This window comes from Phalangium opilio, unplaced genomic scaffold (genome assembly GCF_054372755.1).
Source record: "Phalangium opilio isolate 3A_F unplaced genomic scaffold, DU_Popi_V2 ptg000505l_1, whole genome shotgun sequence".
In the NCBI taxonomy this organism is placed as follows: domain Eukaryota; kingdom Metazoa; phylum Arthropoda; class Arachnida; order Opiliones; family Phalangiidae; genus Phalangium; species Phalangium opilio.
Window position 1 is genome coordinate 1,579,179 of NW_028324239.1, and position 72,089 is coordinate 1,651,267.

The 72,089-nt window shown below is 41.5% G+C and overlaps 1 long non-coding RNA gene and 9 other non-coding genes across 10 annotated transcripts; all 10 read right to left on the reverse strand.

Moving 5' to 3' along the window:
• Window positions 1-880: 880 nt before the first annotated feature.
• Window positions 881-2,821, reverse strand: LOC149590276 (uncharacterized). Its single transcript, XR_016379549.1, has 4 exons — window positions 2,711-2,821; window positions 2,365-2,634; window positions 2,151-2,300; window positions 881-2,073 (listed from the first exon to the last, which is right to left on the reverse strand). It is a non-coding gene; the product is annotated as an uncharacterized LOC149590276 (long non-coding RNA).
• Window positions 2,822-19,454: 16,633 nt separating this feature from the next.
• TRNAN-GUU (transfer RNA asparagine (anticodon GUU)) lies at window positions 19,455-19,527 on the reverse strand. The gene has a single exon. It is a non-coding gene; the product is annotated as a tRNA-Asn (tRNA).
• A 4,191-nt stretch (window positions 19,528-23,718) lies between these two features.
• Window positions 23,719-23,791, reverse strand: TRNAN-GUU (transfer RNA asparagine (anticodon GUU)). Its single transcript has one exon. It is a non-coding gene; the product is annotated as a tRNA-Asn (tRNA).
• A 3,016-nt stretch (window positions 23,792-26,807) lies between these two features.
• TRNAS-GCU (transfer RNA serine (anticodon GCU)) lies at window positions 26,808-26,879 on the reverse strand. Its single transcript has one exon. It is a non-coding gene; the product is annotated as a tRNA-Ser (tRNA).
• Window positions 26,880-29,740: 2,861 nt separating this feature from the next.
• On the reverse strand, window positions 29,741-29,812 carry TRNAS-GCU (transfer RNA serine (anticodon GCU)). The gene has a single exon. It is a non-coding gene; the product is annotated as a tRNA-Ser (tRNA).
• Window positions 29,813-31,352: 1,540 nt separating this feature from the next.
• On the reverse strand, window positions 31,353-31,424 carry TRNAS-GCU (transfer RNA serine (anticodon GCU)). The gene has a single exon. It is a non-coding gene; the product is annotated as a tRNA-Ser (tRNA).
• Window positions 31,425-33,698: 2,274 nt separating this feature from the next.
• Window positions 33,699-33,771, reverse strand: TRNAS-GCU (transfer RNA serine (anticodon GCU)). Its single transcript has one exon. It is a non-coding gene; the product is annotated as a tRNA-Ser (tRNA).
• A 4,036-nt stretch (window positions 33,772-37,807) lies between these two features.
• Window positions 37,808-37,880, reverse strand: TRNAS-GCU (transfer RNA serine (anticodon GCU)). The gene has a single exon. It is a non-coding gene; the product is annotated as a tRNA-Ser (tRNA).
• Window positions 37,881-51,604: 13,724 nt separating this feature from the next.
• TRNAS-GCU (transfer RNA serine (anticodon GCU)) lies at window positions 51,605-51,676 on the reverse strand. The gene has a single exon. It is a non-coding gene; the product is annotated as a tRNA-Ser (tRNA).
• A 5,068-nt stretch (window positions 51,677-56,744) lies between these two features.
• On the reverse strand, window positions 56,745-56,817 carry TRNAY-GUA (transfer RNA tyrosine (anticodon GUA)). Its single transcript has one exon. It is a non-coding gene; the product is annotated as a tRNA-Tyr (tRNA).
• Window positions 56,818-72,089: the final 15,272 nt, after the last annotated feature.

The window sequence follows — 72,089 nt, forward strand, 5'->3', positions numbered from 1 at the left end:
GGAGCGGTGTTGTGGGATATCAAATGGAACGAAAAAAGCCAAAGTTTTTCCACAATACCTGACGAACATTTAATTTTCGGGCTTCCGTGGCGCAATGGTTAGCGCGTTCAGCTGTTAACCGAAAGGTTGGTGGTTCGAGCCCACCCGGGAGAGGTGTTGTGGGGTCTCAGATGTAGCGTGAAAAGCGAAAGTTTTTCCTCAATACCTGACGACCATTTATTTTTTGGGCTTCCGTGGCGCAATGGTTAGCGCGTTCGGCTGTTAACCGAAAGGTAAGTGGTTCGAGCCCACCCGGGAGAGGTGTTGTAGAGTCTCAGATGTAGCGTAAAAAGTCAAAACTTTTCCACAATACGTGACAACCATTTAATTTCTGAGCTCCCGTGGCTCAATGGTTATCGCGTTCGGCTGTTAACCAATAGGTTGGTGGTTCGAGCCCACCCGGGAGCGGTGTTGTGGGATCTCAAATGTAACGTAAAAAGCCAAAGTTTTTCCACAATACCTGACGACCATTTAATTTTTGGGCTTCCGTGGCGCAATGGTTAGCGCGTTCGGCTGTTAACGAAAAGGTTGGTGGTTCGAGCCCACCCGGGAGCGGTGTTATGGGATCTCAAATGTAAGGTAACAAGTTGGGAAAGCCAAAATATTACCTCTCCGAGTGGAGATGACTATCACTACCCCTTAAACAACCTAAATATATGCATCTATCGCTTTTTTTAATTCTTTGCAAGTGCAGGAATTGAATTTTAAAATAGTCACTTAATTACCCCTATATTATAAAACTTATCGACTTCATACTTGTATATTATCATCATTACTTGTCTTAAATTACCTTCGACGGCCGAACGAGGTTCATCTTACATAATGTAGGGACGATGTCATATATTTTAACGTTCACTTTATTTACTTTTCATTTAATTCAAGACCATAACATTCTGAAAGTACATTAGGCTCAGAAGACAGTATTTATAATATTACATTAGTCTCAGAAGACAGTATTTATAACACTTCAACAATACTTCAATATATACAAAGAAATAAATAACATAATATTAAACTGTACAGTAAAAGTTAAATATAACCTAATTAAAACCATAAAACCCACAATACATATGGGAACAAAAGGTTCTTGAAAAACCATTAACAGAACAGTATTTATAATACTTCAACGTTTCTATCTATATACAACAATGAATAGTTATTTAACATTATATATTGGAACCTTCAGTATAATTTAACATTAAGCAAATTCGAACCATAAAAACCCACAGCGCATATGGGAAAAAAGGTTCTGGGAAAACCCATTTGGGAAAAAACCATAATCATAGTTGAATTATTAATATTGAAACACTTATTTTTAAATTATTGATTTTCCACTCTGACGTCTGAGCTATCCACGAATAAATTGATTAATAGCATTAACAAACGATGCAATGGATGTCAAATATTCATGTCATAATACAAGCTAATTCGAACCATAAAAACCCACAGCGCATGTGGGAAAAAAGGCTCTGGGAAAACCCATTTGGGAAAAAACCACAATCAAATTAGGACTATTAATATTAAAAACTTCTTCAGACTGTTTAAGGATGAATGTTTGGTGGATAGCGTCCGAAAGAAAGCAATAACCTAGTAGATGAGGCGTAGTTCATAAAGTTTCGTTTTTTCGAAACTATTACATAGGTGTATTGGCGCTGTACGTTTCAGATAACAAAGACCAAGACGACTCCAGTTCCACAAAATAGGAAAACTCTGCCTCTTGGCGTTAAGTTTTTCTCCTTTCTGTATTTCCACTGCTAGACCGCTATGCAGCCCGCCCTTGTATTGCTCTACTTGCTGCTCCCATAACATTGAACGTGCTAGAACTATAGTTCTAGTCGATCAATTGCGGCGAAGTCCAACTTCCGCTTTGAGCGTTGGCCAACTTTTGAGGACGCTGCAGTGTTACCAACGGCAGAAAACGCAGCCAGGAACATTTTCAAAATCACCTCGGCCGCGTTTTGCCGAAAAAAGGGGATTTTCGACTAGGACTATTGAATTGTCGCCGATTATTCAGCCATTTCCGCTTCGCCATACCTAAAACATTTTTAAAGTACGCTATACAAAATTGCTCCATTCTTCACCAAACCTATGAAACTTGGTGCAACACTTACACTTTGTTCAGTGGTTCGCCTTTACATGAACCCACAGTTGCCGCTCCAGATCTCAGTCATCTGACGCAACCATTTTAACGTTTTGAGAGTTGTATTTCACCTTTATTAAGCCTAAGGATAAGCCTTGAGATATATTTCCCGACGTATTTTCTGAAGAACCACAATAAATCACCTCAACGATTATCCCCATTAACTAATTATCACTATTACATACCTTGTTTACAATTTCGTTGGCCTTGTCCTCCATGGTTACCCATGAACTAAACCAATGCTGTAGGGTATTCATGAACTACGCATATCCTATAGGGTATTCATGAACTACGCATAACCTCTAGGGTATTCATGAACTACGCATAACCTCTAGGGTATTCATGAACTACGCATAACCTCTAGGTTATTCATGAACTACGCATAACCTCTAGGTTATTCATGAACTACGCAAATCCTGTAGGCTACTCATGAACTACGCCAATCCTCCAGGTTACTCATAAAATATACCATATTTTTAAATGGATTAATACCAAACTTATATGACCGTCAATTCCAATAATGATACTTACCATTTTTTTTTTCAAATCTTGAAGTCAGATGTGGGTTCTTTAGTCAAGGATCCCAAGCCTTGTGTGGGTCTCTTAGTCAAGGATCCCAAGCCTTAAGTGGGTCTCTTAGTCAAGGATCCCAAGCCTTAAGTGGGTCTCTTAGTCAAGGATCCCAAGCCTTAAGTGGGTCTCTTAGTACAGGATCCCAAGCCTAATTTTAGGTTTCATAGTACAGGATCCCAAGCCTAATTTTAGGTTTCTTAGTACAGGATCCCAAGCCTAATTTTAGGTTTCTTAGTACAGGATCCCAAGCCTAATTTTAGGTTTCTTAGTACAGGATCCCAAGCCATATGTGGGTTTCTTAGCCAAGGATCCCAAGCCTATTTCTCGTAGTTTAGACCCTTAAAGCAACATGCGGCTCCATTGGCGCCCCTACCGTGATGCCTAACCTTGTATATACATAATAATTTTACCTTGCCGTAGGTAGGTAACAATGAAACTTAATGCATTAGGGAGGATCTGAAAATTATCCTAACAAGTTAAACCCAATGTACAATAGAAAGGTCGTCAATAAGGGGCGCACTGGAGCTCCACCTTGCTTTAAATAAATTTTTCCATTTCAAACTATGTTCTTTTAAAAATGCAAATACCCTTGTGGTAAGAATAATAAGACTCTCTATAACATGCATCGTATCGGTCTCGAAAAAGTTTGTTACCAAACGCCAAATCTAATTGACAATGATAGTCAGTCGAATACTTTTGTTCTAGACCCGGCAAAAGAGATATTCCATGTGAATCAAAGAACATTCTCAGTGCCGTTTGGCTCTTTAAAAAGTTAATATTGAAATCTCCAACCACAACTGTTGGAATAGACGAATCATATTTCATGTCAAACAAAGGGTTAAAGTCCTCAAACACAGTTCTCAAACTTCCTAAGGGAGATTTGTACAACAATACCACAGATATAAGTTCTCCTTCTATGTAAACATCTAACCAGCAACGTTCCACGTGAGAATTTCTAACAGGAATGTCGCTTCGTAAAACTCTAGTATCCATCTCTTTAACTTCGTTTTTAGGCGTGTCTCTTAAATATATGGACGAACCAAAAGCAACTCTGCGTGCCGTACTTGGCAAGTAAATACCACCTACTTCCTTAAAAGATGGCACTCTAAAATCGTCCGTCTCTTTTTTCCACGTTTCAACAAAACATAACATTTGACTTTTCATTATTACATTGTCTGCTAAAACATCTTCTAAATGAGCATTTAAAGACTGCACGTTATGTACATAAATGTAAAGGGGATCATGCAAGAAAGGTAGTTCGATGCTTTTTGTGTCTCGCAACCTCTTAAGTTCCAATTCTACTAGGTTGTTTTTGGGTGAATTAGGAACTTTAAATTTTCCATCAATATATAAACCGGAAGCGGTTTTCGCTCTACTACAAGCCACATATAAATGCGCTCTTTCAATTTTTTTTTGTAGCCTTACAATGAACCACTACCGAGGAGTAAGTATCACCCTGACTTTTATGTATCGTAATGGCCTCAGAAACAACCAAAGGCAATTGTTTCCTAGAAACTGAGGCATTATTTTGTCTCCATTTTCTATTAAACGACTTGATGACCTTTTCAACAGGCGTCCACGAAGCGTTAATATCACTATTCAAATATAAACCATGAAATTTTTGCCTCAACATTTTCCCAACTTTGGGATCGTCAAACTCCATCCATACCCTGAACGGGATTTTATCCCCGACCCTATTTGTGCCGTACTCTATCTTTCTTAACCAACCTGTCGCGCCATTAGTTAGTCCGTCAGAGGTGTCAACATTGTTGGTCATCATATATCTCGCGCCACACGCAAGAGTCAATTGTTTGGGCAGACCATACGTATCAGACGTTGCTAACTTTTCAACTTGGGAAAGTATGTTATTTTTAACTTCACTACTAAGATCACCATTGACAACATCTACTGAAACCGAAACAGCCTTTTCCGTATTCATGTTTAAAAGCTTATTTTGATTAAATTGGTTTACTTCCGCGTTAGTGGCGAAAAGATGTATCGCTTCTTTTGGGGGTACACGCTCAGGCGTTACCTCCAGACTACTAAAGAAATCAATATCATTTTGAGTCATACTTCCCACAGCCATTCTATTTAAAGCTTCAGCAAATATTTTATCATCCCTCTGTCTCATAATTTCCTCAAGTTCGGCAAATTCAAATTGCTCCCATATTGGGTTACCAATTAACGACGCGTAAGGATTATCTTTCTCACTTTGACCTTGAAATGCGAAATAATCGCAAACTGGTCTCAATTGGTTAAAGTCTCCAACTAGAACGACAGACACACCACCAAAATAATCAGGACAACCCATAATCTCTTGTAACCTAGCGTTTACCCGATTAAACACCTTCGCTCCAACCATTGAAATTTCGTCAATTATTACTAGTTTTACTTGACCATAGAGTAACCTGCATTTATGAAGTGTTTCACTTTCCAATCTCGATATATTTCCACCAAATTGGCTAACGGGTAAACTAAAAGTACTGTGCAAAGTTGCCCCACCTATGTTAAAGGCAGCCTTGCCAGTAGGTGCGCAACGGATTACTTTCGCTTCCGATGGATTACTCCCAGGTTGTTTGTTGTAAAACCTTGACACAGATTCAAATATAGCACTAATCAAAAGACTTTTCCCCACACCAGCGCCCCCTGTAACAAAGAGACGCAACGGAGTTTCTTTGCTTTTTACATGATACAAAACATGGTAATATATCTCTCTTTGTTTGGAATTCAATTTTCTAAGAAGGGCGTTGTACTCAGAGTCATTAATTAAGGTAATTGACGGAGCAACAGTATTTTCGGCATTGCCATCAATAATATCTCTATTAATATTTCCTACAGGTTCTTGAACCGTATTAATTAAAAAATCGGAATCATCCATAGCTAAAGATCTATCAACTTCATTTCTATGTTCTAATTCAGGCTGGATATTAGTAACATCCACTTGAATTTCTCCATTTTCAAAATCAGCTACAGCCTGTTCTACGGCTTCTTCGTCAATTTCATTGTGAAATTCTTTCCTAACTTCATTAATAGTTTCGCGACAAAGCTCATATTCTGATTTCATATCCTTTGTCAAAATATCATTACTTTCATCGCGCCAAGGCTTAAACAACATTAATTGTTCACGATAAAAGTTATCGGGATCTTTTTCTAATTTGAATCTTCTGTACCTAATAATTTTAGCACGGCCACGTTTCCTAATAAACCCTGATTCATCTTTAAGTTTCAGCCATTTACCACAAGTTTCAACTTCATTGCTCTCTCCCTCATCAACATGATCGTGGGCGGCTTTAGTCACTCTACGGGCTTTGGAATATTCGTACCAGGCACCAAATTGAGCTAACGTTATTGCCTCTAGTTCCTCTGGCCTTTGAACATAATGTTCTAGCATCCCAGAGGCAAAAACGTCATTACTGTCTGCTGGTAGTTCTTCAAGTTCAGATTGACTCTTAAGAATGTGTACACGATTTTCAGGGGCATTGGTGTTTATAAAAACACAGGCGCGACTGCACCTGGACACAGGAATTTGTAAACCACAGTAAGCCGCTTCCTGAGCGCTTACCTCGTGGGCATTCAAGAACTGATTAGCAATTAGTTTCAACTTCTGTTTTACTGAACATTTATCATTTTTTGCCTGTTTAGAAGCTTCGCGCAGAAGCAAAGACATCCCTCTTTGAGACTTTCCTATATATGATACAATATACATAACCAGTGCGTAAGCATCAAGAACGAATTGAATGTCCATATTCGCCTGCCAAAGACGCAAAGCGCACGGATTGTAAGGATTAACTCTAGTATCTTTGGGGTGTCTTTTCAACAAAACTGTTTTCCTTTTGAGGTCATAAGTAACGGCAGAAATATACTCGTCTTCAATTATACGCAACTTAGCTAGCAACTCCTCAAAACTATCTACCCAAAACTCTTTTTCTTTCGATTGCAACATCTCATACAATTTCTTTGACCTTTCCTTAGATCTGAGTTCTTCCTGTACGCTACCAGGCTCTCTTAAACTAGGGTCGTAAATTATGGTTCTGGGCATAGGTGGAAACGGGATTCCAAAACGACAAACGGAATTATTATCGACCTTCTTTCTACAAGTCGTTGTGTGTTTGTGAATTTGTAATCGTGTTAACAAATCTAAATGTTCGTCATTGTGCTCAGCAGCACAAGAAATAACATTATCAATAAATTCCTCTACTTCCTTAACATTTGAGAGATCATTTTTAAGTTTTGGAGCATCTTTTATCCAAATCAAACCATGTTGGTGGGGCGAACCTCTTTGCTGTACTTCAACTCTAAAATAATAGTCTTCTATAACGCCAAGAGGACCTAATTTCTGTAAAGCCTTAAGCAAAGCCCGAAAACGGTGGTCAAAATATCTAGCGCAAGTAACAGGATCATCCTGAATCAGTTTTGCCCTTTCCGAAAAACTTAAATTATTAATATCATCGTTAGGTAAACTCTCCTGCCCAGAGGTTAGTCTCAAAATATTCAGTAGCTCAGGCCATTTACTTTCGGCAGCCGAAAACGTTATGAAAAAGGTAGCCGTACCAAGCTGTCTAATCATACCCATCAATTCCTTTTGTCTGTGTTGCCAATAAGAAGGCGAGCTCTGTAGTCTTTCTAAAACCCTAAAACCATCATCCTGCTTAATTAAAGCATCAAGAGAACCTGCAGAAGCTAAACGTCCAGCAGTATAATTCGACCCATCTGTTCTTTTAGTTTTCCTCATGCAAACCTGTATAGATTGACTAACTTTCAAGGTTTCTAATTTGACAAAAGAGCAAAACAATTTCGAAGGATTTTTAGCACAGCGCCTATCAATATTACGAAGCTCCCATTTAAAAATATCACCAAAACTTCCCTTAACCTTAAGATTCATTTTTTGACCTACGTAAATGCTCGGGAATGACAATTCTTCCGCATCCTCGTCAAAGAGTAAAGACATTGGGGTTTGACCTTCACCGGGAGCAAACTTAACATGCATGGTATTACTTGGCAAGAAATTACTTAAAGAAACTAATAATGTGTCTTGATTCCCAACTGTTAACGAACTACTTTCGTTGGGTTCATTCCACATATCATCGCTATCATTCTCTGCGTTTATTGGCGCTACTGGATTATCTCCTGATACATCAACTTGATTTACCTGACGGTCATTTTCGTCAACAATAAATTCAAGTTCTTCAGGAATGGGGTCTAATATGTCACTCTTAACGGTAATTCCATGTTTAACATACAAAGGCGTTTTTACCAGAACGTTAAGGACCTCTAAAATGACTTTGGGTCTCACAGTTTCGTACAAATAGGGTGTGTTATACTGCATTCTTCTCATAAACTCAATTTGAATAGTATCCGTGTCTCGAGGTAACCTGGGTAAAACCGAGGCGGTGGACTCTACATTTATAGGGACGTTAACCACATTTCCTTTAATACCACGTTGTTGGTCACACCCTAACCTTCGTATTTGCATGAATGGTATTCGTGGTGATATCATTCTTTCCTCTAAATTACTTATGTTACTTAATTGCGCAGGTATTTCAGGAAACACAAATCCATTTTCCCTTGAAAATTTTGGAATTTGCTTTCTCTTAACGCTTTTATTACAAGTACTACACAAAAATATTTCATCATTCAACTCTCTTTGTTCAATACCAGGGACTGACAAAAAATCTATGGACTTTACAATGGTGCCAGATGACTTAAAAAAAGATTTGAACATCCTTCACACGGCCACGTTGGGCCATCTTTTATGCTATCAAAATAGGTCTGCTCTATAAGCGAGGGGTTTGCTCGCCTATCTGCGGCCGAAGATCTTTGTCTAGCACGTTCAACATCTCTATACTCGGGATCTTGGCGTTTAGCCGCCATACCTGTCTGGTTTCTAGCACGTTCAACATCTCTAAACTCGGGATCTTGGCGTTTAGCCGCCTTACCCGTCTGGTTTCTAGCACGTTCAACATCTCTATACTCGGGATCTTGGCGTTTAGCCGCCATACCTGTCTGGTTTCTAGCACGTTCAACATCTCTAAACTCGGGATCTTGGCGTTTAGCAGCCTTACAAGCTTGGTTTCTATCACGTTCAACATCTCTATACTCGGGATCTTGGCGTTTAGCAGCCATACCCGCCTGGTTTCTAGCACGTTCAACATCTCTAAACTCGGTATCTTGGCGTTTAGCCGACTTATACAATTGGTTTCTGACACGTTCTCTTTCCCTATAATTTGGATCTTGGCGTTCAGTAGCCTTACTTATCTGATTTCTTACACGTTCGCTTGCTTTATACCATTCATCAACCCTTTTTAATTTCTTGGTAAATATTCCACCCTGATTTTCAATTTCACAATTTGACTCATTCTCTCGCTTTTTCCCCTTACCTAGCGACTCCTTCTTACTGCATTCTTCATTTTGTCTCAAGATTCTTAATCTTTCTAAGGGATAGACATTACCATGGGACGTACAAGGTACTTGTTCATAGCCTTCGATTATTTCACTAATATTAGCATTATCATTTTGTACATTATTGGGTTCCTCATTAATAGATATGCCTACGCTTACGGTACTTTCAATAGAGCTTTTATTTAATGCGTCATCTTTCGCAGAATCATGGCCAACTGGCCTCGCGGTAGGACCAACATTGGGTGTGCTAGAACCTGTTCCCGAAACAGCCTTTTTTTCAGCTGCTAACACTCTTCTCCTTTCATTTTCTCGTTTCCTATATTCAGGATCTGACCTTTTTGCCCTCATTCTTTCCCTTGCCTTTCGTTTTCTGATTTCCTCTTTACTTAAATTATTATCTTCCTCCATTTACTTATTAATCAGTTAAATACTCACAAACGTTGGCAAAATCAATCTCCTTAAATACTCACACAGGTTGGCAAAATCAATCTCCTTCAGTAATACGTAAGGCTTAATTATATTATTTGCCGAACAAAATTAATCGAGCAAATCTAACACTTAACTTCTGCCTTCGAAATTCTATCAAAGAATGAATCAACTGTTTAAAAAAAGGTTTTTTTCGCAAATTGGGCGCTATCATACCAACAGCAATTCCGTCATATTTAAAAAATATACATTGCCAACACTTTTTTCAAATAAAGAATGATACAAGTTGGGAAAACCAAAATATTACCTCTCCGAGTCCAGACGACTACTTACAAACTTATTTACCCAGATATGGAAATGTTTCTTAAGTTAAAATTTATGAAATATTAAAGCAGTATACAAAGCATAGCAAATTTACTGTAAATCAGACGACATTTTACATCCAATAATGATATACTTGTACACATTAAAATCATTCGATGGGGGAAAAACGGGTCATCGGCGTTTTATAAATGACGCTAGCGCAATAAAGCGTGCAAGGTACCAAGGCTTAACAAAAATTGTAGGATAACATATTTATAGAGATAGATAACAACTTTTATAATTAAAATTAGAAACTAACATATCTCTTAAAATTCTCGCGTGATCAACTGGTTTCACGCCAATTAAATAGCTATAGTCCCATAGAGCTATTTGTATTAATTCCTCCATGGTTTTTTCGCCAAGCTGAGAACTACGCGTTTTACGTCACGTTATCAAAAAAGCAGACTATTTTCTTTGAAGACCGCGCTAGCTCAGCGCTAAGCACCGTGACGTCAAAATTCAAAAACAAAATCCCTGGGCCGCGTTCAGCAACGCGAGGCTCTGCTGAACGCGACCCAGATTTCCACCATGATTATAAATCTAAGCCTAATTATTTAAAAGTGTATTTAACTTTCGGCTCACTCTGAACCGTTAATGTCTCTGCATACAGAAACGAAAACCAAACCCAAACTTTTACTTTTTGGTTCACTAGGCCTATTGACAAATAAGAGTTCATTTGACCAACATAGCAGCGTTGTGCTTGTATTCACTATGATTTTAGAAAGGATTATGCTATAAACAGATGTAGTATAGCTTAAGTAATATATAAACATCCATTTTAAATAATAATATTAAAAAAAATCTTTGGAATATCAAAATGAAATAGAGCTTTAAAGCTACAAAAGTACTAAATGCATCATAATTTCGAAAAATATTTCCACATATTCAGTTTATATTAAGGATAAAGGGAATATTATGGTTGTGTTGGATTTCTTTACACATCAAAACAAAACGAACTTCAAACGCAGTGCACTACTGTAACAACGGACGGACACATACAGACAAAAACATAGACTGCTTTTAACTCTTTCCGTATTAATTTTGAATTGAGAAACAAGATTATCTTAAATATTAAAATAAATATAATTAATATTTAATATTTTCTTCGTTAGTTATTCGCCTTATTGAACGTTACATCGTTTTAAAAAAGAACAATTAAACATTCTTGAGAGACTTGACTAATATTGGCGTTTGAAATGAAGCATACGCCGGTTGCTTCGCCTTACTAAAATAGGTAGTATATAAGGGTTTCGAATCGCAGCCATGGATAAGAACAGCGCAATTGCGTGAACCTTTGGTGGAAGCCCCACCTTAGGGAGGCCGGACGTTTCTCGTAACCCTGGCCGATCGCCGCGTATGTCTTAACCTTAACGATGATGATGGAGTAGAAGCCAGGTGTGCAGACTGGTGTCCATGTGGGATGGACAAAAACAATGACCAGAAGATGGTGGTGTGTAGAAACCAGTGTGTACAGACTGGTGTCCATGTGGGATGGACAAAAACAAAGACCAGAAGATGGTGGTGTTAGAAGCCAGGTGTACAGACTGGTGTCCATGTGGGATGGACAAAGAGCAGATGATGGTGGTGATTAGAAGCCAGTGTGGACAGACTGGTGTCCATGTGGGATGGACAAAGACCACAAGAGGGTGGGGATTAGAAGCCAGTGTGTACAGACTGGTGTCCATGTGGGATGGACAAAGAGCAGCAGATAATTGTGATTAGAAGCCAGTGTGTACAGACTGGTGTCCATGTGGGATGGACAAAGACCAGAGGCTGGTGGTGTTAGACAGGCAATGGAGTAATAGCCTGTAAGTGTAATACAATTTTCGAAATTTCCGGAAATTGAGAACACGTTTGCTCCGATTTGCAAACTGCGAACGCGGTCACGTGGGTGTAACAACAGACAGACACACACACACACCCCCACCCACACACACACACACACACACACACAGACACGTCGAAATTAGAACCTCTCCGTGACATACGTCACTCGGAGAGGTAAAAAGTGCGTAAAAAAGGTCTTTCACAAATAGGCCTAGGGGGCGTATAAACTAAACAGCAACAACGCTCTACAGCTACACTAATCTTACACAAACAAGGAGTACTATAAACCCACTACTGGAAGCGGTATTTTTATTCAAACGTAAAACAATTTCGCTTAAGCTTAACATCTCTAGACATCGGTATAAATGTCTCTATCACTCCTAGGTAACTGTATGCACAGGATTTTACGACATTATAACTCAAATTCATCTGATTATGTTTTAACAAGGTTAAATCTAACTGGGAGTAAGATGAAAGGAGTAGAAGCTTATCTGTCTTAGGAAATATGAAATTTTATCTTAACAGTTCGTTAAATCATAAGTTTATAACGAAAAAACGCGGAAGGGGAAAACGAGCAGACAACGGCGATTTTTGGGGGTAGAAGGTTAAGAGCGCCATCTGTCGTCCGTGCCAAAGTTGAACTTCCACTCGAAACGCAATGAGAAAGTGGATAAAATAATGCCATCAGCTATTTAACTGCGTCGATATATTTAACGACTTGACCCATGACATGCCCATAACACTGGCTTCTATGAATCCTATATATTCTTGGATGCTAGGAAACTTGGTAGACGTAACAGTCTGTACCAAGTACCCAAGCATCCTTCAATAAACGCCTGGCAACATTGTGGTACGCATGGTACAACTAAAAAATAGGATGTGTATCTATCTTTCCAGTCACTCCAAGTCGTTAAGCCCTCATTACAGAGGATTTGAAACACTATTGTAATTCCAAGTGTCTCGAATCTCTACGTTCCTGTCCATTATGAACAGTGCTGAGAGAATGATACATCAGAAAGAGCCATTCAAATCGAATTGCCGAAAATATTATCCATATTTTCATTTCATATAACAAAGAAAATAAATTATTATGGATACAGGAGGCAATGTAGGAAATATAACGCAATGCACGGGCCTAAAAAGATATAAGAGACAATGTACGAAATATAACGCAATGCACGGGCCTTGATAGATATAGGAGGCAATGATTTAACGACTTCGGTACTTGGGTTTATCTTTAATATTTAAATAAATATAATTATTTTTAATTATTTTAATCGCCAGTAAATAACTTTAAAAATAGTTAAATCGTTTAAAATAAAGTTGTTCCTATTATCTTTCGAAACTTTGCTAATATTGACGTTTAAAGTGAAGGGTACCCCTCTTGCCCGCTTTTTTCAAATTTTGGGGTATATATACGTTTCGTTTCCATTATAATAATAGATAAAAACGCATTCGCGTGAACCTTTGGTGGAAGCCCTGCCATTGGGAGGCAAGACGTTTCTCGTAACCCTAGCCGATCGCCGCGTATACCTTAAAACCAAATAATAGATAAAAACGCATTTGCGTGAACCGATGGTGGAAGCCCTGCCATTGGGAGGCTAGACGTTTCTCGTAACCCTAGCCGATCGCCGCGTATATCTTGGAACCAAACGATGACGGAGGAAAAGAAGCCAGAATGTACTGACTGGCGTCCATGTGGAATGGACAAAAGACCTAAAGATGGTGGTGCATTGAAGCTGGTGTCAATGTGGAATTGACGAAGAACAGAAGATGGTGGTGCATAGAACCTGGTGTCAATGTGGAATTGACGAAGAACAGAAGATGGTGGTGCATAGAAGCTGGTGTCAAGGTGAAATTGACGAAGAACAGAAGATGGTGGTGCTTAGAAGCTAGCAAGTACAGACTAGTGTCCATGTGGGATGGACAAAGACTAGCAGATTGTGGTCCTTAGAAGCCAGTTAGTAAAGACTTGTGTTGGTAGATGAATGGCCAAATTTCCGTGAACCGTGAACGCGTTCCGGAAATCGGGTATTTGTTTGCTCCAATACGCAAACTGCGAACGCGTTCACGTGGGGTCTGACAGACACACAGACACACAGACACACAGACACGGCCGGTGTAATACCTCTCCGTGACATACGTCACTCGGAGAGGTAAAAAGTCAGAGTTTTTCCACAATAGCTGAAGACCATTTCATTTCTGAGCTTCTTTGGCTCCATGGTTAGCGCGTTCGGATGTTAACCAAAAGGTTGGTGGTTCGGCCCACCCGGGAGAGGTGTTGTGGAGTCTCAGATGTAGCGTGAAAAGTCATAACTTTTCCACAATACCTGACAACCTTTTAATTTCTGAGCTTCCGTGGCTCATTGGTTACATTTGAGATCCCATAACACCGCTCCCGGGTGGGCACGAACCACCAACCTTTCGGTTAACAGCTGAACGCGCTAACCATTGCGCCACGGAAGCCCAAAAATTAAATAGTCGTCAGGTATTGTGGAAAAACTCTGACTTTTTACGTTACATTTGATATCCCATAACACCGCTACCGGGTGGTCTCGAACCACCAATCTATTGGTTAACAGCCGAGCGCGCTAACCATTGAGCCACGGAAACTCAGAAATTAAATGGTTGTCAGGTATTGTGGAAAAGTTATGACTTTTCACGCTACATCTGAGACCCCACAACACCTCTCCCGGGTGGGCTCGAACCACCAACCTTTCGGTTAACAGCTGAACGCGATAAAAAATGCGCCACGGAAGCCCAAAAATTAAATGTTCGTCAGGTATTGTGGAAAAACTCTGACTTTTTACGTTACATTTGAGACCCCACAACACCTCTCCCGGGTGGGCTCGAACCACAAACCTTTCGGTTAACAGCTGAACGCGCTAACCATTGCGCCACGGTAGCCCTAAAATTAAATGTTCGTCAGGTATTGTGGAAAAACTCTGACTTTTTACGTTACATTTGAGACTTCACAACACCGCTCCCGGGTGGGCTCGAACCACCAACCTATTGGTTAACAGCCGAACGCGCTAACCATTGAGCTACGGAAGCTCAGAAATAGAATAGTTGTCAGGTATTGTGGAAAAACTCTGACTTTTTACGTTACATTTGAGATCCCATAACACCGCTCCCGGGTGGGCTCGAACCACCAACCTTTCGGTTAACAGCCGCACGCGCTAACCATTGCGCCACGGAAGCCCAAACAATAAATGGTCGTCAGGTATTTTGGAAAAACTTTGGCTTTTTACGTTACATTTGAGAACCCATAACACCGCTCCCGGGTGGGCTCGAACCACCAACCTTTCGTTTAACAGCCGAACGCGCTAACCATTGCGCCACGGAAGCCCAAAAATTAAACGTTCGTCAGGTATTGTGGAAAAACTCTGACTTTTTACGTTACATTTGAGACTTCACAACACCGCTCCCGTGTGGGCACGAACCACCAACCTATTGGTTAACAGCCGAACGTGCTAACCATTGAGCCACGGAAGCTCAGAAATTGAATGGTTGTCAGGTATTGTAGAAAAACTCGGACTTTTTACGTTACATTTGAGATCCCATAACACCGCTCCCGGGTGGGCACGAACCACCAACCTTTCGGTTAACAGCTGAACGCGCTAACCATTGCGCCACGGAAGCCCAAAAATTAAATGTTCGTCAGGTATTGTGGAAAAACTCTGACTTTTTACGTTACATTTGACATCCCATAACACCGCTCCCGGGTGGGCTCGAACCACCAACCTTTCGTTTAACAGCCGAACACGCGCTAACCATTGCGCCACGGAAGCCCAAAAAATAAATGTTCGTCAGGTATTGTGGAAAAACTTTTCCTTTTTACGTTACATTTGAGACTTCACAACACCGCTCCCGGGTGGGCTCGAACCACCAACCTTTCGGTTAACAGCCGAACGCGCTATCCATTGCGCCACGGAAGCCCAAAAAATAAATGTTCGTCAGGTATTGTGTAAAAACTTTGCCTTTTTACGTTACATTTGAGAGTTCACAACACCGCTCCCGGGTGGGCTCGAACCACCAACCTATTGGTTAACAGCCGAACGCGCTAACCATTGAGCCACGGAAGCTCAGAAATTGAATGGTTGTCAGGTATTGTGGAAAAACTTTGCCTTTTTGCGTTACATTTGAGACTTCACAACACCGCTCCCGGGTGGGCTCGAACCACCAACCTTTCGGTTAACAGCTGAACATGCTAAAAATGCGCCACGGAAGCCCAAAAATTAAATGTTCGTCAGGTATTGTGGAAAAACTCTGACTTTTTACGTTACATTTGAGACCCCACAACACCTCTCCCGGGTGGGCTCGAACCACCAACCTTTCGGTTAACAGCTGAACGCGCTAACCATTGCGCCACGGAAGCCCAAAAATTAAATGTTCGTCAGGTATTGTGGAAAAGATCTGACTTTTTACGTTACATTTGAGATCCCATAACACCGCTCCCGGGTGGGCTCGAACCACCAACCTATTGGATAACAGCCGAACGCGCTAACCATTGAGCCACGGAAGCTCAGAAATTGAATGGTTGTCAGGTATTGTGGAAAAACTCTGACTTTTTACGTTACACTTGAGATCTTATAACACCGCTTCCGGGTGGGCTCGAACCACCAATCTATTGGTTAACAGCCGAGCGCGCTAACCATTGAGCCACGGAAGCTCAGAAATTAAATGGTTGTCAGGTATTGTGGAAAAGTTATGACTTTTCACGCTACATCTGAGACCCCACAACACCTCTCCCGGGTGGGCTCGAACCACCAACCTTTCGGTTAACAGCTGAACGCGATAAAAAATGCGCCACGGAAGCCCAAAAATTAAATGTTCGTCAGGTATTGTGGAAAAACTCTGACTTTTTACGTTACATTTGAGACCCCACAACACCTCTCCCGGGTGGGCTCGAACCACAAACCTTTCGGTTAACAGCTGAACGCGCTAACCATTGCGCCACGGTAGCCCTAAAATTAAATGTTCGTCAGGTATTGTGGAAAAACTCTGACTTTTTACGTTACATTTGAGACTTCACAACACCGCTCCCGGGTGGGCTCGAACCACCAACCTATTGGTTAACAGCCGAACGCGCTAACCATTGAGCTACGGAAGCTCAGAAATAGAATAGTTGTCAGGTATTGTGGAAAAACTCTGACTTTTTACGTTACATTTGAGATCCCATAACACCGCTCCCGGGTGGGCTCGTACCACCAACCTTTCGGTTAACAGCCGCACGCGCTAACCATTGCGCCACGGAAGCCCAAACAATAAATGGTCGTCAGGTATTTTGGAAAAACTTTGGCTTTTTACGTTACATTTGAGAACCCATAACACCGCTCCCGGGTGGGCTCGAACCACCAACCTTTCGTTTAACAGCCGAACGCGCTAACCATTGCGCCACGGAAGCCCAAAAATTAAACGTTCGTCAGGTATTGTGGAAAAACTCTGACTTTTTACGTTACATTTGAGACTTCACAACACCGCTCCCGTGTGGGCACGAACCACCAACCTATTGGTTAACAGCCGAACGCGCTAACCATTGAGCCACGGAAGCTCAGAAATTGAATGGTTGTCAGGTATTGTAGAAAAACTCGGACTTTTTACGTTACATTTGAGATCCCATAACACCGCTCCCGGGTGGGCACGAACCACCAACCTTTCGGTTAACAGCTGAACGCGCTAACCATTGCGCCACGGAAGCCCAAAAATTAAATGTTCGTCAGGTATTGTGGAAAAACTCTGACTTTTTACGTTACATTTGACATCCCATAACACCGCTCCCGGGTGGGCTCGAACCACCAACCTTTCGTTTAACAGCCGAACACGCGCTAACCATTGCGCCACGGAAGCCCAAAAAATAAATGTTCGTCAGGTATTGTGGAAAAACTTTTCCTTTTTACGTTACATTTGAGACTTCACAACACCGCTCCCGGGTGGGCTCGAACCACCAACCTTTCGGTTAACAGCCGAACGCGCTATCCATTGCGCCACGGAAGCCCAAAAAATAAATGTTCGTCAGGTATTGTGTAAAAACTTTGCCTTTTTACGTTACATTTGAGACTTCACAACACCGCTCCCGGGTGGGCTCGAACCACCAACCTATTGGTTAACAGCCGAACGCGCTAACCATTGAGCCACGGCAGCTCAGAAATTGAATGGTTGTCAGGTATTGTGGAAAAACTTTGCCTTTTTGCGTTACATTTGAGACTTCACAACACCGCTCCCGGGTGGGCTCGAACCACCAACCTTTCGGTTAACAGCTGAACGCGCTAAAAATGCGCCACGGAAGCCCAAAAATTAAATGTTCGTCAGGTATTGTGGAAAAACTCTGACTTTTTACGTTACATTTGAGACCCCACAACACCTCTCCCGGGTGGGCTCGAACCACCAACCTTTCGGTTAACAGCTGAACGCGCTAACCATTGCGCCACGGAAGCCCAAAAATTAAATGTTCGTCAGGTATTGTGGAAAAGATCTGACTTTTTACGTTACATTTGAGATCCCATAACACCGCTCCCGGGTGGGCTCGAACCACCAACCTATTGGATAACAGCCGAACGCGCTAACCATTGAGCCACGGAAGCTCAGAAATTGAATGGTTGTCAGGTATTGTGGAAAAACTCTGACTTTTTACGTTACACTTGAGATCTTATAACACCGCTTCCGGGTGGGCTCGAACCACCAATCTATTGGTTAACAGCCGAGCGCGCTAACCATTGAGCCACGGAAGCTCAGAAATTAAATGGTTGTCAGGTATTGTGGAAAAGTTATGACTTTTCACGCTACATCTGAGACCCCACAACACCTCTCCCGGGTGGGCTCGAACCACCAACCTTTCGGTTAACAGCTGAACGCGATAAAAAATGCGCCACGGAAGCCCAAAAATTAAATGTTCGTCAGGTATTGTGGAAAAACTCTGACTTTTTACGTTACATTTGAGACCCCACAACACCTCTCCCGGGTGGGCTCGAACCACAAACCTTTCGGTTAACAGCTGAACGCGCTAACCATTGCGCCACGGTAGCCCTAAAATTAAATGTTCGTCAGGTATTGTGGAAAAACTCTGACTTTTTACGTTACATTTGAGATCCCATAACACCGCTACCGGGTGGGCTCGAACCACCAACCTATTGGTTAACAGCCGAACGCGCTAACCATTGAGCCACGGAAGCTCAGAAATTAAATGGTTGTCAGGTATTGTGGAAAAGTTATGACTTTTCACGCTACATATGAGACCCCACAACACCTCTCCCGGGTGGGCTCGAACCACCAACCTTTCGGTTAACAGCTGAACGCGCTAAAAAATGCGCCACGGAAGCCCAAAAATTAAATATTCGTCAGGTATTGTGGAAAAACTCTGACTTTTTACGTTACATTTGAGACCCCACAACACCTCTCCCGGGTGGGCTCGAACCACAAACCTTTCGGTTAACAGCTGAACGCGCTAACCATTGCGCCACGGTAGCCCTAAAATTAAATGTTCGTCAGGTATTGTGGAAAAACTCTGACTTTTTACGTTACATTTGAGACTTCACAACACCGCTCCCGGGTGGGCTCGAACCACCAACCTATTGGTTAACAGCCGAACGCGCTAACCATTGAGCCACGGAAGCTCAGAAATTGAATGGTTGTCAGGTATTGTGGAAAAACTTTGCCTTTTTACGTTACATTTGAGACTTCACAACACCGCTCCCGGGTGGGCTCGAACCACCGACCTTTCGGTTAACAGCCGAACGCGCTAACCATTGCGCCACGGAAGCCCAAAAATTAAATGTTCGTCAGGTATTGTGGAAAAACTCTGACTTTTTACGTTACATTTGACATCCCATAACACCGCTCCCGGGTGGGCTCGAACCACCAACCTTTCGTTTAACAGCCGAACACGCGCTAACCATTGCGCCACGGAAGCCCAAAAAATAAATGTTCGTCAGGTATTGTGGAAAAACTATGCCTTTTTACGTTACATTTGAGACTTCACAACACCGCTCCCGGGTGGGCTCGAACCACCGACCTTTCGGTTAACAGCCGAACGCACTAACCATTGCGCCACGGAAGCCCAAAAATTAAATGTTCGTCAGGTATTGTGGAAAAACTCTGACTTTTTACGTTACATTTGAGATCCCATAACACCGCTACCGGGTGGGCTCGAACCACCAATCTATTGGTTAACAGCCGAGCGCGCTAACCATTGAGCCACGGAAGCTCAGAAATTAAATGGTTGTCAGGTATTGTGGAAAAGTTATGACTTTTCACGCTACATCTGAGACCCCACAACACCTCTCCCGGGTGGGCTCGAACCACCAACCTTTCGGTTAACAGCTGAACGCGCTAAAAATGCGCCACGGAAGCCCAAAAATTAAATGTTCGTCAGGTATTGTGGAAAAACTCTGACTTTTTACGTTACATTTGAGACCCCACAACACCTCTCCCGGGTGGGCTCGAACCACCAACCTTTCGGTTAACAGCTGAACGCGCTAACCATTGCGCCACGGAAGCCCAAAAATTAAATGTTCGTCAGGTATTGTGGAAAAGATCTGACTTTTTACGTTACATTTGAGATCCCATAACACCGCTCCCGGGTGGGCTCGAACCACCAACCTATTGGATAACAGCCGAACGCGCTAACCATTGAGCCACGGAAGCTCAGAAATTGAATGGTTGTCAGGTATTGTGGAAAAACTCTGACTTTTTACGTTACACTTGAGATCTTATAACACCGCTTCCGGGTGGGCTCGAACCACCAATCTATTGGTTAACAGCCGAGCGCGCTAACCATTGAGCCACGGAAGCTCAGAAATTAAATGGTTGTCAGGTATTGTGGAAAAGTTATGACTTTTCACGCTACATATGAGACCCCACAACACCTCTCCCGGGTGGGCTCGAACCACCAACCTTTCGGTTAACAGCTAAACGCGCTAATAAATGCGCCACGGAAGCCCAAAAATTAAATATTCGTCAGGTATTGTGGAAAAACTCTGACTTTTTACGTTACATTTGAGACCCCACAACACCTCTCCCGGGTGGGCTCGAACCACAAACCTTTCGGTTAACAGCTGAACGCGCTAACCATTGCGCCACGGTAGCCCTAAAATTAAATGTTCGTCAGGTATTGTGGAAAAACTCTGACTTTTTACGTTACATTTGAGACTTCACAACACCGCTCCCGGGTGGGCTCGAACCACCAACCTATTGGTTAACAGCCGAACGCGCTAACCATTGAGCTACGGAAGCTCAGAAATTGAATAGTTGTCAGGTATTGTGGAAAAACTCGGACTTTTTACGTTACATTTGAGATCCCATAACTCCGCTCCCGGGTGGGCTCGAACCACCAACCTTTCGGTTAACAGCCGCACGCGCTAACCATTGCGCCACGGAAGCCCAAACAATAAATGGTCGTCAGGTATTTTGGAAAAACTTTGGCTTTTTACGTTACATTTGAGAACCCATAACACCGCTCCCGGGTGGGCTCGAACCACCAACCTTTCGTTTAACAGCCAAACGCGCTAACCATTGCGCCACGGAAGCCCAAAAATTAAACGTTCGTCAGGTATTGTGGAAAAACTCTGACTTTTTACGTTACATTTGAGATCCCATAACACCGCTACCGGGTGGGCTCGAACCACCAACCTATTGGTTAACAGAAGAACGCGCTAACCATTGAGCCACGGAAGCTCAGAAATTAAATGGTTGTCAGGTATTGTGGAAAAGTTATGACTTTTCACGCTACATCTGAGACCCCACAACACCTCTCGCGGGTGGGCTCGAACCACCAACCTTTCGGTTAACAGCTGAACGCGCTAACCATTGCGCCACGGAAGCCCAAAAATTAAATGTTCGTTAGGTATTGTGGAAAAACTCTGACTTTTTACGTTACATTTGAGATCCCATAACACCGCTCCCGTGTGGGCTCGAACCACCAACCTTTCGGTTAACAGCCGAACGCGCAATCCATTGCGCCACGGAAGCCCAAAAAATAAATGTTCGTCAGGTATTGTGGAAAAACTTTGCCTTTTTACGTTACATTTGAGACTTCACAACACCGCTCCCGGGTGGGCTCGAACCACCAACCTATTGGTTAACAGCCGAACGCGCTAACCATTGAGCCACGGAAGCTCAGAAATTGAATGGTTGTCAGGTATTGTAGAAAAACTCGGACTTTTTACGTTACATTTGAGATCCCATAACACCGCTCCCGGGTGGGCTCGAACCACCAACCTTTCGGTTAACAGCTAAACGCGCTAACCATTGCGCCACGGAAGCCCAAAAATTAAATGTTCGTCAGGTATTGTAAAAACTCTGACTTTTTACGTTACATTTGACATCCCATAACACCGCTCCCGGGTGGGCTCGAACCACCAACCTTTCGTTTAACAGCCGAACACGCGCTAACCATTGCGCCACGGAAGCCCAAAAAATAAATGTTCGTCAGGTATTGTGGAAAAACTTTTCCTTTTTACGTTACATTTGAGACTTCACAACACCGCTCCCGGGTGGGCTCGAACCACCAACCTTTCGGTTAACAGCCGAACGCGCTCCATTGCGCCACGGAAGCCCAAAAAATAAATGTTCGTCAGGTATTGTGTAAAAACTTTGCCTTTTTACGTTACATTTGAGACTTCACAACACCGCTCCCGGGTGGGCTCGAACCACCAACCTATTGGTTAACAGCCGAACGCGCTAACCATTGAGCCACGGAAGCTCAGAAATTGAATGGTTGTCAGGTATTGTGGAAAAACTTTGCCTTTTTGCGTTACATTTGAGACTTCACAACACCGCTCCCGGGTGGGCTCGAACCACCAACCTTTCGGTTAACAGCCGCACGCGCTAACCATTGCGCCACGGAAGCCCAAACAATAAATGGTCGTCAGGTATTTTGGAAAAACTTTGGCTTTTTACGTTACATTTGAGAACCCATAACACCGCTCCCGGGTGGGCTCGAACCACCAACCTTTCGTTTAACAGCCAAACGCGCTAACCATTGCGCCACGGAAGCCCAAAAATTAAACGTTCGTCAGGTATTGTGGAAAAACTCTGACTTTTTACGTTACATTTGAGATCCCATAACACCGCTACCGGGTGGGCTCGAACCACCAACCTATTGGTTAACAGAAGAACGCGCTAACCATTGAGCCACGGAAGCTCAGAAATTAAATGGTTGTCAGGTATTGTGGAAAAGTTATGACTTTTCACGCTACATCTGAGACCCCACAACACCTCTCGCGGGTGGGCTCGAACCACCAACCTTTCGGTTAACAGCTGAACGCGCTAACCATTGCGCCACGGAAGCCCAAAAATTAAATGTTCGTTAGGTATTGTGGAAAAACTCTGACTTTTTACGTTACATTTGAGATCCCATAACACCGCTCCCGGGTGGGCTCGAACCACCAACCTTTCGTTTAACAGCCGAACACGCGCTAACCATTGCGCCACGGAAGCCCAAAAAATAAATGTTCGTCAGGTATTGTGTAAAAACTTTGCCTTTTTACGTTACATTTGAGACTTCACAACACCGCTCCCGGGTGGGCTCGAACCACCAACCTATTGGTTAACAGCCGAACGCGCTAACCATTGAGCCACGGAAGCTCAGAAATTGAATGGTTGTCAGGTATTGTGGAAAAACTTTGCCTTTTTGCGTTACATTTGAGACTTCACAACACCGCTCCCGGGTGGGCTCGAACCACCAACCTTTCGGTTAACAGCCGAACGCGCTATCCATTGCGCCACGGAAGCCCAAAAAATAAATGTTCGTCAGGTATTGTGTAAAAACTTTGCCTTTTTACTTTACATTTGAGACTTCACAACACCGCTCCCGGGTGGGCTCGAACCACCAACCTATTGGTTAACAGCCGAACGCGCTAACCATTGAGCCACGGAAGCTCAGAAATTGAATGGTTGTCAGGTATTGTGGAAAAACTTTGCCTTTTTACGTTACATTTGAGACTTCACAACACCGCTCCCGGGTGGGCTCGAACCACCGACCTTTCGGTTAACAGCCGAACGCGCTAACCATTGCGCCACGGAAGCCCAAAAATTAAATGTTCGTCAGGTATTGTGGAAAAACTCTGACTTTTTACGTTACATTTGAAATCCCATAACACCGCTCCCGGGTGGGCTCGAACCACCAACCTTTCGGTTAACAGCTAAACGCGCTAACCATTGCGCCACGGAAGCCCAAAAATTAAATGTTCGTCAGGTATTGTAAAAACTCTGACTTTTTACGTTACATTTGACATCCCATAACACCGCTCCCGGGTGGGCTCGAACCACCAACCTTTCGTTTAACAGCCGAACACGCGCTAACCATTGCGCCACGGAAGCCCAAAAAATAAATGTTCGTCAGGTATTGTGGAAAAACTTTTCCTTTTTACGTTACATTTGAGACTTCACAACACCGCTCCCGGGTGGGCTCGAACCACCAACCTTTCGGTTAACAGCCGAACGCGCTATCCATTGCGCCACGGAAGCCCAAAAAATAAATGTTCGTCAGGTATTGTGTAAAAACTTTGCCTTTTTACGTTACATTTGAGACTTCACAACACCGCTCCCGGGTGGGCTCGAACCACCAACCTATTGGTTAACAGCCGAACGCGCTAACCATTGAGCCACGGAAGCTCAGAAATTGAATGGTTGTCAGGTATTGTGGAAAAACTTTGCCTTTTTGCGTTACATTTGAGACTTCACAACACCGCTCCCGGGTGGGCTCGAACCACCAACCTTTCGGTTAACAGCTGAACGCGCTAACCAATGCGCCACGGAAGCCCAAAAATTAAATGTTCGTCAGGTATTGTGGAAAAACTCTGACTTTTTCCGTTACATTTGACATCCCATAACACCGCTCCCGGGTGGGCTCGAACCACCAACCTTTCGTTTAACAGCCGAACACGCGCTAACCATTGCGCCACGGAAGCCCAAAAAATAAATGTTCGTCAGGTATTGTGGAAAAACTTTGCCTTTTTACGTTACATTTGAGACTTCACAACACTGCTCCCGGGTGGGCTCGAACCACCAACCTTTCGGTTAACAGCCGAACGCGCTATCCATTGCGCCACGGAAGCCCAAAAAATAAATGTTCGTCAGGTATTGTGTAAAAACTTTGCCTTTTTACTTTACATTTGAGACTTCACAACACCGCTCCCGGGTGGGCTCGAACCACCAACCTATTGGTTAACAGCCGAACGCGCTAACCATTGAGCCACGGAAGCTCAGAAATTGAATGGTTGTCAGGTATTGTGGAAAAACTTTGCCTTTTTACGTTACATTTGAGACTTCACAACACCACTCCTGGGTGGGCTCGAACCACCGACCTTTCGGTTAACAGCCGAACGCACTAACCATTGCGCCACGGAAGCCCAAAAATTAAATGTTCGTCAGGTATTGTGGAAAAACTCTGACTTTTTACGTTACATTTGAGACCCCACAACACCTCTCCCGGGTGGGCTCGAACCACCAACCTTTCGGTTAACAGCTGAACGCGCTAACCATTGCGCCACGGAAGCCCAAAAATTAAATGTTCGTCAGGTATTGTGGAAAAGATCTGACTTTTTACGTTACATTTGAGATCCCATAACACCGCTCCCGGGTGGGCTCGAACCACCAACCTATTGGATAACAGCCGAACGCGCTAACCATTGAGCCACGGAAGCTCAGAAATTGAATGGTTGTCAGGTATTGTGGAAAAACTCTGACTTTTTACGTTACACTTGAAATCTTATAACACCGCTTCCGGGTGGGCTCGAACCACCAATCTATTGGTTAACAGCCGAGCGCGCTAACCATTGAGCCACGGAAGCTCAGAAATTAAATGGTTGTCAGGTATTGTGGAAAAGTTATGACTTTTCACGCTACATATGAGACCCCACAACACCTCTCCCGGGTGGGCTCGAACCACCAACCTTTCGGTTAACAGCTAAACGCGCTAAAAAATGCGCCACGGAAGCCCAAAAATTAAATGTTCGTCAGGTATTGTGGAAAAACTCTGACTTTTTACGTTACATTTAAGACCCCACAACACCTCTCCCGGGTGGGCTCGAACCACCAACCTTTCGGTTAACAGCTGAACGCGCTAACCATTGCGCCACGGAAGCCCAAAAATTAAATGTTCGTCAGGTATTGTGGAAAAACTCTGACTTTTTACGTTACATTTGAGATCCCATAACACCGCTACCGGGTGGGCTCGAACCACCAACCTATTGGTTAACAGCCGAACGCGCTAACCATTGAGCCACGGAAGCTCAGAAATTAAATGGTTGTCAGGTATTGTGGAAAAGTTATGACTTTTCACGCTACATCTGAGACCCCATAACACCGCTTCCGGGTGGGCTCGAACCACCAATCTATTGGTTAACAGCCGAGCGCGCTAACCATTGAGCCACGGAAGCTCAGAAATTAAATGGTTGTCAGGTATTGTGGAAAAGTTATGACTTTTCACGCTACATCTGAGACCCCACAACACCTCTCCCGGGTGGGCTCGAACCACCAACCTTTCGGTTAACAGCTAAACGCGCTAAAAAATGCGTCACGGAAGCCCAAAAATTAAATGTTCGTCAGGTATTGTGGAAAAACTCTGACTTTTTACGTTACATTTGAGACCCCACAACACCTCTCCCGGGTGGGCTCGAACCACCAACCTTTCGGTTAACAGCTGAACGCGCTAACCATTGGGCCAAGGAAGCCCATATATTAAATGTTCGTCAGGTATTGTGGAAAAACTCTGACTTTTTACGTTACATTTGAGATCCCATAACACCGCTCCCGGGTGGGCTCGAACCACCAACCTATTGGATAACAGCCGAACGCGCTAACCATTGAGCCACGGAAGCTCAGAAATTGAATGGTTGTCAGGTATTGTGGAAAAACTCTGACTTTTTACGTTACATTTGAGATCCCATAACACCGCTCCCGGGTGGGCTCGAACCACCAACCTTTCGGTTAACAGCCGAACGCGCAATCCATTGCGCCACGGAAGCCCAAAAAATAAATGTTCGTTAGGTATTGTGGAAAAACTCTGACTTTTTACGTTACATTTGAGATCCCATAACACCGCTCCCGTGTGGCTCGAACCACCAACCTTTCGGTTAGCAGCCGAACGCGCTATCCATTGCGCCACGGAAGCCCAAAAAATAAATGTTCGTCAGGTATTGTGGAAAAACTCTGACTTTTCACGTTACATTTGAGACCCCACAACACCTCTCCCGGGTGGGCTCGAACCACCAACCTTTCGGTTAACAGCTGAACGCGCTAACCATTGCGCCACGGAAGCACAAAAATTAAATGTTCGTCAGGTATTGTGGAAAAACTCTGACTTTTTACGTTACATTTGAGATCCCATAACACCGCTCCCGGGTGGGCTCGAACCACCAACCTATTGGATAACAGCCGAACGCGCTAACCATTGAGCCACGGAAGCTCAGAAATTGAATGGTTGTCAGGTATTGTGGAAAAACTCTGACTTTTTACGTTACACTTGAGATCCCATAACACCGCTTCCGGGTGGGCTCGAACAATCAACCTTTCGGTTAACAGCTGAATGCGCTAACCATTGCGCCACGGAAGCCCAAAAATTGAATGTTCGTTAGGTATTGTGGAAAAACTCTGACTTTTACGTTACATTTGAGATCCCATAACACCGCTCCCGTGTGGGCTCGAACCACCAACCTTTCGGATAACAGCCGAACGCGCAATCCATTGCGCCACGGAAGCCCAAAAAATAAAGGTTCGTTAGGTATTGTGGAAAAACTCTGACTTTTTACGTTACATTTAGATCCCATAGCACCTCTCCCGTGTGGGCTCGAACCACCAACCTTTCGATTAACAGCCGAACGCGCTATCCATTGCGCCACGGAAGCCCGAAAAATAAATGTTCGTCAGGTATTGTGGAAAAACTTTGCCTTTTTACGTTACATTTGAGAATTCACAATACCGCTCCCGGGTGGGCTCGAACCACCGACCTTTCGGTTAACAGCCGAACGCACTAACCATTGCGCCACGGAAGCCCAAAAATTAAATGTTCGTCAGGTATTGTGGAAAAACTCTGACTTTTCACGTTACATTTGAGACCCCACAACACCTCTCCCGGGTGGGCTCGAACCACCAACCTTTCGGTTAACAGCTGAACGCGCTAACCATTGCGCCACGGAAGCACAAAAATTAAATGTTCGTCAGGTATTGTGGAAAAACTCTGACTTTTTACGTTACATTTGAGATCCCATAACACCGCTCCCGGGTGGGCTCGAACCACCAACCTATTGGATAACAGCCGAACGCGCTAACCATTGAGCCACGGAAGCTCACAAATTGAATGGTTGTCAGGTATTGTGGAAAAACTCTGACTTTTTACGTTACATTTTAGATCCCATAACTCCGCTCCCGGGTGGGCTCGAACCACCAACCTTTCGGTTAACAGCTAAACGCGCTAACCATTGAGCCACGGAAGCCCAAAAATTAAATGTTCGTCAGGTATTGTAAAAACTCTGACTTTTTACGTTACATTTGACATCCCATAACACCGCTCCCGGGTGGGCTCGAACCACCAACCTTTCGTTTAACAGCCGAACACGCGCTAACCATTGCGCCACGGAAGCCCAAAAAATAAATGTTCGTCAGGTATTGTGGAAAAACTTTTCCTTTTTACGTTACATTTGAGACTTCACAACACCGCTCCCGGGTGGCCTCGAACCACCAACCTTTCGGTTAACAGCCGAACGCGCTATCCATTGCGCCACGGAAGCCCAAAAAATAAATGTTCGTCAGGTATTGTGGAAAAACTCTGACTTTTTACGTTACACTTGAGATCCCATAACACCGCTTCCGGGTGGGCTCGAACAATCAACCTTTCGGTTAACAGCTGAATGCGCTAACCATTGCGCCACGGTAGCCCAAAAATTGAATGTTCGTTAGGTATTGTGGAAAAACTCTGACTTTTTACGTTACATTTGAGATCCCATAACACCGCTCCCGTGTGGGCTCGAACCACCAACCTTTCGGTTAACAGCCGAACGCGCAATCCATTGCGCCACGGAAGCCCAAAAAATAAATGTTCGTTAGGTATTGTGGAAAAACTCTGACTTTTTACGTTACATTTAGATCCCATAACACCGCTCCCGTGTGGGCTCGAAACACCAACCTTTCGATTAACAGCCGAACGCGCTATCCATTGCGCCACGGAAGCCCGAAAAATAAATGTTCGTCAGGTATTGTGGAAAACTTTGCCTTTTTACGTTACATTTGAGATCCCATAACACCGCTCCCGTGTGGCTCGAACCACCAACCTTTCGGTTAACAGCCGAACGCACTAACCATTGCGCCACGGAAGCCCAAAAATTAAATGTTCGTCAGGTATTGTGGAAAAACTCTGACTTTTACGTTACATTTGAGATCCCATAACACCGCTACCGGGTGGGCTCGAACCACCAATCTATTGGTTAACAGCCTAGCGCGCTAACCATTGAGCCACGGAAGCTCAGAAATTAAATGGTTGTCAGGTATTGTGGAAAAGTTATGACTTTTCACGCTACATCTGAGACCCCACAACACCTCTCCCGGGTGGGCTCGAACCACCAACCTTTCGGTTAACAGCTGAACGCTCTAAAAATTGCGCCACGGAAGCCCAAAAATTAAATGTTCGTCAGGTATTGTGGAAAAACTCTGACTTTTTACGTTACATTTGAGATCCCATAACACCGCTCCCGGGTGGGCTCGAACCACCAACCTATTGGATAACAGCCGAACGCGCTAACCATTGAGCCACGGAAGCTCAGAGATTGAATGGTTGTCAGGTATTGTGGAAAAACTCTGACTTTTTACGTTACATTTGAGATCCCATAACACCGCTCCCGGGTGGGCTCGAACCACCAGCCTTTCGGTTAACAGCCGAACGCGCAATCCATTGCGCCACGGAAGCCCAAAAAATAAATGTTCGTTAGGTATTGTGGAAAAACTCTGACTTTTTACGTTACATTTGAGATCCCATAACACCGCTCCCGTGTGGCTCGAACCACCAACCTTTCGGTTAGCAGCCGAACGCGCTATCCATTGCGCCACGGAAGCCCAAAAAATAAATGTTCGTCAGGTATTGTGGAAAAACTTTGCCTTTTTACGTTACATTTGAGACTTCACAACACCGCTCCCGGGTGGGCTCGAACCACCAACCTTTCGGTTAACAGCTGAACGCGCTAAAAAATGCGCCACGGAAGCCCAAAAATTAAATGTTCGTCAGGTATTGTGGAAAAACTCTGACTTTTCACGTTACATTTGAGACCCCACAACACCTCTCCCGGGTGGGCTCGAACCACCAACCTTTCGGTTAACAGCTGAACGCGCTAACCATTGCGCCACGGAAGCACAAAAATTAAATGTTCGTCAGGTATTGTGGAAAAACTCTGACTTTTTACGTTACATTTGAGATCCCATAACACCGCTCCCGGGTGGGCTCGAACCACCAACCTATTGGATAACAGCCGAACGCGCTAACCATTGAGCCACGGAAGCTCAGAAATTGAATGGTTGTCAGGTATTGTGGAAAAACTCTGACTTTTTACGTTACACTTGAGATCCCATAACACCGCTTCCGGGTGGGCTCGAACCACCAACCTTTCGGTTAACAGCTGAACGCGCTAAAAAATGCGCCACGGAAGCCCAAAAATTAAATGTTCGTCAGGTATTGTGGAAAAACTCTGACTTTTCACGTTACATTTGAGACCCCACAACACCTCTCCCGGGTGGGCTCGAACCACCAACCTTTCGGTTAACAGCTGAACGCGCTAACCATTGCGCCACGGAAGCACAAAAATTAAATGTTCGTCAGGTATTGTGGAAAAACTCTGACTTTTTACGTTACATTTAGATCCCATAACACCGCTCCCGTGTGGGCTCGAACCACCAACCTTTCGATTAACAGCCGAACGCGCTATCCATTGCGCCACGGAAGCCCGAAAAATAAATGTTCGTCAGGTATTGTGGAAAACTTTGCCTTTTTACGTTACATTTGAGATCCCATAACACCGCTCCCGTGTGGCTCGAACCACCAACCTTTCGGTTAACAGCCGAACGCACTAACCATTGCGCCACGGAAGCCCAAAAATTAAATGTTCGTCAGGTATTGTGGAAAAACTCTGACTTTTACGTTACATTTGAGATCCCATAACACCGCTACCGGGTGGGCTCGAACCACCAATCTATTGGTTAACAGCCTAGCGCGCTAACCATTGAGCCACGGAAGCTCAGAAATTAAATGGTTGTCAGGTATTGTGGAAAAGTTATGACTTTTCACGCTACATCTGAGACCCCACAACACCTCTCCCGGGTGGGCTCGAACCACCAACCTATTGGATAACAGCCGAACGCGCTAACCATTGAGCCACGGAAGCTCAGAAATTGAATGGTTGTCAGGTATTGTGGAAAAACTCTGACTTTTTACGTTACATTTGAGATCCCATAACACCGCTCCCGGGTGGGCTCGAACCACCAGCCTTTCGGTTAACAGCCGAACGCGCAATCCATTGCGCCACGGAAGCCCAAAAAATAAATGTTCGTTAGGTATTGTGGAAAAACTCTGACTTTTTACGTTACATTTGAGATCCCATAACACCGCTCCCGTGTGGCTCGAACCACCAACCTTTCGGTTAGCAGCCGAACGCGCTATCCATTGCGCCACGGAAGCCCAAAAAATAAATGTTCGTCAGGTATTGTGGAAAAACTTTGCCTTTTTACGTTACATTTGAGACTTCACAACACCGCTCCCGGGTGGGCTCGAACCACCAACCTTTCGGTTAACAGCTGAACGCGCTAAAAAATGCGCCACGGAAGCCCAAAAATTAAATGTTCGTCAGGTATTGTGGAAAAACTCTGACTTTTCACGTTACATTTGAGACCCCACAACACCTCTCCCGGGTGGGCTCGAACCACCAACCTTTCGGTTAACAGCTGAACGCGCTAACCATTGCGCCACGGAAGCACAAAAATTAAATGTTCGTCAGGTATTGTGGAAAAACTCTGACTTTTTACGTTACATTTGAGATCCCATAACACCGCTCCCGGGTGGGCTCGAACCACCAACCTTTCGGTTAACAGCTAAACGCGCTAACCATTGAGCCACGGAAGCTCAGAAATTGAATGGTTGTCAGGTATTGTGGAAAAACTCTGACTTTTTACGTTACACTTGAGATCCCATAACACCGCTTCCGGGTGGGCTCGAACAATCAACCTTTCGGTTAACAGCTGAATGCGCTAACCATTGCGCCACGGTAGCCCAAAAATTGAATGTTCGTTAGGTATTGTGGAAAAACTCTGACTTTTTACGTTACATTTGAGATCCCATAACACCGCTCCCGTGTGGGCTCGAACCACCAACCTTTCGGTTAACAGCCGAACGCGCAATCCATTGCGCCACGGAAGCCCAAAAAATAAATGTTCGTTAGGTATTGTGGAAAAACTCTGACTTTTTACGTTACATTTAGATCCCATAACACCGCTCCCGTGTGGGCTCGAACCACCAACCTTTCGATTAACAGCCGAACGCGCTATCCATTGCGCCACGGAAGCCCGAAAAATAAATGTTCGTCAGGTATTGTGGAAAACTTTGCCTTTTTACGTTACATTTGAGATCCCATAACACCGCTCCCGTGTGGCTCGAACCACCAACCTTTCGGTTAACAGCCGAACGCACTAACCATTGCGCCACGGAAGCCCAAAAATTAAATGTTCGTCAGGTATTGTGGAAAAACTCTGACTTTTACGTTACATTTGAGATCCCATAACACCGCTACCGGGTGGGCTCGAACCACCAATCTATTGGTTAACAGCCTAGCGCGCTAACCATTGAGCCACGGAAGCTCAGAAATTAAATGGTTGTCAGGTATTGTGGAAAAGTTATGACTTTTCACGCTACATCTGAGACCCCACAACACCTCTCCCGGGTGGGCTCGAACCACCAACCTTTCGGTTAACAGCTGAACGCTCTAAAAAATGCGCCACGGAAGCCCAAAAATTAAATGTTCGTCAGGTATTGTGGAAAAACTCTGACTTTTTACGTTACATTTGAGATCCCATAACACCGCTCCCGGGTGGGCTCGAACCACCAACCTATTGGATAACAGCCGAACGCGCTAACCATTAAGCCACGGAAGCTCAGAAATTGAATGGTTGTCAGGTATTGTGGAAAAACTCTGACTTTTTACGTTACATTTGAGATCCCATAACACCGCTCCCGGGTGGGCTCGAACCACCAGCCTTTCGGTTAACAGCCGAACGCGCAATCCATTGCGCCACGGAAGCCCAAAAATTAAATGTTCGTCAGGTATTGTGGAAAAACTCTGACTTTTCACGTTACATTTGAGACCCCACAACACCTCTCCCGGGTGGGCTCGAACCACCAACCTTTCGGTTAACAGCTGAACGCGCTAACCATTGCGCCACGGAAGCACAAAAATTAAATGTTCGTCAGGTATTGTGGAAAAACTCTGACTTTTTACGTTACATTTGAGATCCCATAACACCGCTCCCGGGTGGGCTCGAACCACCAACCTTTCGGTTAACAGCTAAACGCGCTAACCATTGAGCCACGGAAGCTCAGAAATTGAATGGTTGTCAGGTATTGTGGAAAAACTCTGACTTTTTACGTTACACTTGAGATCCCATAACACCGCTTCCGGGTGGGCTCGAACAATCAACCTTTCGGTTAACAGCTGAATGCGCTAACCATTGCGCCACGGTAGCCCAAAAATTGAATGTTCGTTAGGTATTGTGGAAAAACTCTGACTTTTTACGTTACATTTGAGATCCCATAACACCGCTCCCGTGTGGGCTCGAACCACCAACCTTTCGGTTAACAGCCGAACGCGCAATCCATTGCGCCACGGAAGCCCAAAAAATAAATGTTCGTTAGGTATTGTGGAAAAACTCTGACTTTTTACGTTACATTTAGATCCCATAACACCGCTCCCGTGTGGGCTCGAACCACCAACCTTTCGGTTAGCAGCCGAACGCGCTATCCATTGCGCCACGGAAGCCCAAAAAATAAATGTTCGTCAGGTATTGTGGAAAAACTTTGCCTTTTTACGTTACATTTGAGACTTCACAACACCGCTCCCGGGTGGGCTCGAACCACCAACCTATTGGTTAACAGCCGAACGCGCTAACCATTGAGCCACGGATGCTCAGAAATTGAATGGTTGTCAGGTATTGTGGAAAAACTCTGACTTTTTACGTTACATTTTAGATCCCATAACTCCGCTCCCGGGTGGGCTCGAACCACCAACCTTTCGGTTAACAGCTAAACGCGCTAACCATTGAGCCACGGAAGCCCAAAAATTAAATGTTCGTCAGGTATTGTAAAAACTCTGACTTTTTACGTTACATTTGACATCCCATAACACCGCTCCCGGGTGGGCTCGAACCACCAACCTTTCGTTTAACAGCCGAACACGCGCTAACCATTGCGCCACGGAAGCCCAAAAAATAAATGTTCGTCAGGTATTGTGGAAAAACTTTTCCTTTTTACGTTACATTTGAGACTTCACAACACCGCTCCCGGGTGGCCTCGAACCACCAACCTTTCGGTTAACAGCCGAACGCGCTATCCATTGCGCCACGGAAGCCCAAAAAATAAATGTTCGTCAGGTATTGTGGAAAAACTCTGACTTTTACGTTACATTTGAGATCCCATAACACCGCTACCGGGTGGGCTCGAACCACCAATCTATTGGTTAACAGCCTAGCGCGCTAACCATTTAGCCACGGAAGCTCAGAAATTAAATGGTTGTCAGGTATTGTGGAAAAGTTATGACTTTTCACGCTACATCTGAGACCCCACAACACCTCTCCCGGGTGGGCTCGAACCACCAACCTTTCGGTTAACAGCTGAACGCTCTAAAAAATGCGCCACGGAAGCCCAAAAATTAAATGTTCGTCAGGTATTGTGGAAAAACTCTGACTTTTTACGTTACATTTGAGATCCCATAACACCGCTCCCGGGTGGGCTCGAACCACCAACCTATTGGATAACAGCTGAACGCGCTAACCATTGAGCCACGGAAGCTCAGAAATTGAATGGTTGTCAGGTATTGTGGAAAAACTCTGACTTTTTACGTTACATTTGAGATCCCATAACACCGTTCCCGGGTGGGCTCGAACCACCAGCCTTTCGGTTAACAGCCGAACGCGCAATCCATTGCGCCACGGAAGCCCAAAAAATAAATGTTCGTTAGGTATTGTGGAAAAACTCTGACTTTTTACGTTACATTTGAGATCCCATAACACCGCTCCCGTGTGGCTCGAACAACCAACCTTTCGGTTAGCAGCCGAACGCGCTATCCATTGCGCCACGGAAGCCCAAAAAATAAATGTTCGTCAGGTATTGTGGAAAAACTTTGCCTTTTTACGTTACATTTGAGACTTCACAACACCGCTCCCGGGTGGGCTCGAACCACCAACCTATTGGTTAACAGCCGAACGCGCTAACCATTGAGCCACGGATGCTCAGAAATTGAATGGTTGTCAGGTATTGTGGAAAAACTCTGACTTTTTACGTTACATTTTAGATCCCATAACTCCGCTCCCGGGTGGGCTCGAACCACCAATCTTTCGGTTAACAGCCGCACGCGCTAACCATTGCGCCACGGAAGCCCAAACAATAAATGGTCGTCAGGTATTGTGGAAAAACTCTGACTTTTTACGTAACATTTGAGATCCCATAACACCGCTACCGGGTGGGCTTGAACCACCAACCTATTGGTTAACAGCCGAACGCGCTAACCATTGAGCCACGGAAGCTCAGAAATTAAATGGTTGTCAGGTATTGTGGAAAAGTTATGACTTTTCACGCTACATCTGAGACCCCACAACACCTCTCGCGGGTGGGCTCGAACCACCAACCTTTCGGTTAACAGCTGAACGAGCTAAAAAATGCGCCACGGAAGCCCAAAAATTAAATGTTCGTCAGGTATTGTGGAAAAACTCTGACTTTTCACGTTACATTTGAGACCCCACAACACCTCTCCCGGGTGGGCTCGAACCACCAACCTTTCGGTTAACAGCTGAACGCGCTAACCATTGCGCCACGGAAGCACAAAAATTAAATGTTCGTCAGGTATTGTGGAAAAACTCTGACTTTTTACGTTACATTTGAGATCCCATAACACCGCTCCCGGGTGGGCTCGAACCACCAACCTATTGGATAACAGCCGAACGCGCTAACCATTGAGCCACGGAAGCTCAGAAATTGAATGGTTGTCAGGTATTGTGGAAAAACTCTGACTTTTTACGTTACACTTGAGATCCCATAACACCGCTTCCGGGTGGGCTCGAACAATCAACCTTTCGGTTAACAGCTGAATGCGCTAACCATTGCGCCACGGTAGCCCAAAAATTGAATGTTCGTTAGGTATTGTGGAAAAACTCTGACTTTTTACGTTACATTTGAGATCCCATAACACCGCTCCCGTGTGGGCTCGAACCACCAACCTTTCGGTTAACAGCCGAACGCGCAATCCATTGCGCCACGGAAGCCCAAAAAATAAATGTTCGTTAGGTATTGTGGAAAAACTCTGACTTTTTACGTTACATTTAGATCCCATAACACCGCTCCCGTGTGGGCTCGAACCACCAACCTTTCGATTAACAGCCGAACGCGCTATCCATTGCGCCACGGAAGCCCGAAAAATAAATGTTCGTCAGGTATTGTGGAAAACTTTGCCTTTTTACGTTACATTTGAGATCCCATAACACCGCTCCCGTGTGGCTCGAACCACCAACCTTTCGGTTAACAGCCGAACGCACTAACCATTGCGCCACGGAAGCCCAAAAATTAAATGTTCGTCAGGTATTGTGGAAAAACTCTGACTTTTACGTTACATTTGAGATCCCATAACACCGCTACCGGGTGGGCTCGAACCACCAATCTATTGGTTAACAGCCTAGCGCGCTAACCATTGAGCCACGGAAGCTCAGAAATTAAATGGTTGTCAGGTATTGTGGAAAAGTTATGACTTTTCACGCTACATCTGAGACCCCACAACACCTCTCCCGGGTGGGCTCGAACCACCAACCTTTCGGTTAACAGCTGAACGCTCTAAAAAATGCGCCACGGAAGCCCAAAAATTAAATGTTCGTCAGGTATTGTGGAAAAACTCTGACTTTTTACGTTACATTTGAGATCCCATAACACCGCTCCCGGGTGGGCTCGAACCACCAACCTATTGGATAACAGCCGAACGCGCTAACCATTAAGCCACGGAAGCTCAGAAATTGAATGGTTGTCAGGTATTGTGGAAAAACTCTGACTTTTTACGTTACATTTGAGATCCCATAACACCGCTCCCGGGTGGGCTCGAACCACCAGCCTTTCGGTTAACAGCCGAACGCGCAATCCATTGCGCCACGGAAGCCCAAAAATTAAATGTTCGTCAGGTATTGTGGAAAAACTCTGACTTTTCACGTTACATTTGAGACCCCACAACACCTCTCCCGGGTGGGCTCGAACCACCAACCTTTCGGTTAACAGCTGAACGCGCTAACCATTGCGCCACGGAAGCACAAAAATTAAATGTTCGTCAGGTATTGTGGAAAAACTCTGACTTTTTACGTTACATTTGAGATCCCATAACACCGCTCCCGGGTGGGCTCGAACCACCAACCTTTCGGTTAACAGCTAAACGCGCTAACCATTGAGCCACGGAAGCTCAGAAATTGAATGGTTGTCAGGTATTGTGGAAAAACTCTGACTTTTTACGTTACACTTGAGATCCCATAACACCGCTTCCGGGTGGGCTCGAACAATCAACCTTTCGGTTAACAGCTGAATGCGCTAACCATTGCGCCACGGTAGCCCAAAAATTGAATGTTCGTTAGGTATTGTGGAAAAACTCTGACTTTTTACGTTACATTTGAGATCCCATAACACCGCTCCCGTGTGGGCTCGAACCACCAACCTTTCGGTTAACAGCCGAACGCGCAATCCATTGCGCCACGGAAGCCCAAAAAATAAATGTTCGTTAGGTATTGTGGAAAAACTCTGACTTTTTACGTTACATTTAGATCCCATAACACCGCTCCCGTGTGGGCTCGAACCACCAACCTTTCGGTTAGCAGCCGAACGCGCTATCCATTGCGCCACGGAAGCCCAAAAAATAAATGTTCGTCAGGTATTGTGGAAAAACTTTGCCTTTTTACGTTACATTTGAGACTTCACAACACCGCTCCCGGGTGGGCTCGAACCACCAACCTATTGGTTAACAGCCGAACGCGCTAACCATTGAGCCACGGATGCTCAGAAATTGAATGGTTGTCAGGTATTGTGGAAAAACTCTGACTTTTTACGTTACATTTTAGATCCCATAACTCCGCTCCCGGGTGGGCTCGAACCACCAACCTTTCGGTTAACAGCTAAACGCGCTAACCATTGAGCCACGGAAGCCCAAAAATTAAATGTTCGTCAGGTATTGTAAAAACTCTGACTTTTTACGTTACATTTGACATCCCATAACACCGCTCCCGGGTGGGCTCGAACCACCAACCTTTCGTTTAACAGCCGAACACGCGCTAACCATTGCGCCACGGAAGCCCAAAAAATAAATGTTCGTCAGGTATTGTGGAAAAACTTTTCCTTTTTACGTTACATTTGAGACTTCACAACACCGCTCCCGGGTGGCCTCGAACCACCAACCTTTCGGTTAACAGCCGAACGCGCTATCCATTGCGCCACGGAAGCCCAAAAAATAAATGTTCGTCAGGTATTGTGGAAAAACTCTGACTTTTACGTTACATTTGAGATCCCATAACACCGCTACCGGGTGGGCTCGAACCACCAATCTATTGGTTAACAGCCTAGCGCGCTAACCATTTAGCCACGGAAGCTCAGAAATTAAATGGTTGTCAGGTATTGTGGAAAAGTTATGACTTTTCACGCTACATCTGAGACCCCACAACACCTCTCCCGGGTGGGCTCGAACCACCAACCTTTCGGTTAACAGCTGAACGCTCTAAAAAATGCGCCACGGAAGCCCAAAAATTAAATGTTCGTCAGGTATTGTGGAAAAACTCTGACTTTTTACGTTACATTTGAGATCCCATAACACCGCTCCCGGGTGGGCTCGAACCACCAACCTATTGGATAACAGCTGAACGCGCTAACCATTGAGCCACGGAAGCTCAGAAATTGAATGGTTGTCAGGTATTGTGGAAAAACTCTGACTTTTTACGTTACATTTGAGATCCCATAACACCGTTCCCGGGTGGGCTCGAACCACCAGCCTTTCGGTTAACAGCCGAACGCGCAATCCATTGCGCCACGGAAGCCCAAAAAATAAATGTTCGTTAGGTATTGTGGAAAAACTCTGACTTTTTACGTTACATTTGAGATCCCATAACACCGCTCCCGTGTGGCTCGAACAACCAACCTTTCGGTTAGCAGCCGAACGCGCTATCCATTGCGCCACGGAAGCCCAAAAAATAAATGTTCGTCAGGTATTGTGGAAAAACTTTGCCTTTTTACGTTACATTTGAGACTTCACAACACCGCTCCCGGGTGGGCTCGAACCACCAACCTATTGGTTAACAGCCGAACGCGCTAACCATTGAGCCACGGATGCTCAGAAATTGAATGGTTGTCAGGTATTGTGGAAAAACTCTGACTTTTTACTTTACATTTTAGATCCCATAACTCCGCTCCCGGGTGGGCTCGAACCACCAATCTTTCGGTTAACAGCCGCACGCGCTAACCATTGCGCCACGGAAGCCCAAACAATAAATGGTCGTCAGGTATTGTGGAAAAACTCTGACTTTTTACGTAACATTTGAGATCCCATAACACCGCTACCGGGTGGGCTTGAACCACCAACCTATTGGTTAACAGCCGAACGCGCTAACCATTGAGCCACGGAAGCTCAGAAATTAAATGGTTGTCAGGTATTGTGGAAAAGTTATGACTTTTCACGCTACATCTGAGACCCCACAACACCTCTCGCGGGTGGGCTCGAACCACCAACCTTTCGGTTAACAGCTGAACGAGCTAAAAAATGCGCCACGGAAGCCCAAAAATTAAATGTTCGTCAGGTATTGTGGAAAAACTCTGACTTTTCACGTTACATTTGAGACCCCACAACACCTCTCCCGGGTGGGCTCGAACCACCAACCTTTCGGTTAACAGCTGAACGCGCTAACCATTGCGCCACGGAAGCACAAAAATTAAATGTTCGTCAGGTATTGTGGAAAAACTCTGACTTTTTACGTTACATTTGAGATCCCATAACACCGCTCCCGGGTGGGCTCGAACCACCAACCTATTGGATAACAGCCGAACGCGCTAACCATTGAGCCACGGAAGCTCAGAAATTGAATGGTTGTCAGGTATTGTGGAAAAACTCTGACTTTTTACGTTACACTTGAGATCCCATAACACCGCTTCCGGGTGGGCTCGAACAATCAACCTTTCGGTTAACAGCTGAATGCGCTAACCATTGCGCCACGGTAGCCCAAAAATTGAATGTTCGTTAGGTATTGTGGAAAAACTCTGACTTTTTACGTTACATTTGAGATCCCATAACACCGCTCCCGTGTGGGCTCGAACCACCAACCTTTCGGTTAACAGCCGAACGCGCAATCCATTGCGCCACGGAAGCCCAAAAAATAAATGTTCGTTAGGTATTGTGGAAAAACTCTGACTTTTTACGTTACATTTAGATCCCATAACACCGCTCCCGTGTGGGCTCGAACCACCAACCTTTCGATTAACAGCCGAACGCGCTATCCATTGCGCCACGGAAGCCCGAAAAATAAATGTTCGTCAGGTATTGTGGAAAACTTTGCCTTTTTACGTTACATTTGAGATCCCATAACACCGCTCCCGTGTGGCTCGAACCACCAACCTTTCGGTTAACAGCCGAACGCACTAACCATTGCGCCACGGAAGCCCAAAAATTAAATGTTCGTCAGGTATTGTGGAAAAACTCTGACTTTTACGTTACATTTGAGATCCCATAACACCGCTACCGGGTGGGCTCGAACCACCAATCTATTGGTTAACAGCCTAGCGCGCTAACCATTGAGCCACGGAAGCTCAGAAATTAAATGGTTGTCAGGTATTGTGGAAAAGTTATGACTTTTCACGCTACATCTGAGACCCCACAACACCTCTCCCGGGTGGGCTCGAACCACCAACCTTTCGGTTAACAGCTGAACGCTCTAAAAAATGCGCCACGGAAGCCCAAAAATTAAATGTTCGTCAGGTATTGTGGAAAAACTCTGACTTTTTACGTTACATTTGAGATCCCATAACACCGCTCCCGGGTGGGCTCGAACCACCAACCTATTGGATAACAGCCGAACGCGCTAACCATTGAGCCACGGAAGCTCAGAAATTGAATGGTTGTCAGGTATTGTGGAAAAACTCTGACTTTTTACGTTACATTTGAGATCCCATAACACCGCTCCCGGGTGGGCTCGAACCACCAGCCTTTCGGTTAACAGCCGAACGCGCAATCCATTGCGCCACGGAAGCCCAAAAAATAAATGTTCGTTAGGTATTGTGGAAAAACTCTGACTTTTTACGTTACATTTGAGATCCCATAACACCGCTCCCGTGTGGCTCAAACAACCAACCTTTCGGTTAGCAGCCGAACGCGCTATCCATTGCGCCACGGAAGCCCAAAAAATAAATGTTCGTCAGGTATTGTGGAAAAACTTTGCCTTTTTACGTTACATTTGAGACTTCACAACACCGCTCCCGGGTGGGCTCGAACCACCAACCTATTGGTTAACAGCCGAACGCGCTAACCATTGAGCCACGGATGCTCAGAAATTGAATGGTTGTCAGGTATTGTGGAAAAACTCTGACTTTTTACGTTACATTTTAGATCCCATAACTCCGCTCCCGGGTGGGCTCGAACCACCAACCTTTCGGTTAACAGCTAAACGCGCTAACCATTGAGCCACGGAAGCCCAAAAATTAAATGTTCGTCAGGTATTGTAAAAACTCTGACTTTTTACGTTACATTTGACATCCCATAACACCGCTCCCGGGTGGGCTCGAACCACCAACCTTTCGTTTAACAGCCGAACACGCGCTAACCATTGCGCCACGGAAGCCCAAAAAATAAATGTTCGTCAGGTATTGTGGAAAAACTTTTCCTTTTTACGTTACATTTGAGACTTCACAACACCGCTCCCGGGTGGCCTCGAACCACCAACCTTTCGGTTAACAGCCGAACGCGCTATCCATTGCGCCACGGAAGCCCAAAAAATAAATGTTCGTCAGGTATTGTGGAAAAACTCTGACTTTTACGTTACATTTGAGATCCCATAACACCGCTACCGGGTGGGCTCGAACCACCAATCTATTGGTTAACAGCCTAGCGCGCTAACCATTTAGCCACGGAAGCTCAGAAATTAAATGGTTGTCAGGTATTGTGGAAAAGTTATGACTTTTCACGCTACATCTGAGACCCCACAACACCTCTCCCGGGTGGGCTCGAACCACCAACCTTTCGGTTAACAGCTGAACGCTCTAAAAAATGCGCCACGGAAGCCCAAAAATTAAATGTTCGTCAGGTATTGTGGAAAAACTCTGACTTTTTACGTTACATTTGAGATCCCATAACACCGCTCCCGGGTGGGCTCGAACCACCAACCTATTGGATAACAGCTGAACGCGCTAACCATTGAGCCACGGAAGCTCAGAAATTGAATGGTTGTCAGGTATTGTGGAAAAACTCTGACTTTTTACGTTACATTTGAGATCCCATAACACCGTTCCTGGGTGGGCTCGAACCACCAGCCTTTCGGTTAACAGCCGAACGCGCAATCCATTGCGCCACGGAAGCCCAAAAAATAAATGTTCGTTAGGTATTGTGGAAAAACTCTGACTTTTTACGTTACATTTGAGATCCCATAACACCGCTCCCGTGTGGCTCGAACAACCAACCTTTCGGTTAGCAGCCGAACGCGCTATCCATTGCGCCACGGAAGCCCAAAAAATAAATGTTCGTCAGGTATTGTGGAAAAACTTTGCCTTTTTACGTTACATTTGAGACTTCACAACACCGCTCCCGGGTGGGCTCGAACCACCAACCTATTGGTTAACAGCCGAACGCGCTAACCATTGAGCCACGGATGCTCAGAAATTGAATGGTTGTCAGGTATTGTGGAAAAACTCTGACTTTTTACGTTACATTTTAGATCCCATAACTCCGCTCCCGGGTGGGCTCGAACCACCAATCTTTCGGTTAACAGCCGCACGCGCTAACCATTGCGCCACGGAAGCCCAAACAATAAATGGTCGTCAGGTATTGTGGAAAAACTCTGACTTTTTACGTAACATTTGAGATCCCATAACACCGCTACCGGGTGGGCTTGAACCACCAACCTATTGGTTAACAGCCGAACGCGCTAACCATTGAGCCACGGAAGCTCAGAAATTAAATGGTTGTCAGGTATTGTGGAAAAGTTATGACTTTTCACGCTACATCTGAGACCCCACAACACCTCTCGCGGGTGGGCTCGAACCACCAACCTTTCGGTTAACATCTGAACGCGCTAAAAAATGCGCCACGGAAGCCCAAAAATTAAATGTTCGTCAGGTATTGTGGAAAAACTCTGACTTTTCACGTTACATTTGAGACCCCACAACACCTCTCCCGGGTGGGCTCGAACCACCAACCTTTCGGTTAACAGCTGAACGCGCTAACCATTGCGCCACGGAAGCACAAAAATTAAATGTTCGTCAGGTATTGTGGAAAAACTCTGACTTTTTACGTTACATTTGAGATCCCATAACACCGCTCCCGGGTGGGCTCGAACCACCAACCTATTGGATAACAGCCGAACGCGCTAACCATTGAGCCACGGAAGCTCAGAAATTGAATGGTTGTCAGGTATTGTGGAAAAACTCTGACTTTTTACGTTACACTTGAGATCCCATAACACCGCTTCCGGGTGGGCTCGAACAATCAACCTTTCGGTTAACAGCTGAATGCGCTAACCATTGCGCCACGGAAGCCCAAAAATTGAATGTTCGTTAGGTATTGTGGAAAAGATCTGACTTTTTACGTTACATTTTAGATCCCATAACTCCGCTCCCGGGTGGGCTCGAACCACCAATCTTTCGGTTAACAGCCGCACGCGCTAACCATTGCGCCACGGAAGCCCAAACAATAAATGGTCGTCAGGTATTGTGGAAAAACTCTGACTTTTTACGTAACATTTGAGATCCCATAACACCGCTACCGGGTGGGCTTGAACCACCAACCTATTGGTTAACAGCCGAACGCGCTAACCATTGAGCCACGGAAGCTCAGAAATTAAATGGTTGTCAGGTATTGTGGAAAAGTTATGACTTTTCACGCTACATCTGAGACCCCACAACACCTCTCGCGGGTGGGCTCGAACCACCAACCTTTCGGTTAACAGCTGAACGCGCTAAAAAATGCGCCACGGAAGCCCAAAAATTAAATGTTCGTCAGGTATTGTGGAAAAACTCTGACTTTTCACGTTACATTTGAGACCCCACAACACCTCTCCCGGGTGGGCTCGAACCACCAACCTTTCGGTTAACAGCTGAACGCGCTAACCATTGCGCCACGGAAGCACAAAAATTAAATGTTCGTCAGGTATTGTGGAAAAACTCTGACTTTTTACGTTACATTTGAGATCCCATAACACCGCTCCCGGGTGGGCTCGAACCACCAACCTATTGGATAACAGCCGAACGCGCTAACCATTGAGCCACGGAAGCTCAGAAATTGAATGGTTGTCAGGTATTGTGGAAAAACTCTGACTTTTTACGTTACACTTGAGATCCCATAACACCGCTTCCGGGTGGGCTCGAACAATCAACCTTTCGGTTAACAGCTGAATGCGCTAACCATTGCGCCACGGAAGCCCAAAAATTGAATGTTCGTTAGGTATTGTGGAAAAGATCTGACTTTTTACGTTACATTTGAGATCCCATAACACCGCTCCCGTGTGGGCTCGAACCACCAACCTTTCGGTTAACAGCCGAACGCGCAATCCATTGCGCCACGGAAGCCCAAAAAATAAATGTTCGTTATATATTGTGGAAAAACTCTGACTTTTTACGTTACATTTAGATCCCATAACACCGCTCCCGTGTGGGCTCGAACCACCAACCTTTCGATTAACAGCCGAACGCGCTATCCATTGCGCCACGGAAGCCCGAAAAATAAATGTTCGTCAGGTATTGTGGAAAACTTTGCCTTTTTACGTTACATTTGAGATCCCATAACACCGCTCCCGTGTGGCTCGAACCACCAACCTTTCGGTTAACAGCCGAACGCACTAACCATTGCGCCACGGAAGCCCAAAAATTAAATGTTCGTCAGGTATTGTGGAAAAACTCTGACTTTTACGTTACATTTGAGATCCCATAACACCGCTACCGGGTGGGCTCGAACCACCAATCTATTGGTTAACAGCCTAGCGCGCTAACCATTTAGCCACGGAAGCTCAGAAATTAAATGGTTGTCAGGTATTGTGGAAAAGTTATGACTTTTCACGCTACATCTGAGACCCCACAACACCTCTCCCGGGTGGGCTCGAACCACCAACCTTTCGGTTAACAGCTGAACGCTCTAAAAAATGCGCCACGGAAGCCCAAAAATTAAATGTTCGTCAGGTATTGTGGAAAAACTCTGACTTTTTACGTTACATTTGAGATCCCATAACACCGCTCCCGGGTGGGCTCGAACCACCAACCTATTGGATAACAGCTGAACGCGCTAACCATTGAGCCACGGAAGCTCAGAAATTGAATGGTTGTCAGGTATTGTGGAAAAACTCTGACTTTTTACGTTACATTTGAGATCCCATAACACCGTTCCCGGGTGGGCTCGAACCACCAGCCTTTCGGTTAACAGCCGAACGCGCAATCCATTGCGCCACGGAAGCCCAAAAAATAAATGTTCGTTAGGTATTGTGGAAAAACTCTGACTTTTTACGTTACATTTGAGATCCCATAACACCGCTCCCGTGTGGCTCGAACAACCAACCTTTCGGTTAGCAGCCGAACGCGCTATCCATTGCGCCACGGAAGCCCAAAAAATAAATGTTCGTCAGGTATTGTGGAAAAACTTTGCCTTTTTACGTTACATTTGAGACTTCACAACACCGCTCCCGGGTGGGCTCGAACCACCAACCTATTGGTTAACAGCCGAACGCGCTAACCATTGAGCCACGGATGCTCAGAAATTGAATGGTTGTCAGGTATTGTGGAAAAACTCTGACTTTTTACGTTACATTTTAGATCCCATAACTCCGCTCCCGGGTGGGCTCGAACCACCAATCTTTCGGTTAACAGCCGCACGCGCTAACCATTGCGCCACGGAAGCCCAAACAATAAATGGTCGTCAGGTATTGTGGATAAACTCTGACTTTTTACGTAACATTTGAGATCCCATAACACCGCTACCGGGTGGGCTTGAACCACCAACCTATTGGTTAACAGCCGAACGCGCTAACCATTGAGCCACGGAAGCTCAGAAATTAAATGGTTGTCAGGTATTGTGGAAAAGTTATGACTTTTCACGCTACATCTGAGACCCCACAACACCTCTCGCGGGTGGGCTCGAACCACCAACCTTTCGGTTAACAGCTGAACGCGCTAAAAAATGCGCCACGGAAGCCCAAAAATTAAATGTTCGTCAGGTATTGTGGAAAAACTCTGACTTTTCACGTTACATTTGAGACCCCACAACACCTCTCCCGGGTGGGCTCGAACCACCAACCTTTCGGTTAACAGCTGAACGCGCTAACCATTGCGCCACGGAAGCACAAAAATTAAATGTTCGTCAGGTATTGTGGAAAAACTCTGACTTTTTACGTTACATTTGAGATCCCATAACACCGCTCCCGGGTGGGCTCGAACCACCAACCTATTGGATAACAGCCGAACGCGCTAACCATTGAGCCACGGAAGCTCAGAAATTGAATGGTTGTCAGGTATTGTGGAAAAACTCTGACTTTTTACGTTACACTTGAGATCCCATAACACCGCTTCCGGGTGGGCTCGAACAATCAACCTTTCGGTTAACAGCTGAATGCGCTAACCATTGCGCCACGGAAGCCCAAAAATTGAATGTTCGTTAGGTATTGTGGAAAAGATCTGACTTTTTACGTTACATTTGAGATCCCATAACACCGCTCCCGTGTGGGCTCGAACCACCAACCTTTCGGTTAACAGCCGAACGCGCAATCCATTGCGCCACGGAAGCCCAAAAAATAAATGTTCGTTATATATTGTGGAAAAACTCTGACTTTTTACGTTACATTTAGATCCCATAACACCGCTCCCGTGTGGGCTCGAACCACCAACCTTTCGATTAACAGCCGAACGCGCTATCCATTGCGCCACGGAAGCCCGAAAAATAAATGTTCGTCAGGTATTGTGGAAAACTTTGCCTTTTTACGTTACATTTGAGATCCCATAACACCGCTCCCGTGTGGCTCGAACCACCAACCTTTCGGTTAACAGCCGAACGCACTAACCATTGCGCCACGGAAGCCCAAAAATTAAATGTTCGTCAGGTATTGTGGAAAAACTCTGACTTTTACGTTACATTTGAGATCCCATAACACCGCTACCGGGTGGGCTCGAACCACCAATCTATTGGTTAACAGCCTAGCGCGCTAACCATTGAGCCACGGAAGCTCAGAAATTAAATGGTTGTCAGGTATTGTGGAAAAGTTATGACTTTTCACGCTACATCTGAGACCCCACAACACCTCTCCCGGGTGGGCTCGAACCACCAACCTTTCGGTTAACAGCTGAACGCGCTAAAAAATGCGCCACGGAAGCCCAAAAATTAAATGTTCGTCAGGTATTGTGGAAAAGATCTGACTTTTTACGTTACATTTGAGATCCCATAACACCGCTCCCGGGTGGGCTCGAACCACCAACCTATTGGATAACAGCCGAACGCGCTAACCATTGAGCCACGGAAGCTCAGAAATTGAATGCTTGTCAGGTATTGTGGAAAAACTCTGACTTTTTACGTTACACTTGAGATCCCATAACACCGCTTCCGGGTGGGCTCGAACCACCAATCTATTGGTTATCAGCCTAGTGCGCTAACCATTGAGCCACGGAAGCTCAGAAATTAAATGGTTGTCAGGTATTGTGGAAAAGTTATTACTTTTCACGCTACATCTGAGACCCCACAACACCTCTCCCGGGTGGGCTCGAACCACCAACCTTTCGGTTAACAGCTAAACGCGCTAAAAAATGCGTCACGGAAGCCCAAAAATTAAATGTTCGTCAGGTATTGTGGAAAAACTCTGACTTTTTACGTTACATTTGAGACTTCACAACACCGCTCCCGGGTGGGCTCGAACCACCAACCTATTGGTTAACAGCCGAACGCGCTAACCATTGAGCCACGGATGCTCAGAAATTGAATGGTTGTCAGGTATTGTGGAAAAACTCTGACTTTTTACGTTACATTTTAGATCCCATAACTCCGCTCCCGGGTGGGCTCGAACCACCAATCTTTCGGTTAACAGCCGCACGCGCTAACCATTGCGCCACGGAAGCCCAAACAATAAATGGTCGTCAGGTATTGTGGAAAAACTCTGACTTTTTACGTAACATTTGAGATCCCATAACACCGCTACCGGGTGGGCTTGAACCACCAACCTATTGGTTAACAGCCGAACGCGCTAACCATTGAGCCACGGAAGCTCAGAAATTAAATGGTTGTCAGGTATTGTGGAAAAGTTATGACTTTTCACGCTACATCTGAGACCCCACAACACCTCTCGCGGGTGGGCTCGAACCACCAACCTTTCGGTTAACAGCTGAACGCGCTAAAAAATGCGCCACGGAAGCCCAAAAATTAAATGTTCGTCAGGTATTGTGGAAAAACTCTGACTTTTCACGTTACATTTGAGACCCCACAACACCTCTCCCGGGTGGGCTCGAACCACCAACCTTTCGGTTAACAGCTGAACGCGCTAACCATTGCGCCACGGAAGCACAAAAATTAAATGTTCGTCAGGTATTGTGGAAAAACTCTGACTTTTTACGTTACATTTGAGATCCCATAACACCGCTCCCGGGTGGGCTCGAACCACCAACCTATTGGATAACAGCCGAACGCGCTAACCATTGAGCCACGGAAGCTCAGAAATTGAATGGTTGTCAGGTATTGTGGAAAAACTCTGACTTTTTACGTTACACTTGAGATCCCATAACACCGCTTCCGGGTGGGCTCGAACAATCAACCTTTCGGTTAACAGCTGAATGCGCTAACCATTGCGCCACGGAAGCCCAAAAATTGAATGTTCGTTAGGTATTGTGGAAAAGATCTGACTTTTTACGTTACATTTGAGATCCCATAACACCGCTCCCGTGTGGGCTCGAACCACCAACCTTTCGGTTAACAGCCGAACGCGCTATCCATTGCGCCACGGAAGCCCGAAAAATAAATGTTCGTCAGGTATTGTGGAAAACTTTGCCTTTTTACGTTACATTTGAGATCCCATAACACCGCTCCCGTGTGGCTCGAACCACCAACCTTTCGGTTAACAGCCGAACGCACTAACCATTGCGCCACGGAAGCCCAAAAATTAAATGTTCGTCAGGTATTGTGGAAAAACTCTGACTTTTACGTTACATTTGAGATCCCATAACACCGCTACCGGGTGGGCTCGAACCACCAATCTATTGGTTAACAGCCTAGCGCGCTAACCATTGAGCCACGGAAGCTCAGAAATTAAATGGTTGTCAGGTATTGTGGAAAAGTTATGACTTTTCACGCTACATCTGAGACCCCACAACACCTCTCCCGGGTGGGCTCGAACCACCAACCTTTCGGTTAACAGCTGAACGCGCTAAAAAATGCGCCACGGAAGCCCAAAAATTAAATGTTCGTCAGGTATTGTGGAAAAGATCTGACTTTTTACGTTACATTTGAGATCCCATAACACCGCTCCCGGGTGGGCTCGAACCACCAACCTATTGGATAACAGCCGAACGCGCTAACCATTGAGCCACGGAAGCTCAGAAATTGAATGCTTGTCAGGTATTGTGGAAAAACTCTGACTTTTTACGTTACACTTGAGATCCCATAACACCGCTTCCGGGTGGGCTCGAACCACCAATCTATTGGTTATCAGCCTAGTGCGCTAACCATTGAGCCACGGAAGCTCAGAAATTAAATGGTTGTCAGGTATTGTGGAAAAGTTATTACTTTTCACGCTACATCTGAGACCCCACAACACCTCTCCCGGGTGGGCTCGAACCACCAACCTTTCGGTTAACAGCTAAACGCGCTAAAAAATGCGTCACGGAAGCCCAAAAATTAAATGTTCGTCAGGTATTGTGGAAAAACTCTGACTTTTTACGTTACATTTGAGACCCCACAACAACTCTCCCGGGTGGGCTCGAACCACCAACCTTTCGGTTAACAGCTGAACGCGCTAACCATTGCGCCAAGGAAGCCCATACATTAAATGTTCGTCAGGTGTTGTGGAAAAACTCTGACTTTTTACGTTACATTTGAGATCCCATAACACCGCTCCCGGGTGGGCTCGAACCACCAACCTATTGGATAACAGCCGAACGCGCTAACCATTGAGCCACGGAAGCTCAGAAATTGAATGGTTGTCAGGTATTGTGGAAAAACTCTGACTTTTTACGTTACACTTGAGATCCCATAACACCGCTTCCGGGTGGGCTCGAACAACCAACCTTTCGGTTAACAGCTGAATGCGCTAACCATTGCGCCACGGAAGCCCAAAAATTAAATGTTCGTTAGGTATTGTGGAAAAACTCTGACTTTTTACGTTACATTTGAGATCCCATAACACCGCTCCCGTGTGGGCTCGAACCACCAACCTTTCGGTTAACAGCCGAACGCGCAATCCATTGCGCCACGGAAGCCCAAAAAATAAATGTTCGTTAGGTATTGTGGAAAAACTCTGACTTTTTACGTTATATTTGAGATCCCATAACACCGCTCCCGGGTGGGCTCGAACCACCAACCTTTCGTTTAACAGCCGAACGCGCTATCCATTGCGCCACGGAAGCCCAAAAAATAAATGTTCGTCAGGTATTGTGGAAAAACTCTGACTTTTCACGTTACATTTGAGACCCCACAACACCTCTCCCGGGTGGGCTCGAACCACCAACCTTTCGGTTAACAGCTGAACGCGCTAACCATTGCGCCACGGAAGCACAAAAATTAAATGTTCGTCAGGTATTGTGGAAAAACTCTGACTTTTTACGTTACATTTGAGATCCCATAACACCGCTCCCGGGTGGGCTCGAACCACCAACCTATTGGATAACAGCCGAACGCGCTAACCATTCAGCCACGGAAGCTCAGAAATTGAATGGTTGTCAGGTATTGTGGAAAAACTCTGTCTTTTTACGTTACACTTGAGATCCCATAACACCGCTTCCGGGTGGGCTCGAACAATCAACCTTTCGGTTAACAGCTGAATGCGCTAACCATTGCGCCACGGAAGCCCAAAAATTGAATGTTCGTTAGGTATTGTGGAAAAACTCTGACTTTTTACGTTACATTTGAGATCCCATAACACCGCTCCCGTGTGGGCTCGAACCACCAACCTTTCGGATAACAGCCGAACGCGCAATCCATTGCGCCACGGAAGCCCGAAAAATAAATGTTCGTCAGGTATTGTGGAAAAACTTTGCCTTTTTACGTTACATTTGAGAATTCACAATACCGCTCCCGGGTGGGCTCGAACCACCGATCTTTCGGTTAACAGCCGAACGCACTAACCATTGCGCCACGGAAGCCCAAAAATTAAATGTTCGTCAGGTATTGTGGAAAAACTCTGACTTTTTACGTTACATTTGAGATCCCATAACACCGCTCCCGTGTGGCTCGAACCACCAACCTTTCGGTTAGCAGCCGAACGCGCTATCCATTGCGCCACGGAAGCCCAAAAAATAAATGTTCGTCAGGTATTGTGGAAAAACTTTGCCTTTTTACGTTACATTTGAGACTTCACAACACCGCTCCCGGGTGGGCTCGAACCACCAACCTATTGGTTAACAGCCGAACGCGCTAACCATTGAGCCACGGATGCTCAGAAATTGAATGGTTGTCAGGTATTGTGGAAAAGTTTTGACTTTTTACGTTACATTTTAGATCCCATAACTCCGCTCCCGGGTGGGCTCGAACCACCAACCTTTCGGTTAACAGCCGCACGCGCTAACCATTGCGCCACGGAAGCCCAAACAATAAATGGTCGTCAGGTATTGTGGAAAAACTCTGACTTTTTACGTTACATTTGAGATCCCATAACACCGCTACCGGGTGGGCTCGAACCACCAACCTATTGGTTAACAGCCGAACGCGCTAACCATTGAGCCACGGAAGCTCAGAAATTAAATGGTTGTCAGGTATTGTGGAAAAGTTATGACTTTTCACGCTACATCTGAGACCCCACAACACCTCTCGCGGGTGGGCTCGAACCACCAACCTTTCGGTTAACAGCTGAACGCGCTAAAAAATGCGCCACGGAAGCCCAAAAATTAAATGTTCGTCAGGTATTGTGGAAAACTCTGACTTTTACGTTACATTTGAGATCCCATAACACCGCTACCGGGTGGGCTCGAACCACCAATCTATTGGTTAACAGCCTAGCGCGCTAACCATTGAGCCACGGAAGCTCAGAAATGAAATAGTCTTCAGCTATTGTGGAAAAACTCTGACTTTTTACGTTTCATTTGAGATCCCATAACACCGCTTACGTGTGGGCTCGAACCACCAACCTATTGGTTAACAGCCGAACGCGATAACCATTGAGCCACGGGAGCTCAGAAATTAAATGGTTGTCACGTATTGTGGAAAAGTATTGACTTTTTACGCTACATCTGAGACTCCACAACACCTCTTCCGGGTGGGCTCGAACCACCAACCTTTCGGTTAACATCCGAACGCGCTAACCATGGAGCCAAAGAAGCTCAGAAATGAAATAGTCTTCAGCTATTGTGGAAAAACTCTGACTTTTTACGTTTCATTTGAGATCCCATAACACCGCTCCCATGTGGGCTCGAACCACCAACCTATTGGTTAACAGCCGAACGCGATAACCATTGAGCCACGGGAGCTCAGAAATTAAATGGTTGTCACGTATTGTGGAAAATGTTTGGCTTTTTACGTTACATTTGAGACTTCAAAACACCGCTCCCGGGTGGGCTCGAACCACCAACCTTTCGGTTAACAGCCGAACGCGCTAACCATTGCGCTACGGAAGCCCAAAAAATAAATGGTCGTCAGGTATAGTGGGAAAACTCTGACTTTTTACGTTTCATTTGAGATCCCATAACACCGCTCCCGTGTGGGCTCGAACCACCAACCTATTGGTTAACAGCCGAACGCGATAACCATTGAGCCACTGGAGCTCAGAAATTAAATGGTTGTCACGTATTGTGGAAAAGTTTTGACTTTTTATGCTACATCTGAGACTCCACAACACCTCTCCCGGGTGGTCTCGAACCACCAACCTTTCGGTTAACAGCCGAACGCGCTAACCATTGCGCCACGGAAGCCCAAAAAATAAGTGGTCGTCAGGTATTGTGGAAAAGCTTTGGCTTTTTACGTTACATTTGAGACTTCACAACACCGCTCCCGGGTGGGCTTGAACCACCAACCTTTCGTTTAACAGCCGAACGCGCTAACCATTGAGCCACGGAATCTCAGAAATTAAATGGTTGTCAGGTATTGTGGAAAAACTCTGACATTTTACGTTACATTTGAGATCCCACAACACCACTCCCGGGTGGGCTCGAACCACCAACCTATTGGTTAACAGCCGAACGCGATAACCATTGAGCCAAGGTAGCTCATAAATTAAATGTTTGTCACGTATTGTGGAAAAACTTTGGCTTTTTACGCTACATCTGAGACTCCACAACACCTCTCCCGGGTGGGCTCGAACCACCAACCTTTCGGTTAACATCCGAACGCGCTAACCATGGAGCCAAAGAAGTTCAGAAATGAAATAGTCTTCAGCTATTGTGGAAAAACTCTGACTTTTTACGTTTCATTTGAGATCCCATAACACCGCTCCCGTGTGGGCTCGAACCACCAACCTATTGGTTAACAGCCGAACGCGATAACCATTGAGCCACGGGAGCTCAGAAATTAAATGGTTGTCACGTATTGTGGAAAATGTTTGGCTTTTTACGTTACATTTGAGACTTCAAAACACCGCTCCCGGGTGGGCTCGAACCACCAACCTTTCGGTTAACAGCCGAACGCGCTAACCATTGCGCTACGGAAGCCCAAAAAATAAATGGTCGTCAGGTATAGTGGGAAAACTCTGACTTTTTACGTTTCATTTGAGATCCCATAACACCGCTCCCGTGTGGGCTCGAACCACCAACCTATTGGTTAACAGCCGAACGCGATAACCATTGAGCCACTGGAGCTCAGAAATTAAATGGTTGTCACGTATTGTGGAAAAGTTTTGACTTTTCACGCTACATCTGAGACCCCACAACACCTCTCGCGGGTGGGCTCGAACCACCAACCTTTCGGTTAACAGCTGAACGCGCTAAAAAATGCGCCACGGAAGCCCAAAAATTAAATGTTCGTCAGGTATTGTGGAAAAACTCTGACTTTTACGTTACATTTGAGATCCCATAACACCGCTACCGGGTGGGCTCGAACCACCAATCTATTGGTTAACAGCCTAGCGCGCTAACCATTGAGCCACGGAAGCTCAGAAATGAAATAGTCTTCAGCTTTTGTGGAAAAACTCTGACTTTTTACGTTTCATTTGAGATCCCATAACACCGCTTACGTGTGGGCTCGAACCACCAACCTATTGGTTAACAGCCGAACGCGATAACCATTGAGCCACGGGAGCTCAGAAATTAAATGGTTGTCACGTATTGTGGAAAAGTATTGACTTTTTACGCTACATCTGAGACTCCACAACACCTCTTCCGGGTGGGCTCGAACCACCAACCTTTCGGTTAACATCCGAACGCGCTAACCATGGAGCCAAAGAAGCTCAGAAATGAAATAGTCTTCAGCTATTGTGGAAAAACTCTGACTTTTTACGTTTCATTTGAGATCCCATAACACCGCTCCCATGTGGGCTCGAACCACCAACCTATTGGTTAACAGCCGAACGCGATAACCATTGAGCCACGGGAGCTCAGAAATTAAATGGTTGTCACGTATTGTGGAAAATGTTTGGCTTTTTACGTTACATTTGAGACTTCAAAACACCGCTCCCGGGTGGGCTCGAACCACCAACCTTTCGGTTAACAGCCGAACGCGCTAACCATTGCGCTACGGAAGCCCAAAAAATAAATGGTCGTCAGGTATAGTGGGAAAACTCTGACTTTTTACGTTTCATTTGAGATCCCATAACACCGCTCCCGTGTGGGCTCGAACCACCAACCTATTGGTTAACAGCCGAACGCGATAACCATTGAGCCACTGGAGCTCAGAAATTAAATGGTTGTCACGTATTGTGGAAAAGTTTTGACTTTTCACGCTACATCTGAGACCCCACAACACCTCTCGCGGGTGGGCTCGAACCACCAACCTTTCGGTTAACAGCTGAACGCGCTAAAAAATGCGCCACGGAAGCCCAAAAATTAAATGTTCGTCAGGTATTGTGGAAAAACTCTGACTTTTACGTTACATTTGAGATCCCATAACACCGCTACCGGGTGGGCTCGAACCACCAATCTATTGGTTAACAGCCTAGCGCGCTAACCATTGAGCCACGGAAGCTCAGAAATGAAATAGTCTTCAGCTATTGTGGAAAAACTCTGACTTTTTACGTTTCATTTGAGATCCCATAACACCGCTTACGTGTGGGCTCGAACCACCAACCTATTGGTTAACAGCCGAACGCGATAACCATTGAGCCACGGGAGCTCAGAAATTAAATGGTTGTCACGTATTGTGGAAAAGTATTGACTTTTTACGCTACATCTGAGACTCCACAACACCTCTTCCGGGTGGGCTCGAACCACCAACCTTTCGGTTAACATCCGAACGCGCTAACCATGGAGCCAAAGAAGCTCAGAAATGAAATAGTCTTCAGCTATTGTGGAAAAACTCTGACTTTTTACGTTTCATTTGAGATTCCATAACACCGCTCCCGTGTGGGCTCGAACCACCAACCTATTGGTTAACAGCCGAACGCGATAACCATTGAGCCACGGGAGCTCAGAAATTAAATGGTTGTCACGTATTGTGGAAAATGTTTGGCTTTTTACGTTACATTTGAGACTTCAAAACACCGCTCCCGGGTGGGCTCGAACCACCAACCTTTCGGTTAACAGCCGAACGCGCTAACCATTGCGCTACGGAAGCCCAAAAAATAAATGGTCGTCAGGTATAGTGGGAAAACTCTGACTTTTTACGTTTCATTTGAGATCCCATAACACCGCTCCCGTGTGGGCTCGAACCACCAACCTATTGGTTAACAGCCGAACGCGATAACCATTGAGCCACTGGAGCTCAGAAATTAAATGGTTGTCACGTATTGTGGAAAAGTTTTGACTTTTTATGCTACATCTGAGACTCCACAACACCTCTCCCGGGTGGTCTCGAACCACCAACCTTTCGGTTAACAGCCGAACGCGCTAACCATTGCGCCACGGAAGCCCAAAAAATAAGTGGTCGTCAGGTATTGTGGAAAAGCTTTGGCTTTTTACGTTACATTTGAGACTTCACAACACCGCTCCCGGGTGGGCTTGAACCACCAACCTTTCGTTTAACAGCCGAACGCGATAACCATTGAGCCAAGGTAGCTCATAAATTAAATGTTTGTCACGTATTGTGGAAAAACTTTGGCTTTTTACGCTACATCTGAGACTCCACAACACCTCTCCCGGGTGGGCTCGAACCACCAACCTTTCGGTTAACATCCGAACGCGCTAACCATGGAGCCAAAGAAGCTCAGAAATGAAATAGTCTTCAGCTATTGTGGAAAAACTCTGACTTTTTACCTTACATTTGAGATCCCATAACACCGCTTCCGGGTGGGCTTGAACCACCAACCTTTTGGTTTACAGCCGAACGCGCTAACCATTGAGCCACGGAATCTCAGAAATTAAATGGTTGTCAGGTATTGTGGAAAAACTTTGGCTTTTTACGTTACATTTGAGATCCCACAACACCGCTCCCGGGTGGGCTCGAACCACCAACCTATTGGTTAACAGCCGAACGCGATAACCATTGAGCCACGGGAGCTCAGAAATTAAATGGTTGTCACGTATTGTGGAAAAGTTTTGACTTTTTATGCTACATCTGAGACTCCACAACACCTCTCCCGGGTGGGCTCGAACCACCAAACTTTCAGTTAACAGCCGAACGCGCTAACCATTGCGCCACGGAAGCCCAAAAATTAAATGGTCGTCAGGTATTGTGGAAAAACTTTGGCTTTTTACGTTACATTTGAGATCTCACAACACCACTCCCGGGTGGGCTCGAACCACCAACCTATTGGTTAACAGCCGAACGCGATAACCATTGAGCCACGGAATCTCAGAAATTAAATGGTTGTCAGGTAATGTGGAAAAACTTTGGCTTTTTACGTTACATTTGAGATCCCACAACACCGCTCCCGGGTGGGCTCGAACCACCAACCTATTGGTTAAGAGCCGAACGCGATAACCATTGAGCCACGGGAGCTCAGAAATTAAATGGTTGTCACGTATTGTGGAAAATTTTTGGCTTTTTACGTTACATTTGAGACTTCACAACACCGCTCCCGGGTGGGTTCGTACCACCAACCTTTCGGTTAACAGCCGAACGCGCTAACCATTGCGCTACGGAAGCCCAAAAAATAAATTCGGTCAAAAATTTGTCCAGAAAAAAATGCATTCAAAATTTGTACCGAAAAAATCGCATGCTTTTTTTTCTTCAAGACACAAAATCCGTGACGATTTCTTATTGAAAATTGAATTTTAACAGTTTTTTGAATGAATATCGTTATATTTGCTTGAATTAAAGCAAAAAGTACAAAAACTATGGTTTCAGCGGTTATATTTGAAAATAGTGAAAAAATTCTCAAAAAGTGCTTCTCTGGTCGAGAAACGTCGATTTTGAAAATGTTATAAAAAATCGAGGTACATTTTTATTTATTGATCAATCGAGATGAAATCACTTTTAATGAGTATTTTATAGGTAAATAAGCTGAATTCAGTCAAAAATTTGTCCAGAAAAAAATGCATTCAAAAGTGAACCGAAAAAATCGCATGTTTTTTTTCTTCAAGGTAAAAAAATCCGTGACAACGATTTCTTATTGAAAATTGAATTTGAACAGTTTTTTGAATGAATATGGTTACATTTGCTTGAATTAAAGCAAAAAGTACAAAAACTATGGTTTAAGCGGTTATATTTGAAAATAGTGAAAAAATTCTCAAAAAGTGCTTCTCTGGTCGAGAAACGTCGATTTTGAAAATTTTATTAAAAATCGAGGTACATTTTTATTTATTGATCAATCGAGATGAAATCACTTTTAATGAGTATTTTATGTATTTAAGCTAAATTCGGTCAAAAATTTGTCCAGAAAAAAATGCATTCAAAATTGTACCGAAAAAATCGCATGCTTTTTTTCTTCGAGACACAAAATCCGTGACGATTTCTTATTGAAAATTGAATTTTAACAGTTTTTTGAATGAATATCGTTATATTTGCTTGAATTAAAGCAAAAAGTACAAAAAATTTGGTTTCAGCATTTATATTTGAAAATAGTGAAAAAATTCTCAAAAAGTGCTTCTCAGGTCGAGAAACGTCGATTTTGAAAATTTTATTAAAAATCGAGGTACATTTTTATTTATTGATCAATCGAGATGAAATCACTTTTAATGAGTATTTTATAGGTAAATAAGCTGAATTCATTCAAAAATTTGTCCAGAAAAAAAATGCATTCAAAAGTGAACCGAAAAAATCGCATGTTTTTTTTGTCAAGGTAAAAAAATCCGTGACAGAGATTTCTTATTGAAAATTGAATTTTAACAGTTTTTTGAATGAATATCGTTATATTTGCTTGAATTATAGCAAAAAGTACAAAAACTATGGTTTCAGCGGTTATATTTGGAAGTAGTGAAAAAATTCTCAAAAAGTGCTTCTCTGGTCGAGAAACGTCGATTTTGAAAATTTTATTAAAAATCGAGGTACATTTTTATTTATTGATCAATCGAGATGAAATCACTTTTAATGAGTATTTTATAGGTAAATAAGCTGAATTCAGTCAAAAATTTGTCCAGAAAAAAATGCTTTCAAAAGTGAACCGAAAAAATCGCATGTTTTTTTTATTCGAGGTAAAAAAATCCGTGACAACGATTTCTTATTGAAAATTGAATTTTAACAGTTTTTTGAATGAATATCGTTATATTTGCTTGAATTAAAGCGAAAAGTACAAAATTAATGGTTTCAGTGATTATATTTGTAAATAGCGAAAATAAAACTCAAAATGTGCTTTTCTGGTCGAGAAACGTCGATTTTGAAAATTTCATTAAAAATCGAGGTACATTTTTATTTATTGATCAATCGAGATGAAATCACTTTTAATGAGTATTTTATAGGTAAATAAGCTGAATTCAGTCAAAGATTTGTCCAGAAAAAAAATGCATTCAAAAGTGAACCGAAAAAATTGCATGTTTTTTTTCTCAAGGTAAAAGAATCCGTGACAACGATTTCTTATTGAAAATTGAATTTTAACAGTTTTTTGAATGAATATCGTTATATTTGCTTGAATTATAGCAAAAAGTACAAAAACTATGGTTTCAGCGGTTATATTTGAAAATAGTGAAAAAATTCTCAAAAAGTGCTTCTCTGGTCGAGAAACGTCGATTTTGAAAATTTTATTAAAAATCGAGGTACATTTTTATTTATTGATCAATCGAGATGAAATCACTTTTAATGAGTATTTTATAGGTAAATAAGCTGAATTCAGTTAAAAATTTGTCCAGAAAAAAATGCATTCAAAAGTGAACCGAAAAAATCGCATGTTTTTTTTTTCTTCAAGGTAAAAAAATCCGTGACAACGATTTCTTATTGAAAATTGAATTTTAACAGTTTTTTGAATGAATATCGTTTTATTTGCTTGAATTAAAGCAAAAAGTACAAAAACTATGGTTTCAGCGGTTATATTTGAAAATAGTGAAAAAATTCTCAAAAAGCGCTTCTCTGGTCGAGAAACGTCGATTTTGAAAATTTTATTAAAAATCGAGGTACATTTTTATTTATTGATCAATCGAGATGAAATCACTTTTAATGAGTATTTGATGTATTTAAGCTAAATTCGGCCAAAAATTTGTCCAGAAAAAAATGCATTCAAAATTGTACCGAAAAAATCGCATGCTTTTTTTCTTCGAGACACAAAATCCGTGACGATTTCTTATTGAAAATTGAATTTTAACCGTTTTTTGAATGAATATCGTTATATTTGCTTGAATTATAGCAAAAAGTACAAAAACTATGGTTTCAGCGGTTATATTTGAAAATAGTGAAAAATTCTCAAAAAGTGCTTCTCTGGTCGAGAAACGTCGATTTTGAAAATTTTATTAAAAATCGAGGTACATTTTTATTTATTGATCAATCGAGATGAAATCACTTTTAATGAGTATTTTATAGGTAAATAAGCTGAATTCAGTTGAAAATTTGTCCAGAAAAAAATGCATTCAAAAGTGAACCGAAAAAATCGCATGTTTTTTTTCTTCAAGGTAAAAAAATCCGTGACAACGATTTCTTATTGAAAATTGAATTTTAACAGTTTTTTGAATGAATATCGTTATATTTGCTTGAATTAAAGCGAAAAGTACAAAATTAATGGTTTCAGTGATTATATTTGTAAATAGCGAAAAAATTTTCAAAAAGTGCTTCTCTGGTCGAGAAACGTCGATTTTGAAAATTTTATTAAAAATCGAGGTACATTTTTATTTATTGATCAATCGAGATGAAATCACTTTTAATGAGTATTTTATAGGTAAATAAGCTGAATTCAGTCAAAAATTTGTCCAGAAAAAAATGCATTCAAAAGTGAACCGAAAAAATCGCATGTTTTTTTCTTCAAGGTAAAAAAATCCGTGACAACGATTTCTTATTGAAAATTGAATTTTAACAGTTTTTTGAATGAATATCGTTATATTTGCTTGAATTATAGCAAAAAGTACAAAAACTATGGTTTCAGCGGTTATATTTGAAAATAGTGAAAAAATTCTCAAAAAATGCTTCTCTGGTCGAGAAACGTCGATTTTGAAAATTTTATTAAAAATCGAGGTACATTTTTATTTATTGATCAATCGAGATGAAATCACTTTTAATGAGTATTTTATAGGTAAATAAGCTGAATTCAGTCAAAAATTTGTCCAGAAAAAAATGCATTCAAAAGTGAACCGAAAAAATCGCATGTTTTTTTCTTCAAGGTAAAAAAATCCGTGACAACGATTTCTTATTGAAAATTGAATTTTAACAGTTTTTTGAATGAATATCGTTATATTTGCTTGAATTATAGCAAAAAGTACAAAAACTATGGTTTCAGCGGTTATATTTGGAAGTAGTGAAAAAATTCTCAAAAAGTGCTTCTCTGGTCGAGAAACGTCGATTTTGAAAATTTTATTAAAAATCGAGGTACATTTTTATTTATTGATCAATCGAGATGAAATCACTTTTAATGAGTATTTTATAGGTAAATAAGCTGAATTCAGTCAAAAATTTGTCCAGAAAAAAATGCTTTCAAAAGTGAACCGAAAAAATCGCATGTTTTTTTTATTCGAGGTAAAAAAATCCGTGACAACGATTTCTTATTGAAAATTGAATTTTAACAGTTTTTTGAATGAATATCGTTATATTTGCTTGAATTAAAGCGAAAAGTACAAAATTAATGGTTTCAGTGATTATATTTGTAAATAGCGAAAATAAAACTCAAAATGTGCTTTTCTGGTCGAGAAACGTCGATTTTGAAAATTTCATTAAAAATCGAGGTACATTTTTATTTATTGATCAATCGAGATGAAATCACTTTTAATGAGTATTTTATAGGTAAATAAGCTGAATTCAGTCAAAGATTTGTCCAGAAAAAAAATGCATTCAAAAGTGAACCGAAAAAATTGCATGTTTTTTTTCTCAAGGTAAAAGAATCCGTGACAACGATTTCTTATTGAAAATTGAATTTTAACAGTTTTTTGAATGAATATCGTTATATTTGCTTGAATTATAGCAAAAAGTACAAAAACTATGGTTTCAGCGGTTATATTTGAAAATAGTGAAAAAATTCTCAAAAAGTGCTTCTCTGGTCGAGAAACGTCGATTTTGAAAATTTTATTAAAAATCGAGGTACATTTTTATTTATTGATCAATCGAGATGAAATCACTTTTAATGAGTATTTTATAGGTAAATAAGCTGAATTCAGTTAAAAATTTGTCCAGAAAAAAATGCATTCAAAAGTGAACCGAAAAAATCGCATGTTTTTTTTTTCTTCAAGGTAAAAAAATCCGTGACAACGATTTCTTATTGAAAATTGAATTTTAACAGTTTTTTGAATGAATATCGTTTTATTTGCTTGAATTAAAGCAAAAAGTACAAAAACTATGGTTTCAGCGGTTATATTTGAAAATAGTGAAAAAATTCTCAAAAAGCGCTTCTCTGGTCGAGAAACGTCGATTTTGAAAATTTTATTAAAAATCGAGGTACATTTTTATTTATTGATCAATCGAGATGAAATCACTTTTAATGAGTATTTGATGTATTTAAGCTAAATTCGGCCAAAAATTTGTCCAGAAAAAAATGCATTCAAAATTGTACCGAAAAAATCGCATGCTTTTTTTCTTCGAGACACAAAATCCGTGACGATTTCTTATTGAAAATTGAATTTTAACCGTTTTTTGAATGAATATCGTTATATTTGCTTGAATTATAGCAAAAAGTACAAAAACTATGGTTTCAGCGGTTATATTTGAAAATAGTGAAAAATTCTCAAAAAGTGCTTCTCTGGTCGAGAAACGTCGATTTTGAAAATTTTATTAAAAATCGAGGTACATTTTTATTTATTGATCAATCGAGATGAAATCACTTTTAATGAGTATTTTATAGGTAAATAAGCTGAATTCAGTTGAAAATTTGTCCAGAAAAAAATGCATTCAAAAGTGAACCGAAAAAATCGCATGTTTTTTTTCTTCAAGGTAAAAAAATCCGTGACAACGATTTCTTATTGAAAATTGAATTTTAACAGTTTTTTGAATGAATATCGTTATATTTGCTTGAATTAAAGCGAAAAGTACAAAATTAATGGTTTCAGTGATTATATTTGTAAATAGCGAAAAAATTTTCAAAAAGTGCTTCTCTGGTCGAGAAACGTCGATTTTGAAAATTTTATTAAAAATCGAGGTACATTTTTATTTATTGATCAATCGAGATGAAATCACTTTTAATGAGTATTTTATAGGTAAATAAGCTGAATTCAGTCAAAAATTTGTCCAGAAAAAAATGCATTCAAAAGTGAACCGAAAAAATCGCATGTTTTTTTCTTCAAGGTAAAAAAATCCGTGACAACGATTTCTTATTGAAAATTGAATTTTAACAGTTTTTTGAATGAATATCGTTATATTTGCTTGAATTATAGCAAAAAGTACAAAAACTATGGTTTCAGCGGTTATATTTGAAAATAGTGAAAAAATTCTCAAAAAATGCTTCTCTGGTCGAGAAACGTCGATTTTGAAAATTTTATTAAAAATCGAGGTACATTTTTATTTATTGATCAATCGAGATGAAATCACTTTTCATGAGTATTTTATAGGTAAATAAGCTGAATTCAGTCAAAAATTTGTCCAAAAAAAAATGCATTCAAAAGTGAACCGAAAAAATCGCATGTTTTTTTTCTCAAGGTAAAAAAATCCGTGACAACGATTTCTTATTGAAAATTGAATTTTAACAGTTTTTTGAATGAATATCGTTATATTTGCTTGAATTAAAGCAAAAAGTACAAAAAATTTGGTTTCAGCATTTATATTTGAAAATAGTGAAAAAATTCTCAAAAAGTGCTTCTCTGGTCGAGAAACGTCGATTTTGAAAATTTTATTAAAAATCGAGGTACATTTTTATTTATTGATCAATCGAGATGAAACCACTTTTAATGAGTATTTTATAGGTAAATAAGCTGAATTCAGTCAAAAATTTGTCCAGAAAAAAAATGCATTCAAAAGTGAACCGAAAAAATCGCATGTTTTTTTTTTCAAGGTAAAAAAATCCGTGACAACGATTTCTTATTGAAAATTGAATTTTAACAGTTTTTTGAATGAATATCGTTATATTTGCTTGAATTATAGCAAAAAGTACAAAAACTATGGTTTCAGCGGTTATATTTGAAAATAGTGAAAAAATTCTCAAAAAGTGCTTCTCTGGTCGAGAAACGTCGATTTTGAAAATTTTATTAAAAATCGAGGTACATTTTTATTTATTGATCAATCGAGATGAAATCACTTTTAATGAGTATTTTATAGGTAAATAAGCTGAATTCAGTCAAAAATTTGTCCAGAAAAAAATGCATTCAAAATTGTACCGAAAAAATCGCATGCTTTTTTTCTTCGAGACAAAATCCGTGACGATTTCTTATTGAAAATTGAATTTTAACAGTTTTTTGAATGAATATCGTTATATTTGCTTGAATTATAGCAAAAAGTACAAAAACTATGGTTTCAGCGGTTATATTTGAAAATAGTGAAAAAATTCTCAAAAAATGCTTCTCTGGTCGAGAAACGTCGATTTTGAAAATTTTATTAAAAATCGAGGTACATTTTTATTTATTGATCAATCGAGATGAAATCAATTTTAATGAGTATTTGATGTATTTAAGCTAAATTCGGTCAAAAATTTGTCCAGAAAAAAATGCATTCAAAATTGTACCGAAAAAATCGCACTCTTTTTTTCTTCGAGACACAAAATCCGTGACGATTTCTTATTGAAAATTGAATTTTAACAGTTTTTTGAATGAATATCGTTATATTTGCTTGAATTAAAGCAAAAAGTACAAAAAATTTGGTTTCAGCATTTATATTTGAAAATAGTGAAAAAATTCTCAAAAAATGCTTCTCTGGTCGAGAAACGTCGATTTTGAAAATTTTATTAAAAATCGAGGTACATTTTTATTTATTGATCAATCGAGATGAAACCACTTTTAATGAGTATTTTATAGGTAAATAAGCTGAATTCAGTCAAAAATTTGTCCAGAAAAAAAATGCATTCAAAAGTGAACCGAAAAAATCGCATGTTTTTTTTTTCAAGGTAAAAAAATCCGTGACAACGATTTCTTATTGAAAATTGAATTTTAACAGTTTTTTGAATGAATATCGTTATATTTGCTTGAATTATAGCAAAAAGTACAAAAACTATGGTTTCAGCGGTTATATTTGAAAATAGTGAAAAAATTCTCAAAAAGTGCTTCTCTGGTCGAGAAACGTCGATTTTGAAAATTTTATTAAAAATCGAGGTACATTTTTATTTATTGATCAATCGAGATGAAACCACTTTTAATGAGTATTTTATAGGTAAATAAGCTGAATTCAGTCAAAAATTTGTCCAGAAAAAAAATGCATTCAAAAGTGAACCGAAAAAATCGCATGTTTTTTTTCTCAAGGTAAAAAAATCCGTGACAACGATTTCTTATTGAAAATTGAATTTTAGCAGTTTTTTGAATGAATATCGTTATATTTCCTTGAATTATAGCAAAAAGTACAAAAACTATGGTTTCAGCGGTTATATTTGAAAATATTGAAAAAATTCTCAAAAAATGCTTCTCTGGTCGAGAAACGTCGATTTTGAAAATTTTATTAAAAATCGAGGTACATTTTTATTTATTGATCAATCGAGATGAAATCACTTTTCATGAGTATTTTATAGGTAAATAAGCTGAATTCAGTCAAAAATTTGTCCAGAAAAAAATGCATTCAAAAGTGAACCGAAAAAACCGCATGTTTTTTTTCTTCAAGGTAAAAAAATCCGTGACAACGATTTCTTATTGAAAATTGAATTTTAACAGTTTTTTGAATGAATATCGTTATATTTGCTTGAATTATAGCAAAAAGTACAAAAACTATGGTTTCAGCGGTTATATTTGAAAATAGTGAAAATATTTTCAAAAAGTGCTTCTCTGGTCGAGAAACGTCGATTTTGAAAATTTTATTAAAAATCGAGGTACATTTTTATTTATTGATCAATCGAGATGAAATCACTTTTAATGAGTATTTTATAGGTAAATAAGCTGAATTCAGTCAAAAATTTGTCCAGAAAAAAATGCATTCAAAAGTGAACCGAAAAAATCGCATGTTTTTTTTCTTCAAGGTAAAAAAATCCGTGACAACGATTTCTTATTGAAAATTGAATTTGAACAGTTTTTTGAATGAATATCGTTATATTTGCTTGAATTATAGCAAAAAGTACAAAAACTATGGTTTCAGCGGTTATATTTGAAAATAGTGAAAAAATTCTCAAAAAGTGCTTCTCTGGTCGAGAAACGTCGATTTTGAAAATTTTATTAAAAATCGAGGTACATTTTTATTTATTGATCAATCGAGATGAAATCACTTTTAATGAGTATTTTATAGGTAAATAAGCTGAATTCAGTCAAAAATTTGTCCAGAAAAAAATACATTCAAAAGTGAACCGAAAAAATCGCATGTTTTTTTCTTCAAGGTAAAAAAATCCGTGACAACGATTTCTTATTGAAAATTGAATTTTAACAGTTTTTTGAATGAATATCGTTATATTTGCTTGAATTAAAGCGAAAAGTACAAAATTAATGGTTTCAGTGATTATATTTGTAAATAGCGAAAATAAAACTCAAAATGTGCTTTTCTGGTCGAGAAACGTCGATTTTGAAAATTTCATTAAAAATCGAGGTACATTTTTATTTATTGATCAATCGAGATGAAATCACTTTTCATGAGTATTTTATAGGTAAATAAGCTATATTCGGTCAAAAATTTGTCCAGAAAAAAATGCATTCAAAATTGTACCGAAAAAATCGCATGCTTTTTTTCTTCAAGATACAAAATCCGTGACAACGATTTCTTATTGAAAATTGAATTTTAACAGTTTTTTGAATGAATATCGTTATATTTGCTTGAATTATAGCAAAAAGTACAAAAACTATGGTTTCAGCGGTTATATTTGAAAATAGTGAAAAAATTCTCAAAAAGTGCTTCTCTGGTCGAGAAACGTCGATTTTGAAAATTTTATTAAAAATCGAGGTACATTTTTATTTATTGATCAATCGAGATGAAACCACTTTTAATGAGTATTTTATAGGTAAATAAGCTGAATTCAGTCAAAAATTTGTCCAGAAAAAAATGCATTCAAAAGTGAACCGAAAAAATCGCATGTTTTTTTTCTTCAAGGTAAAAAAATCCGTGACAACGATTTCTTATTGAAAATTGAATTTTAACAGTTTTTTGAATGAATATCGTTATATTTGCTTGAATTATAGCAAAAAGTACAAAAACTATGGTTTCAGCGGTTATATTTGAAAATAGTGAAAAAATTCTCAAAAAGTGCTTCTCTGGTCGAGAAACGTCGATTTTGAAAATTTTATTAAAAATCGAGGTACATTTTTATTTATTGATCAATCGAGATGAAATCACTTTTAATGAGTATTTTATAGGTAAATAAGCTGAATTCAGTCAAAAATTTGTCCAGAAAAAAATGCATTCAAAATTGTACCGAAAAAATCGCATGCTTTTTTTCTTCGAGACAAAATCCGTGACGATTTCTTATTGAAAATTGAATTTTAACAGTTTTTTGAATGAATATCGTTATATTTGCTTGAATTATAGCAAAAAGTACAAAAACTATGGTTTCAGCGGTTATATTTGAAAATAGTGAAAAAATTCTCAAAAAATGCTTCTCTGGTCGAGAAACGTCGATTTTGAAAATTTTATTAAAAATCGAGGTACATTTTTATTTATTGATCAATCGAGATGAAATCACTTTTAATGAGTATTTGATGTATTTAAGCTAAATTCGGTCAAAAATTTGTCCAGAAAAAAATGCATTCAAAATTGTACCGAAAAAATCGCATGCTTTTTTTCTTCGAGACACAAAATCCGTGACGATTTCTTATTGAAAATTGAATTTTAACAGTTTTTTGAATGAATATCGTTATATTTGCTTGAATTAAAGCAAAAAGTACAAAAAATTTGGTTTCAGCATTTATATTTGAAAATAGTGAAAAAATTCTCAAAAAATGCTTCTCTGGTCGAGAAACGTCGATTTTGAAAATTTTATTAAAAATCGAGGTACATTTTTATTTATTGATCAATCGAGATGAAACCACTTTTAATGAGTATTTTATAGGTAAATAAGCTGAATTCAGTCAAAAATTTGTCCAGAAAAAAAATGCATTCAAAAGTGAACAGAAAAAATCGCATGTTTTTTTTCTCAAGGTAAAAAAATCCGTGACAACGATTTCTTATTGAAAATTGAATTTTAGCAGTTTTTTGAATGAATATCGTTATATTTCCTTGAATTATAGCAAAAAGTACAAAAACTATGGTTTCAGCGGTTATATTTGAAAATATTGAAAAAATTCTCAAAAAATGCTTCTCTGGTCGAGAAACGTCGATTTTGAAAATTTTATTAAAAATCGAGGTACATTTTTATTTATTGATCAATCGAGATGAAATCACTTTTCATGAGTATTTTATAGGTAAATAAGCTGAATTCAGTCAAAAATTTGTCCAGAAAAAAATGCATTCAAAAGTGAACCGAAAAAATCGCATGTTTTTTTTCTTCAAGGTAAAAAAATCCGTGACAACGATTTCTTATTGAAAATTGAATTTTAACAGTTTTTTGAATGAATATCGTTATATTTGCTTGAATTATAGCAAAAAGTACAAAAACTATGGTTTCGGCGGTTATATTTGAAAATAGTGAAAAAATTCTCAAAAAGTGCTTCTCTGGTCGAGAAACGTCGATTTTGAAAATTTTATTAAAAATCGAGGTACATTTTTATTTATTGATCAATCGAGATGAAATCACTTTTAATGAGTATTTTATAGGTAAATAAGCTGAATTCAGTCAAAAATTTGTCCAGAAAAAAATGCATTCAAAAGTGAACCGAAAAAATCGCATGTTTTTTTTCTTCAAGGTAAAAAAATCCGTGACAACGATTTCTTATTGAAAATTGAATTTTAACAGTTTTTTGAATGAATATCGTTATATTTGCTTGAATTATAGCAAAAAGTACAAAAACTATGGTTTCAGCGGTTATATTTGAAAATAGTGAAAATATTTTCAAAAAGTGCTTCTCTGGTCGAGAAACGTCGATTTTGAAAATTTTATTAAAAATCGAGGTACATTTTTATTTATTGATCAATCGAGATGAAATCACTTTTAATGAGTATTTTATAGGTAAATAAGCTGAATTCAGTCAAAAATTTGTCCAGAAAAAAATGCATTCAAAAGTGAACCGAAAAAATCGCATGTTTTTTTTCTTCAAGGTAAAAAAATCCGTGACAACGATTTCTTATTGAAAATTGAATTTGAACAGTTTTTTGAATGAATATCGTTATATTTGCTTGAATTATAGCAAAAAGTACAAAAACTATGGTTTCAGCGGTTATATTTGAAAATAGTGAAAAAATTCTCAAAAAGTGCTTCTCTGGTCGAGAAACGTCGATTTTGAAAATTTTATTAAAAATCGAGGTACATTTTTATTTATTGATCAATCGAGATGAAATCACTTTTAATGAGTATTTTATAGGTAAATAAGCTGAATTCAGTCAAAAATTTGTCCAGAAAAAAATGCATTCAAAAGTGAACCGAAAAAATCGCATGTTTTTTTCGCATGTTTTTTTTCTTCAAGGTAAAAAAATCCGTGACAACGATTTCTTATTGAAAATTGAATTTTAACAGTTTTTTGAATGAATATCGTTATATTTGCTTGAATTAAAGCGAAAAGTACAAAATTAATGGTTTCAGTGATTATATTTGTAAATAGCGAAAATAAAACTCAAAATGTGCTTTTCTGGTCGAGAAACGTCGATTTTGAAAATTTCATTAAAAATCGAGGTACATTTTTATTTATTGATCAATCGAGATGAAATCACTTTTCATGAGTATTTTATAGGTAAATAAGCTATATTCGGTCAAAAATTTGTCCAGAAAAAAATGCATTCAAAATTGTACCGAAAAAATCGCATGCTTTTTTTCTTCAAGATACAAAATCCGTGACAACGATTTCTTATTGAAAATTGAATTTGAACAGTTTTTTGAATGAATATCGTTACATTTGCTTGAATTATAGCAAAAAGTACAAAAACTATGGTTTCAGCGGTTATATTTGAAAATAGTGAAAAAATTCTCAAAAAGTGCTTCTCTGGTCGAGAAACGTCGATTTTGAAAATTTTATTAAAAATCGAGGTACATTTTTATTTATTGATCAATCGAGATGAAATCACTTTTAATGAGTATTTTATAGGTAAATAAGCTGAATTCAGTCAAAAATTTGTCCAGAAAAAAATGCATTCAAAATTGTACCGAAAAAATCGCATGCTTTTTTTCTTCGAGACACAAAATCCGTGACGATTTCTTATTGAAAATTGAATTTTAACAGTTTTTTGAATGAATATCGTTATATTTGCTTGAATTAAAGCAAAAAGTACAAAAAATTTGGTTTCAGCATTTATATTTGAAAATAGTGAAAAAATTCTCAAAAAATGCTTCTCTGGTCGAGAAACGTCGATTTTGAAAATTTTATTAAAAATCGAGGTACATTTTTATTTATTGATCAATCGAGATGAAACCACTTTTAATGAGTATTTTATAGGTAAATAAGCTGAATTCAGTCAAAAATTTGTCCAGAAAAAAAATGCATTCAAAAGTGAACCGAAAAAATCGCATGTTTTTTTTTTCAAGGTAAAAAAATTCGTGACAACGATTTCTTATTGAAAATTGAATTTTAACAGTTTTTTGAATGAATATCGTTATATTTGCTTGAATTATAGCAAAAAGTACAAAAACTATGGTTTCAGCGGTTATATTTGAAAATAGTGAAAAAATTCTCAAAAAGTGCTTCTCTGGTCGAGAAACGTCGATTTTGAAAATTTTATTAAAAATCGAGGTACATTTTTATTTATTGATCAATCGAGATGAAACCACTTTTAATGAGTATTTTATAGGTAAATAAGCTGAATTCAGTCAAAAATTTGTCCAGAAAAAAAATGCATTCAAAAGTGAACCGAAAAAATCGCATGTTTTTTTTCTCAAGGTAAAAAAATCCGTGACAACGATTTCTTATTGAAAATTGAATTTTAGCAGTTTTTTGAATGAATATCGTTATATATTCCTTGAATTATAGCAAAAAGTACAAAAACTATGGTTTCAGCGGTTATATTTGAAAATATTGAAAAAATTCTCAAAAAAAGCTTCTCTGGTCGAGAAACGTCGATTTTGAAAATTTTATTAAAAATCGAGGTACATTTTTATTTATTGATCAATCGAGATGAAATCACTTTTCATGAGTATTTTATAGGTAAATAAGCTGAATTCAGTCAAAAATTTGTCCAGAAAAAAATGCATTCAAAAGTGAACCGAAAAAATCGCATGTTTTTTTTCTTCAAGGTAAAAAAATCCGTGACAACGATTTCTTATTGAAAATTGAATTTTAACAGTTTTTTGAATGAATATCGTTATATTTGCTTGAATTATAGCAAAAAGTACAAAAACTATGGTTTCGGCGGTTATATTTGAAAATAGTGAAAAAATTCTCAAAAAGTGCTTCTCTGGTCGAGAAACGTCGATTTTGAAAATTTTATTAAAAATCGAGGTACATTTTTATTTATTGATCAATCGAGATGAAATCACTTTTAATGAGTATTTTATAGGTAAATAAGCTGAATTCAGTCAAAAATTTGTCCAGAAAAAAAATGCATTCAAAAGTGAACCGAAAAAATCGCATGTTTTTTTTCTTCAAGGTAAAAAAATCCGTGACAACGATTTCTTATTGAAAATTGAATTTGAACAGTTTTTTGAATGAATATCGTTATATTTGCTTGAATTATAGCAAAAAGTACAAAAACTATGGTTTCAGCGGTTATATTTGAAAATAGTGAAAAAATTCTCAAAAAGTGCTTCTCTGGTCGAGAAACGTCGATTTTGAAAATTTTATTAAAAATCGAGGTACATTTTTATTTATTGATCAATCGAGATGAAATCACTTTTAATGAGTATTTTATAGGTAAATAAGCTGAATTCAGTCAAAAATTTGTCCAGAAAAAAATGCATTCAAAAGTGAACCGAAAAAATCGCATGTTTTTTTTCTTCAAGGTAAAAAAATCCGTGACAACGATTTCTTATTGAAAATTGAATTTTAACAGTT